The sequence below is a fragment of the Sarcophilus harrisii genome, chromosome 3 (assembly GCF_902635505.1).
Source record: "Sarcophilus harrisii chromosome 3, mSarHar1.11, whole genome shotgun sequence".
Classification (NCBI taxonomy): Eukaryota; Metazoa; Chordata; class Mammalia; order Dasyuromorphia; family Dasyuridae; genus Sarcophilus; species Sarcophilus harrisii.
Window position 1 is genome coordinate 472,645,810 of NC_045428.1, and position 72,089 is coordinate 472,717,898.

At 33.5% G+C, this 72,089-nt stretch overlaps 1 pseudogene; it reads right to left on the reverse strand.

Moving 5' to 3' along the window:
* Nucleotides 1-11,651: 11,651 nt before the first annotated feature.
* Nucleotides 11,652-36,212, reverse strand: LOC111719971 (annotated as a pseudogene).
* Nucleotides 36,213-72,089: the final 35,877 nt, after the last annotated feature.

A 72,089-nucleotide genomic window follows, 5' to 3' on the forward strand; every position in this document is an offset into this window, starting at 1 on the left:
CAAGGAGCTGTGCTGAGATCTGTGCTCTTCACTTTCGTTTTGAGGCTCTCCTTGGAACCTAATTCTCCCTGTATGCGTTGATCTCCCCCTGGCCCTGGAACCAACTCTTTTGGCGAGACTTGCAGATTTTCTTCGGCCGTGAGTTGTTCTACTTATCTTTACAAATTGTAGCAGTCAAGACTATTTTTGAGGCTCGATATAATATTGATAAAGAGGGTAAGAGAAGAGCTTAGAAAGTCGCATGTGTCTTCTCCGCCATCTTGGCTCCGTCCCCCCCCCCAATTATTTCTTTATAGATTTTGGAGGGTGTTATAACCTTCATGCTCTAGATGCCGTGTTGTCTATTTAACCTATTCCTGATGTGAATAGGTTTTCAGAGCTATGAGCCCTCTTCTTGCTCTCTAATACTTCTAGGTCTATTCTTCCTCTACACCTCATTTGGATAATAACTATTTTCCCCTTAACTGTACCCAAATCTTTCTTTTGAGTTGCCCTATTTTTGATGTCAGTCTTAAACATATGATATTCATTTTGCATTTATAAAAAAACATATTTTTCCATGATCAGTATCTTGAAATTGATCTTTGATATTGGCCCTTATATGTTAAATAATCTATTATGTTCAGGTTTGGTTGATAGAAAGTCCTGAAAATCTTCAAGTTGTTGAATGTCTATTTTTCTCACTCATTATTATTGATAATCTTGCTGGATATGATATTTTTGGCCACAACTCTAGTTCTTTTGATTATCAATAGATATAATCCCAGGACCTGAAGTTTTTCATTGTGGCTGCAGATAAGAACTACAATTTTAAAGGTAGCTCCAGCAAATTTGAATTCTTGGTTTTGGTTTTGGTTTTGTTTCTTGTAAAATGTTCTCTTTAATCTGGGGGTTTCAAAATTTGGCAATAATGTTCCTGTTTTTTCCACAAAGGATCTTGTTGAGGTGGTGATCAGTGGATTTATTTCTATTTCTACTTTCCCCTGCTGTTCTATCACTCTAGGACAATTTTCTTCTGATTTCGTCTCAGGTCTTTTTTCTGACCAGGAACCCCAAACCACAAGTTCCACCTTCCAGCAAATTTCTGCAGCCAACAGCTTCCATCCCCCACTGCTTTTGCACTCATGAATGTTTTTGGTTCCTTTTCTCCCAAGGCTGCATCTCTGCAGCACAGATGGGCCTGACATTTTAAATCAGGGAAGGTTCCCTCAATCTTCGATGACTCAAACCCTAATTCCACAGTCCAGGAGATGAACGTTTCTGTGGTTTCTGCAGAGGCATCAGCCACTACCCAGCTAGCCCCAGGGCTCCCCACTTTGTGATTATGGAGAAACAACACTGGGTGTCTGGGGAGATAGCCCAATCTGAGTCTTTCTTTGGATATTCTTGGGTTATATCAGTAGAAGCCCTGTTCTTCCCCAAGTCTTCTTGATTTTTCACCAGCCTATGTTTGCTCTGAGGTGCAAATTTGTCTATTTGCTGGAGAAATATGAAGTACCACCCTGCTCTGTCATCTTTCCAGAATCCTCTCTGATTATAGTAAATTGTAAAAGGTATAGCATAAATAAAACCAATGCAACCAAGATTAGAAAGAAAACAGAAACCTGAGAAACAATGTTGCCAATCAGTTTTTTTTTTGGGGGGGTAATTGTTATTCTTTCATAAGGGCCTCATTTCTCAAATACATAAAGAACTGAATCAAATTTATAAGAATACCAGTCATTCTCCATTTGATAAATGGTCAAATAATATGAATAGGCATTTTTATATGAAGAAATCAATGCTTTCTCTGTAATTATATGAAAAGTTCTCTAGATCACTAATGACTAGAGAAATGCAAATTAAAACTACACTGAGGAACCACCTCACACCTATCAGTTTGGCTACTTTGATAGGAATGGAAATTGGTAAATGTTGGAGAAGATGTGGAAAATTTGGGATACTAATGCATTGTTGGTGGAATTGAGAACCAATCTAACCACTCTGGAGAGCACTTTGGACTTATACCCAAATGCAAATAAAACTGCTTATCTTTTAATACAGCAATACCACTACCAGGTCTTTTCCCCAAAGATATGATTAAAAATGGGAAAAGGACTCGCATATACAAAAATATTCATGGCAGTTCTTTTTATGACAGCAAAGATTTGGAAATTGAATGGAAGCTTATGAATTGGAGAATGGTTGAACAAGTTGTCATATATGAATATAAGGTAATACAATTGTGCTATAAGAAATGATGACCAGGCAGATTTCAGAAAAATCTGGAAAGATTTATATAAGCTGATGCTGAGTGAAATGAGCATAAATAAGATCATATTGCTCCCAGTAATAGAAACATAATTAGTCTTTTTGGTACATAATTGAAGAGCTGACCTAAGAACTGTGATCTCTAACACATATTTCTAGTATGACCTTGAACATAACAACCTCTCATTACCCAAATAAGCCTGTATGATTGTAATTTCAAATCCAGTGTTGATCTTCATTAGGGGAAGGAAATTACTCAAGAGGAATTAGTTACCTCAGTGAAATCACTTATCACCATAAGTAAAAAAAATGTAAATGTTAATGCCAAATTAGTTGTGATATTATAAGGATCTAGCATCATGCCTTCCATTTCACATTATGTTAAATGACCAGCTAGTAAAGGGGTTCTTATAGATTTGAAGAAGAAATGCAATCCTATCTCACAAATTTCTGGTTCTAAGCAAAATCCTTTATTATTGATACAATGCAATACTTAAATGTTTAGTTATATATTTATAATTTCCATAGGAAACTACATTAGCATTGATTTAAATCAGAGGATACTTAGGCTTAAAAAATTCAGCAACATCTTTATCAGGTTTACTAACCTTAGAGAGATCTGAATTACTTTTTAAAATCACACTAAATTGTAGCTTTTCTATTAGATACAAATCTGCATTTTATATACTAAAATACTTCTTTGAAAAGATGTTCATCAATTGATCCCCATCCTCAACTAAGGATGTAAACAATGACTTATTAAATCTCTATTCTAGTGAAACATGTCTTGGAAAAATTATATGCTATGCAACCAAATCCGTGAATAAATAAGAACTGTCAAATTTGCTACTGGCCATACTCAAGAAATTAATTAAAAAAGAAATTGAAAAATGCTTCTCAAATCCCTAGATAAGACAAAATTTCAAAGTTGGTTAGGACCTCTGGAACCATACAATAGAATTAATATTAGTGTACATATCTCTTCTATAATAAAATTGACAAAAATGTCTACCCCCTATTGTTTGAAGACTTCCATTGAGAAGACCTCCAGTGAGAGAAAATCTCTTTTGACATAACAATTTTTTCCATTATTGCCCAGCTCTTATTAGGAAAAAATCTCCTGACATTAAACCTCATTTTGCTTTTTGTAACTTTCATTTATTCATATTTCTGCCCTCTGGTGTCAAATAGATTCTGATCTTTCCATGCTCTCTCTCTCTCTCTCTCTCTCTCTCTCACACACACACACATACACACACATGCATATACATATATATGTATGTGGATGCATAGTTATATATGCATGTATATTTATATGCATTCATACATGTGCATATGTAACAAATGTGTAAATGCATATATCTCCGTACCTGCTTGTTTGTCCATGATAAGTTTTCTACCATATAATAATCTTTAATATATTCTATAAAGGACTGTCATGTGGAAGGTATATGTAATATTTTGATCTAAATATGTTTTTTGCATAAAGATACACATAAATATTGAAAGCAAGCTTCCCATCTTCCTGAGAACACAGTAAATCATATTCCTACTGCAGTGAGACAGTTAGTCTGAAGTTGTGTTGGCACCACACTTCATCTATCAGTTTCCCAAGGTACAAGCTGAGCCTTTTCATTTGGTTTTCTGTTTCTTGGTCTATCATTGTATCATTTGACAGCTGATTGTTTCAGCCACCAAATTCTGTGACAGGTTTCAGCTCCCTTCAGCTGTATTAAGGTTTTCTTGGTACAAACTAATACCTGACCTCAACATACCACATAATTTCAGATCCATCTTTCTTTGCTGACCCCTAAAAGCAATCTGGTTATCTTGTCCATGACTTTGAGTATGGACTCTTAAAGTACAATCATTGGTGTGCAACAAATCTTGAATGACAGAAGCATCTAGATGTAACTCAGGCTGCATTTCTATGACAGAGATGACACAAAGCTGGATAGAAGCATCTGTCATGAAGCAGAACTAAGACAGTAATAAAAACTAATTGTACAGCATTGCTAAACCCAAGTCACCAATAATTACTATTCATTTCAAAGAATGGACTAGTTTGAAGGATTCAAGGATAGAATTAAAAAGACCTCTATTTTATAAAAATCTGGCTTTATTCCAGTGATTCACCTAGGTGAGGCCATAGACTTGCCCTGATTAATTTTCAAAAGTATTGTACTGAGTGAAAAAAAGCAAGGTGTTTGTTTCCCTTTTTTTGTTTGTTTTGTTTTAGATGTATTTTCCCTAGTGGAGATTAGGCTTGTAGGCAACAACAAAAATTGAAAGACAATTCAAGTGGAAGACAAGAGTGTAGACTCAACTATACCATAGCAATCTCACTCTCAATCATCCCATAATAGCAGTTGCAGACACACTGTCAGAGAGAATGAGATGGAGATAGGGAAGAAATGTGTTGCTCTTCCTAAAACATTAGAAATAGAAATAATACCCAAATTTACAAAATGGATTCATTCATTTCTACTTGGCCTAGAATCAAAAACAAAGTAGCATAGTTTTGTGCATTTAAAAAAGCAACATTCTGAGCACAATGGAGTAAGTAGACACCATAGGTTGGTTTAGTGGATAGCTTTCCAACAACTATGTACTTGAGCAATTTTGCATGATGTTTTCTTCTTTTCGTAATTTTATTGGGGACCTTCTATGATCATTGAACATTGTCAATGTATCATTGAAGACTTTGCATTTATTGACTTTCTTATCATCAACCCTGCATTCCATTTACCAAAATGCAATAAAACTTTATGGATGCACCCTTACAGCAAACACTGGCATTTAATTGACTATGTGATTGTAAGGAAAAAGGAAAAAGTGTGAGACTGAGGAAGGCAGAGTATGGTGCAGAGTGCTGGACTGATCATAGACTTATCCTCTCCAAGATGAATATTCTCATTCAACAAAAGCAGCAGCCCTAAGAACATCTTCTTATGAAGTACTTCAATGAACTATCAGTTCATTTTACAGATGAGAAAATTTAGGCTCTGTTATATTAAATTATTTTGCCAAGTTCTCTATCACATTTAAGAGGTATGCTTTTAATACAGATTTTCTGACTCTAATATTAGTGGCTTTTCTAATATGCAAAATTCTTTGGCACTTCATTTTACCCTAAAGGGAATAAAAAAGGAAGGAAAGAAGGAAGAAAGGAAGGAAGGAAGGAAGGAAGGAAGGAAAGAAGGAAGGAAGGAAGGAAGGAAGGAAGGAAGGAAGGGAGGAAGCAAAGATTTAAATATGGGTTGCTATTTTAAAAGTCTGAATTGGGGGGAGGAAAACCAACAACAGCAATCATTTTCTCAAGCTTGCACAGAGGAAGTCAGAGTCAAAGAGAGAGAAAGGTCTTCTCTCTCTCTCTCTCTCTCTCTCTCTCTCTCTCTTTCTTTCTCTCTCTCTCTCTCTCTCTCTCTCTCTCTCTCTCCTTTCCTCTCTCTGTCTATCTGTCTTTCTGTCTCTGTCTCTCTGTTTCTATGTCTGTGTCTGTCTGTCTCTCTCTCTCTCTCTCTTTCTCTCTCCCTCAAAATGTTTATCATTTGGTCAATTAGTTTTGTCTAATTCTTGAAATTACTTCTCATTTGCTTAATTGAGCACAGGAGATATTCCCCTAAGAGAATACAAGCTCCTTCTGCAGACTGTTTTGTTTTGGTCTTTGTATGGTTAGTCTCTAAAATTGTGCTTGCATATTAATCATGTTTTTTTCATTCATTGTGCAATAATTTGCAACATTTATAACCATGCTTAAGAAAAAGAATATAAACATCTCAATGAATAGTTGGGATCCCAATCAGTTGGGAAGCAAGAATAGTTGTATCCCAAGAAATTTACCTTTCCCAAAAGAGGGGGGGAAAACCATTAAATGCTATTATTTTATATATTCCCCATAAAATGGGAGTGTAATATAAGGAAATATATATTCATGAGTGAAGCCCTCAATTAACTTCTTTTCCCTCTATCTCCTTGGTTATCTAACACATATATATTTATATGTGTATATACTACCTTTGCCAATATATTTTATTCAATTTGTCTACCACATATTTATTTTATATGTGCTGTAAATATATGTAACATATATATATATGTGTGTATGTATGCATGCATGCTTTTTAAACTTCTCTGAGATTAAAGAAGTGAAGTACAATAGAACAAGTGAATGACAACAATCTTCAATTTTTGACTCATATAATTTCGGTAAAAGTTCCTATCATCTTAACTATGAAGCTATTTCTTTTTTATTTTTATTAAATATTTTATTTTTCTCTGGTTATATATGTATATTAACTTTTTAAGTATACATTTCTTTATGAATCACGTTGAGAGAGAAAAGAACAGAATAAAAGGGAAAAACCATAAAAGAAAAAAAAAAGGAAAAAAGAAGTGAACATAGCATGTGCTTGTAGAGAGCTGAAACTCTGAAAAATGTGTGCTTGAATAAGACAACCAAGCACTTAAGGCTAATTACCTATTTGATGTGAGACAATGACTCTGTTAGTATATATTTGGATAAATGGTTCTTCTCACTGTTGGATGCCCTCCTTCTTTTGTATCTTTTAGGGCAAAGTTCTGCTCCCGAGAAAAAAGGGGGGACTGTCCCAAGCTCCCAATGCAATTCTGAGCCTTGACTGAGTATCTCTGTTGCTATGCTGCCATGTTTAAGACCCTTTCCCAGATTCTCTCTGTGCTGAACTGAACACCCATTTTACCTCAGTGAGACTGACCTTTCTTGAAGCCCTTGTAATTCATTTTAAGCTGGAGAGTGGTTTCATTCCATCAGACTTTATTCAGAGGATAGGTTTCATCTGGTTTTCGAGGAAAAATGGGAGAGTTTGAGCAGTTTCCTTACTTCACTCTGTCATCTTTCTAAATTATAATTCTCAACAGATAGATTTTTTTCATTTGGTTTTATAAATTTAATACTCTCAGGAAAATTTGGGGAAACTTACCTGATTTAATTTGCTACCAGTTTTATAAAAGAACATAAATTCATAACTTTTGAGTATGAGGATCCATTGAGATCATCTTTTACAAACTTCTAATTATACAGATGGGAAGACTGAGAAACCCAGAAAACCCAGTTTTATGACTTGCCCAAGAAGATGTGGTTAGTAAGTCAAAGAGGTAGAATTAGAAACTACTTTGTAGTTTCTTTTTGACTTTCTTGAAAGACTTATATGAATTGATGCTGAGTGAAATGAGCAGGATTAGGAGATCATTATATACTTCAACAACAATACTATATGATGATCAATTCTGATGAACCTGGCCATCTCCAGCAATGAGATGAACCAAATCAGTTCCAATGGATTAGTAATGAATTGAACCAGTTACACCCAGTGAAAGAATTCTGGGAGATGACTAAGAACCATTACATAGAATTCCCAATCCCAATATTTTTGTCCACTTGCATTTTTGATTTCCTTTACAGGCTAATTGTACAATATTTCAGAGTCCGATTCTTTTTGTACAGCAAAATAACTGTTTGGACATGTACACTTGTATTTAATTTATACTTTAACATTTAACATGTATTGGTCAATCTGCCATCTGGGGGAGGGGATGGGGGTAAGGAGGGGAAAAATTGGAACAAAAGGTTTGTCAATTGTCAATGCTGTAAAATTACCCATGCATACAACTTGTAAATAAAAAGCTATTTAAAAAAATCTTAATGGCTGGACTGAGTTTTAAACAACTGAGTTGATATGTTAGAAATTGGAAGGAAATCAATGAGATGACTGCTAATTCCATTTTATGAATCCAGATCCAAGATATTATGAAAAAACCCCTACTATTTATTTATTTGCTACAATAGCAGTTATTGGAAGCACTTAATAGATAGAGAGTATTTAATAATTGAAAGAAAATTTTGCTATTAAAGAAAATGTTTATTTTTTTAAGTACAAGTATTATTCGTGGCCTCACAATGTTTATGTTATATGACAATAATAATCAATTTTATCCTATAGAAATGTGTTATTTGACATGTCCAGTGTGTAAGAAGGTATATTCTACTCTGGCAATAGTTCTACTCTGATCAGTAATATTTCTCTGTATTTTATCCATCATAAATTAAACACCTTACCAAATTACCTTATAGAATGAAAAACTTTTGGACAGGAACAGTTTCTCCACTTGTCTTTGAAAAGACAACAGATCTTATATTGCTTTCAAAATATAAAAGCCCAATAAATAATTGTTTACTGAAAATAAGAATGAATGGCAAAAAAGTTTTTAAGAACTGGAAATTCTCCTAGTCACCTACATCCTTACTTTCATTGAACAAAACCTTTTAAATCTTGTTTCATCTCTGAAAACAGTGAACTGACTCCACCAGAGCTGCAAGAATTGGATAAAGGATTTAGACTCCCTAGAGGGGTTCATCTGCTTCATCAAACTGTTCTGACTGCTTTCCGTGCCCAATTTGCAGGTATACAATTCCTGCTTTTCACCTGCTTGCCCCATCAATTGATAAACTAATTTTCAACCTAATGGAAAGATTTGTGATGGCTTAAGTGCTGCGCAAGGCTAATGAATTGAACCAGACAAGTTTCAAAACTCATTCCAAGAATAGAGATGATTATGACCTAAGAATTGTTTTCATGACTACAAAAATTCTCCAAAAGAGCATTTAGCAGAGCTCAGAAACAAAAACCTCTTTTGTACTACCTTGTCAGCACTTGAAAGAACAATAGTTATGATATTTGGATTGCTGTACTCCTCTTTTGCCCTCAGGAAATCGTGCTTTATGCACTGCTTTGGTGAAAACTCAAAAGCTCACTGTATTCACATCTATAGTCTATACTCTTAGCTTTTAGCTTAAATATATATACAACATGGTTATTTCGTGAAGATATTCTTACTGAATGCTTCTTAAAAATTGTGTAATTATTGTGCTTGAAAAGTGAAAGAAAGGTTCAAAACCAACCTCAGACAACCAGTATGTTTGTATATCTGAGATAATCACTTAAATTATTTTGTATCTTAATGCAACATGATTGGTGAAAGAAAATAAAACAAATGATATGTACCTTCTTATGCTCCCACATAATTTGCTTATACTGGATGAGGTCTATATGATTTGTAAGATCTGAATTCCATTTAATATAGAAATTATGATTATTTGAAATGGTTACATCATTTAAACACATTGCAAGTTTTTTTTTTTTTTTTTTTTTTTTTTTTTTTTTAGCAATCAATGCCTTACTATTCTATTATTCATGATAATTTGGTCTTTGATCACTGCCCATTCAAGTGCAATTTTTTTGAATCCTCAGGATATTTGAGTTCTACATATATAATATGAAAACTTGACATCTGTCATCACTTGAGTGAATTTGATCTTATTTAATGAATTTTCAAGAATATTTAGGGTATTTTGTTGATAATAAAATAATGTGTTATTTTAAGTATTAGAATAATAGTTAGTATGTTTCAGATATATAGTACTTGACCTTTGGTCCTATCTTTCTCTGTATTCATTTATTTTTTATAGCCTTCAGTGATACTACACACCTTTTTTGCAAATAGAAAAGGCAGCATTATTTGTGAAATTAATTTTCTTTTTATAAATTATATATTTCTCTGTGCAGACAGCCTTTACCTTTTTGCACTAACAGCACATCTGCAATATCAAGATAAAAGACAAATGAGAGTTTGTATTCTTCAGTATAGCACGTGTATACCCAGCATTCTGGAGATAATGGTGGTAAGAAAGCCACCAGCCTCCCTTAATAGGATCGCCTAAAAAAGGGTAAAGAATAGGAAGTGGAAAGGTATGTTTTTCCAGTAGGAGTTCCAGAAGGGTAACATGCAAAACTCACAAATGGGCTTTGAGAAAAGGGCTAGGAGAGTGTGTTAAAAAGCCAACAATCTAATACACAAAGCAGCTTCACTCCCTTTGTTTTGGAAATTTAGATCTGAAGCAACCAGGAAGTTATGTCTGTTTCTTCATTTTTAACAGGTCACCTTGGCCTAGAAGGATGTTTTAAAGTTATTGGTGACCTACAGTTGTCAGAATTAGCAGCAATTAAGAATATGTAATAAATTGACTAAAGTGGATTCTATCCTGTGTCATAAGCATATAAATAAAGAATGAAATCTATGTATGTCAGTGATTAGTGTCAAATCAAGACCCAGGGCTGCTTTGGTAGAAGTTCCAAATCAAGCTTGAATCTGAAGATGTTTATTAGAAACAGAGGTCCTTCAAACTACACCCACAGTGTGGACAAATAGCCCTGATTGTTATGTTCTTCCAGCCATTGATCAATGCTATAATGAGACAGTACAGTACAGGTAGAGTGAAGGGGATTCCTGATTGGAGGGAGAAAAGACCACAGAGCTACCATTGAGGGTCAATAGACACTGATTAAAACACGAGTCTTCCTTGCAGTTGGAAAATCTAGTTTGGGAGGGGAGGCTTGTAAAGGACCACAGATATTGGGGAACTCATAGAAAAGTATACTTGACGCAAAGATATTTACAACAAGGTGTTAATTCAGTATAATTGATGAAATAATGGTTCCCTAGTTCACATATACTTAGTATGGTGATCTAATGGTTCTCTAGTTCACACATACTTAGTTGCTGTCATGATATAATCATATCGAGGTATTTAAGGGCTGAGATGACTGGAAATGAGACATTCTATCTTTGACCATCCTCCTGGTGGCTCTCCTGCCTCCTGCACTCCTCCACTAACATCAAGGCTGGTCCCGAGATCCTCCAGAGAGCTAGTCCAAAAGCTACATTTTGAATCACAGACAGGGAACTTCAGAAGGACATTGCCTTTTGGGGCCCAATGTGAGGCACTGAAAGAAGCACACTACATTTTGAGGCTCTGGACTGAAGGACCTACACTCAACAGTTCAACTGACATGATAGTAAGTTCAGTGGAGAAGTCCCTGTGACCTAGAAATAGGGTGAGTAAGCTAGTCACTTTCATTTTTCAGCTGAAATGGGGCAAATACTTTTCCCACCTCAAGGGAAGAGTGTAGCAAGCACAGTTAAGTTAATACAGAAGCAAAGTCTGTTTGTAACTTCAGAGGAGGTCATTGGACTTGAGAATTATTGAAGTATACATCTCCTTGGTTCTCTAAGGAAGAAAAATTAACTGAGCTGAGAGGACTAGAAACAGAGACATTCCATCTTTGACCATCCTCCTGATTTCTCTCCTGCCTACTGCTCTCCTCCAGTAAGATCAAGGCTGGTCCCAAGATCCTCCAGATAGTTAGGTAGGACATTGCAGAGTCTGGCCAGGACAAGGTTCTCCCTTTATTCTGCATTTGCAATAAATTCACAACAAACTGATCTCATACTCCAAATAACATTCTGGATAGGGGTGGAAAGAGCAGAAGAAAGCAGTGATTTGGTATGGGGTGATGCCCAAGTTAGGCCTTCATAAGAGCAGCCACCACAGCCTAGTCATTGAACTTACGCAGATCATTGTAGGTCTGGCCAGTGCCAAGAAAGACAATGGGTTTGTTTGTGATGTATGACTTAGAGATGGCAGCACCTACTATAAATGGTATAAAATCTAGTGTGAAAAATGCCATCAATGAGCCAGAATGTCTGAACTATTTAGTGATTAATCAGTGCTTTGCTGAATTTTACCAACAGATCTACAGCTTCATTTCCCCCCAAGGCCTTCTCAACCAACAACACTAGGCTGGGTGTTTTAATGGCAATGACCAAATCATCAAAGATGCATTGTCTTGTATTCCCCAGTTATATCCCCTAAGACTACATCAAAGCCCTGATTCCAAGCAAAAGAAATCCCCATTCATCCCTTTCCCCCCATCTCACCCCAGCAAAAACATTCTCAAAAATGTGAATCAAAATTCAATCACCAAGGTTCTTCAGAAGGAGCAAAACACTGACACCCCTTATGAGTGCTCAGCTGCTTCATCATTCCTGCCTAAAAGGTGTCGCAGGCAGTAATGAGGAAACTAAAGCTATTTTCCAATTGCCATAACATCTTGGCAAGATTTGTGGACTTGCCCACTCCATTGAATCCACAGAAAGTATCAGTATAAGAATATTGAAGGTATCCATGATATCTCAGAGCATGTCCACACACCTCTGTAGCTGCAAGATGTGTATCAATAACTCCTATACAATGCTTGCTTTACTATCTTCCTCTCCACCATATTAGCAACACTCAAGAGCTGAAAAGCCACAGCTACAGACACATTCTTTGCAATTAGATGGTCTCTCATCTTGTCCAGCACAGATTCCAAGTCTTCACAACTTAAGCTCTCAGAGCCAACCAAGCCTTTCAGGTGTGCCCCCATCCAACCTCACCCTGGTTTTCTTTTGTAAGGCTGGTTTGGCTGCACTCTGAGTGACTCCCTCATTGTCTGAGCTGCTGCAGTCTAGGTCTCCTAGTTGCCCCCAGCCCCACTTAAGTTCCTCATAATGGTTGATATCCTCTTGCAAGGTGGTCTCAGGAGTTCCATTGGTGATAGATGGGCTATAGAACAAGAAGACTTCATTGGGACAGCAACCTAGTACCCACATCCAAGGAACCTTTTTGTCTTTCTTCTTTGGTGTTTCCGACTAAATTTGAGGATTAACTGTACTAATCAGCACTTCTCCTAAAGCTTCTGCATGAATTCCTTAGGAGCAACAGTTCTTTGGAGAGGTCCACTGATCCCTAGGGCCAACTGGGAAATAAGGTTTCCTGTAGGGAGTCCCTTTGCTTAGTAGGTGAGGAAACTTCAGGACTCTCTTTCTTAGCCTCTTTATCTTTCTTGTTACTTTTAACTTTCCCCTTGGGCTTCTCCCCCATATCTCAGTCTTGAATCTCAAGGGTTTTTTTGGCCTTTTCATAATCTTCAGATTTTTTCATGGCAGTGGGAGCACTGGTTTAACTGCTCTCCTCTGCTTCCCGAAGGACACACATGAAATCTCTATGGAATCAATGGTGCCATTTAATAGACTCAGGGAATTGTGTTGGATTTCTGGCTGATATTTGTCTCGGAACAGCCAATGCACACCATCTATTAATTTGTCTACATACATTAGCTTTAAGATCTTCTGAAAACCAACCACAAACACCAGCTCAAACTGGTTGTTCAGCCTCTATTTGAATGGGTGTCTCATGATTTTTTTTTTATTTAATAGCCTTTTATTTACAGGATATATACATGGGTAACTTTACAGCATTAACAATTGCCAAACCTCTTGTTCAAATTTTTCACCTCTAACACCCCCACCCCCTCCCCTAGATGGCAGGATGACCAGTAGATATTAAATGTATTAAAATATAAATTAGATACACAATAAGTATACCTGACCAAAACGTTATTTTGCTGTAAAAAAAGAATCAGACTCTGAAATATTGTACAATTAGCTTGTGAAGGAAATCAAAAATGCAGGTGTGCATAAATATAGGGATTGGGAATTCAATGTAATGGTTTTTAGTCATCTCCCAGAGTTCTTTTTCTGGGCATAGCTAGTTCAGTTCATTACTGCTCCATTAGAAATGATTTGGTTGATCTCGTTGCTGAGGATGGCCAGGTCCATCAGAACTGGTCATCATATAGTATTGTTGTTGAAGTATATAATGATCTCCTGGTCCTGCTCATTTCACTCAGCATCAGTTCGTGTAAGTCTCTCCAGGCCTTTCTGAAATCATCCTGTTGGTCATTTCTTACAGAACAGTAATATTCCATAATATTCATATACCACAATTTATTCAGCCATTCTCCAACTGATGGACATCCATTCAGTTTCCAGTTTCTAGCCACTACAAAAAGGGCTGCCACAAACATTCGTGCACATACAGGTCCCTTTCCCTTCTTTATAATCTCTTTGGGATATAATCCCAGTAGTAACACTGCTGGATCAAAGGGTATGCACAGTTTGATAACTTTTTGAGCATAGTTCCAAACTACTCTCCAAAATGGTTGGATTCGTTCACAACTCCACCAACAATGCATCAATGTCCCAGTTTTCCCGCATCCCCTCCAACAATCATCATTATTTTTTCCTGTCATCTTAGCCAATCTGACAGGTGTGTAGTGGTATCTTAGAGTTTTCTTAATTTGATTTCTCTGATTAATAATGACTTGGAGCATCTTTTCATATGACTAGAAATAGTTTCAATTTCTTCATCTGAGAATTGTCTGTTCATATCCTTTGACCATTTTTCAATTGGAGAATGGCTTGATTTTTTATAAATTAGAGTTAATTCTCTATATATTTTGGAAATGAGGCCTTTATCAGAACCTTTGACTGTAAAAATATTTTCCCAGTTTATTGCTTTCCCTCTAATCTTGTCTGCATTAGGTTTGTTTGGACAAAAACTTTTCAGTTTGGTATAATCGAAATTTTCTATTTTGTGATCAGTAATGATCTCTAGTTCTGCTTTGGTCATAAAGACCTTCCCTTCCACAGGTCTGAGAGGTAAACTATCCTGTGTTCCTCTAATTATTAATAATTTCATTCTTTATGCCTAGGTCATGAACCCATTTTGACCTTATCTTGGTGTCACGGCGTTAAGTATGGATCAATGCCTAGTTTCTGCCATATTAGTTTCAATTTTCCCAGCAATTTTTATCAAACAGTAAGTTCTTATCCAAAAGCTGGGATCTTTGGGTTTATCAAAGACTAGGTTGCTTATTTGTTGACTGTTTTATCCCTTGAACCTAATCTATTCCACTGATCAACTAATCTATTCCTTAGCCAATACCAAATAGTTTTGGTAACTGCTGCTCTATAATATAATTTTAGATCTGGTACAGCTGAGCCACCATCATTTGATTTTTTTTTCATTAATTCCTTGAAATTCTTGACCTTTTGTTTTCCATATGAACTTTGTTGTTATTTTTTCTAGGTCATTAAAATAGTTTTTTGGGAGTCTGATTGGTATAGCGCTAAATAAATAGATTAGTTTAGGTAATATTGTCATCTTTATTATATTTGCTCACCCAATCCAAGAGCATTTAATATTTTTCCAGTTGGTTAGATCAGAATTAATTTGTGTGAAAGTGTTTTGTTGTTTTGCTCATAAAGTTTCTGATTTTCCCTTGGCAGATAGATCCCTAAATATTTTATACAATCAGTAGTTACTTTAAATGGAATTTCTCTTTGTAACTCTGACTGTTGGATTTTGTTAGTGATATATAAGAATGCTGATGACTTATGTGGGTTTATTTTATAACCAGCAACTTTGCTAAAGTTGGATTATTTCTAATAACTTTTTAGCAGAATCTCTAGGGGTTCTCTAAGTATAACATCATGTCATCGCAAAGAGTGATAATTTGGTTTCCTCATTGCCTATTCTTATTCCTTTAATCTCTTTCTCAGCTCTTATTGCTATAGCTAGCGTTTCTAATACAATATTAAATAGTACAGTGATAGTGGGCCTTATTTCCTCCAGATCTTATTGGGAATGGTTTCAGTTTGTCTCCATTAAATATGATGCTTACTGATGGTTTTAAATAGATGCTGATTATTTTAAGGAAAAGTCCATTTATTCCTATACTCTCAAGTGTTTTTTAATAGGAATGGATGTTGGATTTTATCAAATGCTTTTCTGCATCTATTGAGATGATCATATGGTTTTGTTAATTTGGTTATTAACATGGCCAATTATATTGATAGTTTTCCTAATATTGAACCAGCCCTGCATTCCTGGTATAAATCCTACTTGATCATAGTGTATTATCTTGGAGATGATTTTCTGTAGTCTTTTGCTAATATCTTATTTAAGATTATAGCATCAATATTCATTAGGAGATTGGTCTATAATTTTCTTTCTCTGTTTTCAGCCTACCTGGTTTAGGTATCAGTACCATGTCTGTGTCATAGAAGGAATTTGGTAGGACTCCTTCATTCCCTATTTTATCAAATATTTTATATAGCATTGGGGCCAATTGTTCTTTAAATGTTTGTTAAAATTCACATGTAAATCCATCTGGTCCTGGGGATTTTTTCTTAGGGAGTTGTTTAATTGCCTGTTCTATTTCTTTTTCTGAAATGGGACTATTCAAGCAATTTACTTCCTTCTCTGTTAGTCTGGGAAGTCTGTATTTTTGGAGGTAGTCATCCATTTCACTTAGGTTATCAAATTTATTGGCATAAAGTTGAGCAAAATAACTCCTTATTATTTCTCTAATTTCCTCTTCATTGGTGGAAAGTTCTCCTTTTCATTTTAAGACTACTAATTTCATTTTCCTCCCTCCTTTTTCTAATCAGATTTACCAAAGGCTTATCTATTTTATTGGCTTTTCATAGAACCAACTCTTAGTTTTATTAATTAGTTCAATAGTTTTTTACTTTCAATATTTTTAATTTCTCCTTTTAATTTTAGAATTTCCAATTTAGTATTTGATTGGGGTTTTAATTTGGTCTTTTTTAGTTTTTTAGTTGCAAGCCCAATTCATTAATCTTTTCTTTCTCTGTTTTATTCAAGTAAGCCTCTAAGGATATAAAATTCCTCTTATTACCGCTTTGGCTGCATCCCACAAATTTTGGTATGATGTCTCATCATTGTCATTATCTTTAGTGAAATTATTAATTATATCTATAATTTGCTGCTTCACCCAATCATTCTTTAAGATGAGATTGTTTAGTTTCAATTACTTTTGGTCTATTTCCCCTAACTTTTTGTTGAATGGAGTTTTTATTGCATCATGATCTGAAAAGAAAGCATTTACTATTTCTGCTTTCTTACATTTAATTTTGAGGTCTTTATGTCCTAATATGGTCAATTTTGAATAGGTTCCATGAACTGCTGAGAAGAAAGTATATTCCTTCTATCTCCATTCAGTTTTCTCAAAGATCCAACATACCTAATTTTTCTAATATTCTATTTACTTCTTTAATTTCTTTCTTATTTGTTTTGTGGTTTGATTTGTCTAATTCTGAGAGTGCAAGGTTGAGATCTCCTACTATTACAGTTTTGTTGTCTATTTCTTCTTGCAACTCTCTTAACTTCTCCTTTAGGAAGTTGAGTGCCATACCACTTGGTGCATATATGTTTAATATTGATATTGCTTTCGTTGTTTATGCACCTTTAGCGAGTATGTAGTTTCCTTCCTTATCTCTTTTTAATTAGATCAATTTTACTTTTGCTTGATCTGAGATAAGGATGGCTCCCTGCTTTTGACTTCACCTGAAGCATAATAGATTTTGCTCCAGCCTTTACCTTTACTCTATATGTATCCCCTGCTTTAAATGTGTTTCTTGTAAACAACATATTGTAGGTTCTGACTTTGATCCAGTCTGCTATCTGTCTCCTCTTTATGGAGGAGTTCATCCCATTCACATTTACGGTTAGAATTACTAAATCTGTATTCCTGCCATCCTAATAACCCCAGATTGTGCTTTACTTATTCTTGCCTCCCAACCCTCTTTCCCCTTTTAAACTTATGACCCTCTTGTATCACGATACTTATCCTCTTATAATCCCCTCCCCCTCTGAGTCTTTCCCCTTCCTTCCCTTATTACTCTTTTCTTTTCCTTTCCTCTCCCCGTTTTTAATGAGGCAAGAGCAATTTTCTCTTAAACAAATGTCAATTATTTTTCTTTTGAGCTAACTCTGATGAGAGTAAGATTCACACAATGTTCCTCCCTCTCTAAATTCCTCAGACATGATAAGTTTCCCTTAGCCTCTTTGTGGGATGTGGTTTCCCTCTTTATCCCTCCTTCCACCTTATTCTGCCATCTCCTTTCCATATCTACTTCCCTTTTTATGTTATATCAGTACAATCAAATTATACACGTATTCTTTTTGTATATCCACAACAGAAATACAATTCTCAAGGTTATTTTTACCTTTTCTGCATCTCTTGAGTTCTATGCTTGGAGATCAAATTTTTGTTTAGTTCTGGTTTTCTTCAGAAACAAATGGAATTCATTTGTTTCATTAAATATCCATCTTCTTCCTGGAAGAAAATGCTCAGCTTAGCTGGGTAGTTTATTCTTGGCTGCATCTCAAGTTCTTGTGCCTTTCAGAATATCATTTCAGGCCCTTCTTTCCTTTAATGTAGAGGCAGCTAGATCTTGGGTGATCCTTATTGTGGTACCTCGGTATTTAAATGGTTTTTTGGCTGCTTGTAATATTTTTTTCCCTAGTCTGATCTGAAATTTAGCCACAATATTCCTTGGAGGTTTTTTCTTTCAGAAGGTGTTCGATGAATTCTTTCAATGCCTATTTTACCTTCTGATTCTATTACATCTGGGCAGTTCTCTTTGATGATTTCTTGTAAAATAGTATCTAGGCTCTTTTTTTCATCATAGTTTTCAGAAAGTCCAATAATCCTCAGATTATCTCTCCTAGATCTATTTTCCAAGTCTGTCGTTTTTGCAAGTAGATAATTCATGGTTTTTTCCAGTTTGTCATTTTTTTGTTTTTGCTTGACTGATTCTTGCTGTCTCAATGAATCATTAGTTTCTATTTGTTCAGTTCTAATTTTTAAAGAATTATTTTCTTCATTAGCTTTTTTTACTTCTTTCTGTATATGTCCAATTGAGTTTTTGAATGTATTGTTTTGGTCTGTGGAATTTTTTTCCATTTCACTAATTTTTTTTTTTAGTGAATTATTTTCTTTTTCCAATTCACAGATCCTACTTTCTTGCGTGTTCTTTGTCTTTTCCAATTCACGGATCCTACTTTCTTGCGAGTTCTTTGTCTTTTCCAATTCATAAATCCTACTTTCTAGTGAATTCTTTATTTTTTCCAATTTGCAATTCTTACTTTCCTGAGATTTTTTTACTTTTTCCAATTCGTATTTCAGGAAGTTGTTGCTCTCTTGTAAGGCTTCTCTTTCCTTTCCCCATTTATCTTCTAACTCTCTTTTGAGACTTTTAATGGTCTCTTCTATGAGAGCATTATGTAAAGGAGGACAGTCTGATGCATTTTTGCTGTTTGAGGTCTCTTCAGGTTTGCTGACCTGCTCTTTTTCTGCATAGAAGCTGTCGATTGTTCTTTTCATCTTTTTATTCATGTTTTAAAGCCTTTAGTGTAGGTCTCCTAGGCAAGGGGGTTACCAGCTTCCTCTGCAGAGCAGGGAAAGATGTAAACCGATTTCTGGCTCTGAGGTATGGGAGTGCTCTGAGTGAGAGTTTTCCCTTCCTCCAACCGGAAGTGGATTCAGCACTGGCCGAGCTATCAAACTGCTTAGTAGGGCTGAGTGGGTTAGCGATTGCCCTCGGCTAGAGACTAAGGGGTGAAAGTGTCACTGCCCCAGGCCGGAGCCTCTAGTGGGACTGTGAGTATTAGCAGCTGAGCGCAGACCGCAGACCTCCCGGAACTCTGCCCCAGTGTCTCTGCCCAATGCAAATCGGCCCTGGAAAAGCTCTATGGCCCCAAGCCGAGCTCCCCACTGAGCAGATTGGAGGCTAACCCGGGCTGCGTCCTCCTGCGGTGCAGGATCACAATTGCCCCAAGGAGAAGCCCGTACTGCGGGTTGGGGCTGTGCGCTTGTGCTGAGATCTGTGCCTTCACCCTCGGTTTGAGACTCTCCTCGGAACCTAATTTCTCTCCCCGTCTGTGCCGATCTCCCCCCTGGCCCCGGAACCAACCTTTTTTGGCGAGACTGCAGATTTTCTTCGGCCGGTGAGTTGTTCTACTTCTTATCTTTATGAATTGTAGCAGTCAAGACTATTTTTGAGGCTCGATATAATATTGATAAAGAGGGTAAGAGAAGAGCTTAGAAAGTGGCCTGTGTCTTCTCGGCCATCTTGGCTCCGCCCCCCGGGTGTCTCATGATTAAAGGAATTGCTTCCTTCCCGCTCCTGGAGCAGTATGGAAAGGATCAGCTTGTTGACCTTCACAGTGCCCCAATACCTGTTGCCCTGGAAGCATCAGAGCACTAGCCCCGCCATTAAGAAGAAGGTGAAGAAATGGAGCTTGGCTGGGAGGGGAGGGAAGGAGGGTTGGCCACATGCTAGGGACTCAGATCAAAGTGTGACACATTGATACTGCACACTTTAAACTAAGAATTATTTTTTCCTCTGAGGCAATCAGGATTAAGCCATTTGCTCAGGGTCATGCAGCTTGGAAGTATTAAGTGTCTGAGGTTGAATTTGAATTCAGGTCCTGCTGATTCAGCAGCAAGTGCTCTATCCACTGTACCATCTAATTGCCCCTTTCTACCAATAAATTACAAAATCTGAGTTAATCAAAATATTTAAGTTCTTTAACAATGATCTTTACACCATTTATTTTAATAAATTAGCCTCAACTATTGTCATATGCCTGTTTCTGTTTTTATTATTATAGTGATTCATCTTATTTTTATTTTTTAATGAAGTTCAGATAGAAATTGTTCTGGATCAAATCTTTGTCCTCCTATTATTCCTTGCTATTTGAAATTACATAGGCCAGTGTAGGATCAGATAAAATAACTGATTTTACAATTTAAATATTGGGACATAATCATAAGGTCTGTGGTCTTATTGGAAATATCTTCTAACAATCCTAGTAGCAAAGTGGTTAGAATAATCTACACCTCATTTTGAGTTCTCTGTATTGATTTTTTAAAATGGAATTCTATAGTTTCAAAGTTCTTAATTCAATATACTTTGGGAATTATTATTACTTGATATGTATACATTTAATAAAAATATATATTTTAAAATGTTATGGAACAATGTTACATCTGCACATCTATGAGAAAGATTTATTTGCAATAATAAATCTAATTCCATTTGTGTGAATTTGTTGAATTCTGAAAGTTAAGTTAAAAACTGTATTTTCAGCTCAAAAATTTATCTAGTCTTTGAAAGTACACTTCTGATTTTGTATATATTCATCAATCTTATTTTTGTAAGTATTCAATCAAAATATCATGGCTTTTTGTTTTGTTTTGCAAACAAATGGTGTTAAGTTATCCAAGGCACATAGCTAGTTAAGCATCTGAGGTCACATTTGAACTCTATCCACTGTGCCACTCAGCTTCCCCCTTCATACTTTTTGAAGGGAAAAGCGTTTATCTTTGTATAGCTTCTAAAGAATAATGGACCCTGTCCTTGAATATTTTCATGGGACTTAGGCTTCATTGCAATATTTCTCAAATCAATCATGCTCCAAATCACAGTAGTAGAAGTATGGTTTAAGAATTGTGTTACTAGGGGCAGCTAATTGGAACAGTGGATAGAGGACCAGCCCTGAAGTCAGGAAGATCTGAGTTCAAATTCAGACACTTAATACTTCCTAGTTATGTGACCCGGGGCAAGTCACTTAATCCCACGTGCCTCAGCAAAAAACACAAAACAACAACAACAGAAAAGTGTTACTAATTATTCTTATAAACATGTTACTTTGAACATTGTAAAAATGAAAAATTTCAAAAAGACATAAGATGTTTAAAAGACTTGAAAAATTATAAGGATCAACCATGATTACAGAACAATAAGAATAAAGAATACTGCATGTCTACTATAGAAACTTTCCCCCGCTGAGATAATATGGTAATTTCCTTTGATTAGCTATGCATGTGTGTCACATAGTTTTTTGCGATTTTTTTTTCCCTTTTCCATCAGAGTAGAGTAAAAAAAAAATTTGATAAATGAAAAACAGTATTTAATTATAAAAAGTCATTTTGATTAAGATTTTAATTTAGAGTGCCAAAAGAACTCTCACTACAGATAGAAATAGCTATTTCTTAGATAGATTTATGCTCAACTTATCTATCATCTTCATCCATCAGCTGATTTTTACCTTTGAATACAAACTCAAAGGCTTCAATATCAATTTTTCCTTGGAGTTTCATTTTTACTGAGTACAAATTATTTATTGATGTCATTGAAGAAATGTTCTACAAGAAGAGGAGACAAAGCAACTTAATGCATATTTAAGTAGGGTGACTTAATAGCCAATAAACTTTTATTAAGAATCAACTACGTGCCAAGTACCGTGTTAAGCCCTAGGAATAAAAATATGCACACAAAAAAAGGACAATCACTTCCTGTATTAAATGGGGGAAAACAAAAGACAAATAGAATTTAAAAATAAGATTGAGGGGCTAGGGGAAAGTCTGGGAGATATACAAGGGAAAACAGAAGTTCCAAAATAATAAGGCTAGGTGAGAAATAAGATGATCCAAGATGAGTTCTCCTTAGATCCAAGTTCTTTTCTTATTATGCAAGTAGAAAAGTAGAAGGTAGGATGAGGTGAAGTACCAAAGCTGATGAAATGTGACAGTATAATGAGGTTATCCTAGTAAAGAACTTCCTTAGCAATGGTGTATATTTCTCTCAAAGAAGTTTCGAAGTTGTTCAGCCAGATGAGAAATGAGAAGAAGTCTGAGCCGAGATCTTTCCTGCCAGATATAACAGAAATTATTTAAAGTAATGTAAGGGGAAAGGAAGTAAAATTTCTCTCTCTTTCTCTCTCTCTCTCTCTCTCTCTCTCTCTCTCTCTCTCTCTCTCTCTCTCTCTCTTTTATCTCTCTCTCTGTCTCTCTCTCTGTCTTTCTGTGTCTCTATTTCTCTTTCTCTCTCTCTATGTCTCTGTCTGTCTGTCTCTCTTTCTGTCTCTGTCTCTGTCTTTCTCTGTCTCTCTGTCTTTCTGTCTCTCTCTCTCTTTCTCTGTCTCTGTCTATGTCTCTCTGTTTCTGTCTATGTCTCTCTCTCTCTTTCTCAACAAATGTAGTAAAATAATCTGCTAAAACTTTACAGAGAAAAAGTCTGCAAAAGGTGGAGTTAAGATGATAGAGAGATGCTAGGAAGTTGATTGAATTCTCCACTGTTTCCTTCAGAAAAAAAAAATGCAAAATCAAGCCTCTACATGGATTCTGGAATGACAGAACCCACAAAAACACAGAGTGAAACCATATTTCAGCATAAGATAACATAGAACTTCAGGAAAAGTCTGTCTCACTTAGTTAAAAGGGAGCACAATCCTATATAGATAAAATGCAGGCAATCTAGCAGAAAGCTATTAGCCAGAGCACAGCTCAGCATTTAAGACCATTCTGTTCTGGCTCAGCTGGCTAGCTGTAAGGCTTCAAGTCCAAGCACAGCAGGAAAGTTGCAAGTCTTGAAACTGTAGTGTTCTTAATTGTTTTCTGGAGGTCTTTGGGGCAGCCTTTTTTTCAGCAGATTAATCACCACAAGAATAGCTAGGTGTTAAAAGTCTAAAAGTTTTTATTGTGTTCTTTGCCTGGTGCTCAGCTAGCTTTCTTGTGGCCTTCAGAGGGGACTTGGTTTCAGTGGAGAAAATTCTGGAGGCCAGGCCAGCCACTAGGAGCCTGATCGAAGATGGAACTGAATCTCTCTGAGTCCCCTTGGCTTATATGTTCTATTCTAAGTATAAACCAATCATTATGTCACTAGGAAACCATTATTTGTTGTAAGATTAAATCAATCATACAGAGCTTGGAGAGCTATTAATTCCCATGCTAAACTAGATAACCATTGTCTCATCAATTCCACTGACTTAAAACCTTGTAAGAATCATTGTTTCAGAGTTCTGGTCCATAACATGAAACAGCATTCCAACATAATGCAACTAGACTGAACATTGTAGAGAGAGAAAGAGTTCAACACCTGCAGACCCAGCATGAAAAGCCATTAAAAGTCCCATCCCCCTGCAAAAGAAGCATGAGATAGTATTCCCTATGTCCTAAGAGCAAAGTTTAATTTCCTTAAAAAATTAATCAAAAATGCAAAAAAAAAAAAGCTCTAACCATATAAAGCTACTTTTGGTGACAAGGAACATCAGAATACAGACTCAGAAAAGGACAGAGTGGGGAAATGCCCATCTCAAAAGCCTCAAAGAGAAATATGAATTGGTCTCAAGGTCAGAATATTTTCTTGGAAGAATTCAAAAAGGAATTTTAAAAATAAAGTAAGAGAGGTAAAAGAAAAATTGGGAGAAAAATGAGAGTTATGCAGCAGAATTATGGTGAGAAAAGACAGCAGTTTGGAAAAGGAAGCACAAAAATTGGCTAAAGAAAACAACTCTTTAAAACTAGAATTGGCCAAGTGAAAAAAATACACTGAAGAATAACTCCTTAAAAAAATTTGTCAAAACACACACACCATCAAAAATCTGCTGAAGAAAACAACTCCTTTAAAAGAAAAACAAGGCCAAATGAAAATGCTAAATGAGGAAAAATAATCCATTAAAAATCAGATTTGTGCAAGAGAAGCTAATGACACTTTGAGCCATCAAAAATCAAAGAAAAAAATTTAAAATAAAGAAAATACAAAATACAAAACAACTAATCAAGAAAACAGATCAAGTTGAGAAATGAATTATTAAAATATCTAATAAACATGATCAAAAAAGAGCTTGAATAGCATCTTTCAAGAAATTATCTAGGATATCCTAGATATTCTTGAACCATAGGTAAAATAGTCATTGAAAGAGACCACATGATGAAATAAGAAACATTATAGCTAAATTCAAGAATTATCAGGTCAAGGAGAAAATAACTGAAAACTGTCAGAAAGAAACAATTCAAATACCAAGGAGTCATAGTCAAGATTACCCAGAATTTAGTAATTTCAATATTGAAAGATGGAAGGGCTTGAAATATGATTTTCCAGAGGGCAAAGGATATTGAACTACAACCAGGAATGAACTACTCAGTAAAACTGAACATAATCTTCCCAGGGAAAAGATTGATATTTAATAAAATAAGGGATTTCAATAATTTATTTTTAAACTTTTTATTGTTTCCTTTTACTAGTTATACTTATACAAAAATTTTAGTACACATTTTTTTATTAAGTAGTTGGAAGAGAAAAATTAGAACAAAAGGGAATAACCACAAGAGAATAAAAATCAAAGAAAAAGAAAATAAAAGTAAACATAGCATGTGTTGATTTACATTCAATCTTCATAGTTCTTGCTATGGATGCAGATGACTTTCCTATTCAAAAGTTATTGGGATTTACTTGAACCACTGAAATACTGAGAAGAAATAAATCTTTCATAGTTGATCATCTCATAGTCTTGCTGTTACTGTAGATACAGTATTCCTGGTCCTACTTTTATTTATCAGCATCAGTTTATGTAAATCTTTCTAGACTTTTCTAAAATCATTTATCATTTTTAACAGAATAATAATATCCCATTATTTTCACTTACCACAACTTATTCAGCCATTCCACAACTGATTAATACCTACTCATTTTCCAATTCTTTGTAAATATTTTTTTAAAAAAAAGCTGCTACAAACATGTGCACATATGTGTCCTTTCCCCTACTTTATGATTTCCTTGGGATAGAGACCCAGTAGTAGCATTTATGGATCAAAGTGTATGCATAGTTTTATAGCCTTTTGGGCATAGTTCCAAATTACTCTCCAGAATGGATGGATCATTTCACAGCCCCATTAACAATGCATTATTGTCCCAGTTGTTTAACATCTCCTTCAACATTTATCATTGTTTTCCTGTCATCTTAGCCAATATGAGAGGTGTGAGGTGGCATCTCAGATATGTTTTAATTTGCATTTCTCTATTCAATAGTGATTTAGAGCATTTTCATATGATTTTAGACAGTTTTCATTTCATCATCTGAAAATTGGCTGTTCATATTCTTTGACCATTTATCAATTGGGCAATCAATAATTTCTAATGAAAAGATGAGATAACTAAACAGAAAAATTGATCTTCAAATACAAGACTTAAAAGAAGCATAAAAAGGTAAATAGGAAAAGAAAAACATATTTAAAGATTAAACTGTTCACATTTCTACATGGTAAGATGGATACTTGTAACTCTTATGAACTGTTTCTTTTTTAGTGCTCTTAAAAGAGTGTGTGGGTATAAATTGACTTGAATGTGTTGATATAAAAAGAAATAATGGAGTGGAAAAGGATTATACTGGGGGGAAAGGAAAGGGGAGGTAAAATAGGCAAATTACATTAAATGAAGAACAATAGACATATTACAGTAGAGAGAAAGAAGGGAGGTAGGCGAGTATTGTTTGAATCTTAATCTCATCAGATTTGGCACAAAGAGAGAATAAAATGCATATTTATTTCTTGCAGAAATTCATCTTACCCAATAGAGAAATAGGAGGGTAAAGGGGACAAAAAAGGCAAGAGGGAAGGCTGATAGAAGAAAGGGCAAATTTAGGGAAGGCGGGAATCAGAAGCAAAACTCTTGTGAAGAGGGAAAGGGTAAAAGAAGAAATTTTTTTGGATGGAAGAAAACACACAGTAATCATAACTGTTAATGTGAATGGAATGAACTCTCTTATAAGATGGAATTGGAAATGGAGTGTGAATTAAAAACCATAATCCTAAAATATATTATTTACAAGAAACACATCTGAAGCAGAGAAATATAGACAGAATAAAAGTAAAAGGCTGGAGCAGAATTTATTATACTTTAACTGAAATAAAAAAAAACATAGTTATTGTATTCTTAGTTGAAACAAAAGGAAAGTCAGAAATAATTAATATATAAGGAAGGAAATCATGTCTTATTAAAGGGTACCAGAGACGATGACATGATATTAATAATAAACATATGTGCAAAAAGTGGTGTATCATCCTCATTTGTAAAGGAGTATTTAAGTCAGATAAAAACAAAATAGAGAGCAAAACACTACTGGGTGGTTTCAATTTCCCTCTTTTAGAAGTAGATAAATCTAACCCCACAATAAACAAGGTTGAAGTCAAGAAGATGAACAATTTTTTTTAAAAATTAGATATGATAAAATCTTGAAGAAATTTGCATGATATTCAAAAACAATATTACTTATTTTGTTGGTACAGGACAGTTACACAAAAGAATGACTATGTAACTAGGGCACAAAAATTTTAAAATCAAATACAGAAAGGCAGAAATATTTATATATATATATATATATATATATACAATAAAATAAAAATTATGGATAATAAAGGGCCATGGGAAGAGAGTTCAAAAATTGATTGTAAACTAAATAATCTAATACTAAAAGAATGAGTGCATAAAAAAGCAAATCATAGCTACAGTTAATAATCTCATCCAAGAGAATGACAATAATGAGATAAAACATACTAAGACTTAAGGGATGCAGACAAAGCAATTCTAACCAGAAATTTATATCTCTAATTAAAATTAATTAGATCAGATGAGATCAATGAATTGGGCAAGCAACTAAAAAGCTAAAAAGAACAAATTGCAAAACCCCAAACAAATACCAAATAGAAATTATGAAAATCAAAGTAGAGATAAAACTCAGGGAAGAAAACTATTGAACTAATTAGTAAATTAAGAATTGTTTTTATGGTGAAAAAAACATCAAATAGATAAATGTTTGATTAATTCATTTAGAAAAAGTAATGAAGAAAACCTAATTACCAATATCACAAATGAAAATGGTGAAGTTATTATGAATGAAGGGGAAAAAAAGCAATACTTAGAAACTTTTTGCCCAACTGTATGCTAATAAATCTGAAAATCTAATTGAAATAGATGAATAGTTACAAAATATAAGTCACCCAGATTAACAGATCAGGAAGTAAAACAAGCCATCAATAAACTCTCTAAGAAAAAATATTCAGAACCAAATGGATTTGGAACCAAGTGAATTCCACCAAAAGTTTAAAGAATATGTAAATGAAATACTACATAATAGGCAAAGAAAAAATCCCACCAAATTCCTTTTATGACACAAATATTTGGATGATAACTAAATTAATGAGAAAAATTTTTCTTAATGAATATCAACACAAATATTTGAAATAAAATATTAATAAACTTGAGTAATATTCTAGGAACTTGAGGAATTTATTCCAAAATTACAGAACTGATTCAATTTCAGGAAAATTATCAGCATAATGAACCTTTTAAACTCATACAAATAATCAATAAATGCAGGGGAAAAAAAGATTTAGACAAATTTTAGAATTTGTTCCTATATTTAAAAGAAAAGAGAGAAGAGGAATAAAATGAGTTTTTTTTTTCCTTAAAATGATAAACACCACCTATCTAAAACCATTAGAAAAGATTCTATATAATGAGGATAGTCTACAAGCATTCTTACTAAGATTAGAGGTGAAAAAAAGGATATCTATTATATCCATTATTTTTCAATATAGTACTGGAAATTTTAGAGAATAATAAGAATAATAAAATAAGAGAAGAAAAACAATTGAACGAATGAGAATAGACAGTGAGAAAGAAAACGATCACTCTTTGAAGATGATATAAGGATATACTTAGAGTATTTCTAGAGAATCAACTAAAAAGCTACTTGAAACAATTTACAACTTTAGTAAAGTTGCAGGATATGAAATAAACCCACATAAATCACCAACATTTCCACATACTACTGACAAAGCCTAGCAGAAAGTGATAGAAAGAAAAATTCCATTTAAAATACTTTAGTATATATATATATATATATATATATATATATATATATATACATGTATATATATATATATATATATATATATATAATATTTGGAAATCTACCCGCCAAGATAAACCCAGGAACTATATGAATACAATTTTAAAACACTTTTCATACAAATAAAGTCAGATGTAAACAACTGGAAAAATATCAATTACAAATGTATAGGTCAGGTTAATATAATAAAAACAGCAATTCTATCTAAATTAGATTACTTATTCAATATCCCAAAGAGATTTTATAAAAGGGGAAATAACCCACTTGCACAAAATAGTTTGTAGCACAGTTTTCATGATTAGAAGGAATTAGAAACTGTGAGTGGATTCTTATCAATTGAGTAATGGATGAATATTTTGTGGATAATGGAATACTATTCTTCTATATGAAATGATGAGCAGACAGATTTCAGAGAAGCCTGGAAAAACTGAAGTAAGCAGAACCACTGCAGTTTTGTACATAGTAACAGCAAGTGTATAATAGGCTTAGCACTTCTCAGCAATACAGTAATCCAAAAGAATTCCAGTAGACTAAGGATAAAAAATGCTGTCCACAGCCAGAAAAAAAAAAAGCACTTCACGTGATCTGTATGAGGACAATGAAACTTTTGAATGGTCAGAATCTGTTCTGAAATCCAAATGTCATTCATATCTATCAATCTATCAATATCAATCCATCTCCTCATACTTTACTTAATATCTCTATTCCCTTCCCCCGTTCCAATATTTTTGAAACACATTATATTGCCTTAGAAAAATTGCAGTTCATTTAATGAGCCCATGTTTCTATGTGAAATCAGAAACAATCTTTTTAAAAAATAAAATTATATTTGTGTGTTTTCATTTTTCATATGTTTGCCTAAATTTCATTAGCCCACTCCCCAAAAGATATCTTATATTTAAAAAAAGTGAAGAGTTGGTGAGTAAAAATAACAAATATATTGTACAAAAAATAATTTCTTACTCAGTAAATCAGTATTTATTTTGTGGAGAGTTAGTAAAGGGATGGAAAATGACAAACAAGAACCAGAGGTTCATTTCCAAACAACTTAAGTATAACAAGATGAAGAAAGGAGGAGGAGAAATTGGAGGAGGAAAAGGAAAATGATTGAGAAATTTTATGCAAAACTATAATATACATAAAAATACTTGGGAGTCAAGCTATTAAGTAGTTGGTTGTTTGGTTGGTGTTCTTCATTGGAGAGGTCCAAAATCACATCACTATGTTAGAGTGTTGTTACAATGTCTAATTGTGGCTGATTAGATTAATATGAGCTCAGAATGCTCTGCCACAGATCGTACACAAATAGTTCCTATGAATATTTGAGGTAAATGACACATAAATACAAGCAGAAAATATTCAACAAAAAAATTAAAGAATCAAATCATTCAATTATGTTCATTCTTCAGAATATGTCAGATCAATAAAATATAATACTAATGAAATTAATTTATAAATTTAGAGCTATGCCAATCAAACTACCAAATAATTATTTTATAGGACATTAAAATTTTTAGCATCTAGAAAAATTTCATAAAAAGGTAATAGCCTATGCTTCACAATTCTCAAAATATGTTATTATTAAGCCATACTGATATATATATATATATATATATATATATATATATATATATATATTGCTTTAAATGGAAATATATATGGAACAGTGCAATAAGCAGAGTCTAGAAATAAATGATTCTATAACCCCCTTATTTCTATATACAAAAGAATGTAAACTATGAGGGGTAAATCTCCCTATGCAGAAATATCTGTTAAGAAATGTAAGCATATAGTGGATTTAACATATATTGGATTGTTTGCTGGATAGATGAGGGGGTAATGGCAAGGGGGAGCAATTTGGAAAACTATATTTTGCAGGGGTCAATATTGAAAAATTGTCCATGCATATGTTTTAAAAATAAAAAAAATAATTAAAAAAGAAAAAAGATCTTTTAGGAAAGAAATTTAGCAGCAGTTAGAATTTAGGATTTCTTTTACCATATATCCCAACCAAATTAAATTCCAAATTAAATTTTATAAAATTGTTCAAAATATATATCTCAAAGGGATCACTAACATATTTTAGTAGAAAAGAAACAAATGAAAAACATTTATTCTGATGCTATTGTATTGCCTGAGTTAAGAAGTCCTATTTTTCAGCCAAATGAAGTTGAAGAATATTTAGAGAACAATGATCAAATATTACTAATTGTTCAATAGGAGAATTTTCATAAAATGAATTACAGCTAGAAACAGAGATGGATTAGATATTTCAGAAGATGAAGATCACTGAGGAAATAATATATAATAAATATATAAATATATAATAAATTAAGTCTTAATTAAATTAATTAATTAAATTGATAAAATTAAGACTCCTTTAAAATATTCGCCTCAGTCTTAATTTGCAAGCAAACCATAATTAAGCACATTTGTGTGTAAGTATGTGTACATACACACACAGATATGTGTGTGTATATATATATATATATATACACACATGTATAAATTTGTGACTTCAGCATCATTGATAAATAATCTTTCAGGACAGACCTCATCCTTTCATACCTCAGCAAACTTATACTATTTCAATAAATTTTTACTTTATGGAATAAAACAAGAATTTCCATAAGATAATATGATAAAAAGGTGATTGCATATGGAATTACAAATATTTTAGGAATAACTTGATATTGCTTTTAAATATATATTAAAGTTATCATGTAATTTTTTTTTTCATTTTTCTTCCTTCCCCTCATCTTTATATGGTTACAATTAGACACAAAAAGCTGTACATAGGTACAGAGATTAAACAGATAGACAGATAAATAGATAGAAATAGTGATGTACACATATACATATGTACATATACATATATATGTAAAATTATTCTATTTATCAATCCTTTCTCTAGATATAGATACATCTTCCTTCATATGGTCTTTATATTTGATTTGATTATTTATAATAATCAAAGTGACTTATTAACTCAGTTTCATTCTTAAAAAAACATTGCAGCTACTATATAAAATGTTTTATTGTTTTGCTCATTTCCCTCTTCGTTATTTCATGCAAGTCTTTCCATGTTTTTCTAAGATCACTGAGCTCATCTTTTCTTATATCACAGTAGTATCCCATCATAATAATATTCTACAACTTGTTCAACCATTCTCCAGTTGATGGCTGTTGCCACAATTTTCAGTTCTTTGTTACTACAAAGAGCAGTACTATAAACATTTTGCTACACATATATTCTTTTCCTTTCCCCCTAATCATCTTTGGAAATAGACCTAGTAGTGGTATTGCTGAGTCACAGGGTATAGGAAGTTTAATAATTCCTTGGGCATAATTCTAGATTGCTCTTTAATATGATTGAATCAATTCACAATTCTACCAATGATGAAATCATGTTTTTCATCTTAATATCTGATAAAAACAATAAAGTCAACTTTATTAGTTTATTCACTCTTCTCTTTAGTTAATAATTTATCTTATTTTTGTTTTAATTTATTTATTTTCTATTTAATTAATTATTTTTCACTAATTTACTTGTTTTCTTATTTTGTCAGATTTATTTATTTGTTGACTTATTCACTTATTGGTTTATCTTTCTATTCATTCATTTATTGAACAGTGCATTTAGTTACTCATTTCTTTTTAAATTTTCTTTAGAATTCTGCTATAGAATATAATAAGTAAATCTAGTGTTCTCTTTCTGATTATAAGACTTGTTTGCCTCCTTTCTTGGAAGAGATTTTTTATAACAGATAGAAAGATAGTTTGTCTATAACTGTGTTAGCTGTATATGCATATTTCTCTTATCACATGAAAGTGACTATAAAATACTTCATGTTCTCTATGCATATCTCAGTTGCCTTTTGGTCATATAATTATGTTTAGTCCTTTAAAAGAGTGGCACTATCTAGCCAAGCCAATTCTATTTTCATAACATAAAACCTTTTTTGAGAGATAATAAAAATCCCCTATATGACATACTTTAAAATTTGCAAAGAACTTTGATACTCTGTTTGTAAGGAAAATAGCAAAATTTTGTTTTTAATATAAGTATGAACTGCAATTTAGAAGATTTAAATGATTTTTCCCAATGACACATATTGGGGCAGCTAGCATGCATAGTAGATAAAATATCAGACCTGTAGTCAGGATGATCTATCTTCCTAACTTCAAATCTGGAGTCACAAAGCTATTAGTTATCTGACTTGGAAAAGTCACTTAAATCTGTTTACCTCAGTTTCCTAATCTGAAAAATGAGGTATAGAAGAAAATGGCAAACAACTCTAGAATCTTTGCCAAGAAAGCCAAAAAGTGAATCACAAATAGTCAGACATAACAAATGATTCAAATATATGTGTGTGTGTGTGTGTGTGTGTGTGTATGTAAAACAACAAAGGCCATGGGAACTGAGTCCTGGTTTTCTAATTACAAAAGTATTTTTTTCTTTTACCCCACCTTATTGCTTCCATTTGCATTGGCCAAATAAACAAATATATCCTGCCTTATACCAGTCAAAGTGATAACATTGAAAGTTAAGATGAGCCCATTTCTGGCCATGAGGACTCAAGTGTTTCTGGTTTTGATGATGACTTTTTCTCTAATCAGTTTCTGAAGGTGTCAGAAGTCAATAACTATGCCAAAGAACTGATCTCCTCCTTAGACATTCATTTCTTTTTTACCTATGAGGAGAAAGAGCTACTTTGAGCTGCCCTCAAGAGGAAGATAGAAGGAAGATAAACTGCCCTATATTCTACTGACCCATGACAGTTGCTAGCATATAGACACTTTCATCTCTTTGTATTTGTCCTCTTTTGACTTTAGTTGAATCAGTATTCCTAAATGGAAGTCTAGGTATCGGAATGCAGAAGAGGTAAGAATCCTATCAGAAGTCTGTCTGGTTCAGAGCTCAATGGGTGTTTCAGATTGCTGAAGGTAATGAATGCACCTGCATGAGGAGGGAAAATATATACAGAACAGATAATTGAACACAAAGTCATCACCCATAGAAAGATCATCTCAGAGGTTGTACCTCTCTCGGTGGAGTTAAGTTCTGGGAATTAACTCTAGAAACCTACATATTCTAAGAACCTGCTTCAGTACCCTACTGAAAGAGCTATTCCAAAGTCTGAACTCCTTACTTGCAAGAAAATCATAAAATTTTCAATGTCCATATTTATACCTCAGACATAAAAATACTATAAATCAGGGCTTGATTGTTTTTTTTTTCTTAACTTAAAATGAGGAAGAAATTAATAATGCATGTAAGACTTCAATATGTGTTATATTTTTGGGTCACCTGGTCAGTTGTTAAACATTTACCAGAATGTAGGTAGATTATACAAAGTAAGAAATGATATGTTGATAACACAAAAAAGGAAATAATCTTTTATCTCAAAAGTTCTCTATATTTCTGCTTCTTTACTATTATATTCTGATTTTCACATTTATTTGAAAGAATGCCCCAAGTTTTGGAGAAAATGTTTAGACCAACTCTTCTTGTTATGCCTTGTCATTTAATATTTTTTCTAAAAGCTAATTAGATTAAAATAGGCATGTGTGTGTGTGTGTGTATCCAAAAATTATTTGTTAAGTAACTCTTGTGATTCAGGCACCATGCTCAGTGCCAAGGCTACAAATAAAAAAAATCATATTCTTTATGCTAAAGTCATTTGCATTGTTTTGTGGGAGTTAGCAATGCAGATCACATATATGTTTATCATATTTTTATATCTTTCTACCCATTTATCATTTTATAATATTTGCAAAACGTGTAAAATTACATATATCACAACACATTTGAGAAACAAATCCATGTTACAAAAATTTTCTAAATTCTTCATAAGTGACAAAATTCTAAGCACTTCAATATAGCTAATATGTGAACTTAGGTGACCAAAAGAATCCACCAGCAATTAACAATAGAGTACAGCAATCTCTTGGTACTATTGAATAGTAAATCTTGACACAGTACATACTCTGAAGTTATAGTCTCAAGTTAGAGTACACACTGTTCACTAGAGCCTTCTTTTTTTAAAAGAGGACATTTTTAATTTTTTTAATTATTGTTGTTTTGGGTGATTTGGTTTTCTTGGTTACTCCTAGATATACTACTACCTTCAAGCTTAGAGGATCTATTTTATTCCCAGAAAACGATTTGACTAAAGACAAAAATGATAGTGTCAAACTCAGTGAATCACAGTCATTTTTACATGCTTGCAGTGATCCACAATTGTAATTTTTGTCCTAGTCTTTCTTGTCCATGTGGGAAACTAAAAGGGTTAATGTGTGTCATTATCATTCTTAGATAGATATAATCCTATATAGTGCACATGAGAAATGACTGTCATTATTTAAATAATTGAGCTTTAAGACATCTGGTAAGATTCCAGGATGGTCCCTTATTTACTGTATGTGAATAAATGATCTGTGAATTTAACAAGCTTGTGCCAGTATAGACTCTGAATGGTGTTCTATTTTAATGGTCAGATTTTGACTAGTGAATACTTAAGCATTTTTATTGAGTGATAACAGGTTTTGTAATTAGAATCCAAAAGAAACGGTTGAGAAAAATGGAAGGAAGATTACATAGCATTGTTCTCCCCATCTTTCTGTCAAGAATAAAAACCAAAATTTGTTTCTAAATAATCTTTTTCACTTGAATTCTGGTCACATGATATTTCCCTTTGCTTTCTAGTGTTTTAGAATAAGCCCACCAATAAATCAGATTTTTAAAGTTGTATTTTCTCATCTTGTGGTTTGCAGAATTTTTTTTCAACCTAGCAATTTTCAAACATTGACTATTGAATCCCATAGGAATTTCGATCTATATTTGCATCAGCAAGGAAAGTGCTCAGTCTGATAACTTATGGGCCTTTGAAGAACTGAAATACCTTGTTATGTTGTCTTCTATCAAATAGTATATAGTTAAAGACATTGAAAGTGTTTTAGAGAGGAGAAGGAAGAGGTATGGAATCTATACATTAATGAGGGTCAGCACTGAAAATTTTTCTTTCAGGGTTTCTATTAAGAGTGTTGCATTTGAGGGGCAGAGCCAAGATGATGGAGAAGGCACCCAAGGCTCTCTAAGCTCCTATCATTCCCTCACAACCAACTATTAAATTCAGCCTCAAAAATAGCTCTTCACTGCTAAAATTCATGAAGATTAGAAGCACTACAATTTACCAGCTGAAGATAATCTGGAAGATTGGCAGGAATGGTTTGTCCAGAGGGGCCAGGAAAAGACCAGGAGGGGCAGCAAGAGACTAGTGTCCTGGGCAGACCAGGGGCAGGGGTGATCTCTGTGGCTAGAGAAGTTATAGAGACAACTCTATTATAGGCTAACTGCTCTGCCTTGATTACAAAGCAGTAAACTGGTAGGGAAATTAAAGCCTAAAACAGAGGGTACTCTAAAAAACTCCAGAACCTAACAAGATCTGGCTTTAACCACCCAAACCTGGAAGTCACTCAGGCAGACCGTAACAAAGCCCTGAAAACACATCGTGCAGTACTGGGCTTTTGTTGGGGCAGTTACAAATCTGCACAGCAAGGGGGCACAGACCGGGGCAACTTCTAATGTGCACAGAGGAGGGCTCGGCCTGAGGCAATAGAACTTCCCTAGCATGATTGTGCTTCCCCAGGCAGAGACACTTCTGGTCCCTGCTGGGCCATTCACTGCTCAGGTGTTAATACCCACAGTCCCAGGGCAGGCTATGGCTTGAGGTAGTGAAATTCTCACTGCTCAGCATCTAGCTCCAGGAGAGTCATTATCCCACACAGTGGTGTTCTTTATAGGGTACTTTCCCAGCTCAGACCTGCAGGCCTGAGTTACTTCTGGGTGGGGAACTCTTTCCCAGAGCACTCTAGTACCGTGCTGCTTTTTGCATCGACTAGCAGGACAGCTACATGTCCATACACATTTCATTGCTCTGCAGAGGAAGCTGGTAACCTCCTGGCCCTGAAGACAGACCCTATAGGCTTTAAGAAAATGGGTAAAAAAATCAAAAGAACGAATGATAGTTTCTATACAGAAAGAGAATATCTTTTCAACCCTGAGAGATTAATAGCAGACAGTCTCCAGAAAATTGTTGGTCCCCAATACAAAAGGCTCTCCTAGAAGAGACTATTAAAAACCTTAAAAGAGAACTAGAAGAAAAATGGGGAAAGGAAAGAGAAGCTATGCAAGAGAGCAACAACTTCTTGAAATATGAATTGGAAAAGGTAAAAAACTCCCAAGAAGTGCAGGGAAACAGAATTTGTGAATTGAAAAAAGAAAATAACTCACTAAAAAAAATTAGTGAAATGGAAAAAAAATTCCATAGAGCAAAACAACTCATTTAAAAACTCAATTGGCCATACACAAAAAGAAGTAAAAAAAAGCTAATGAAGAAAATATCTCACTAAAAATAAGAACTAAACAAATAGAAATGACTGATTCATTGAGACATCAAAAATCAGTCAAGCATAACCAAAAAAAATGAAAGATTGGAAAAAAAGTCAAATATTTACTTGGAAAAACAACAGACCTGGAAAATAGATCTAGGAGAGATAAACTGATGATCATTGGACTATCTGAAAATTATGATGAAAAAAAGAGCCTAGATACTATTTTACAGGAAATCATCAAAGAGAACTGCCTAGAAGTAATAGAATCAGAAGGTAAAATAGGTGTTAAAAGAATTCATAGAACACCTTCTGAAAAAGACCCTAAAATAAAGACTCTGAGGAATATTGTGACCAAATTTCAGAATTTTCAGAACAAAGGAAAAATTTTACAAGCAGATAGGAAAAAAAAACAGTTCAAATACCAAGGTGCCACAATAAGGGTCACTCAAGATCTGGCTGCCTCAACATTAAAGGATTGAAGGGCCTGGAATCTGATATTCTGAAAGGCAAAAGAACTTGGAATGCAGCCAAGAATAAACTACCCAGCTAAGCTGAGAGCATTTTTTTTAATGGAAGAAGATGGACATTTAACAAAATGGAAGAATTCCATTTGTTTCTAAGGAAAAAAAAACAGAATTAAGCAAAAAATTTGATCTCCAAGAACAGGACTCAAGAGAAATAGAAAAAGGTAAAAGGAACTCTTGAGAACTGTATTTCTGTTGTGGATATACAAAAAGACTACATTTGATTTTACTGATATAACATAAAAAAGGGAAGAAATGGAAAGGGGATAGTGTCAGAAAAAGGGAAAAGGGGAGATATAAACAGGGAAACTACATGTGACGATTAGGCAAAGGAAATCATCATATCTGAGGGAACTTAGAGAGGGGGAGGAACATTGTTTAAATCCTACTCTCATCAGTTAGCTAAAAGAGGAAATAATTAACATTTGTTTTACAGAGCATCTTCTCTCACCTCATTAAAAAGTGGAAGAGGAAAAGGGAAAAGGAAAAAGAGTAATAAGGGAAGGGTACAAGAAAGGGGAGGGGATTCAAAGGGAGGAGGGAAGGATCCTAAAGAGGGAGAACTGTGTGACTCAAGTGGGACCAATAAGTTTAATACTAGGGAAGGGGGGAAGGGAGTCAAGAAAAAGAAAATCATAATCTGGGGATATTAGGATGGCAGGAAATACAGAATTAGTCATTTTAACCCTAAATGTGAATGGCATGAACTCTCCCATAAAGCACAGGCAGATAGCAGACTGGATCAAAAGTCAGAACCCTACAATATGTTGTTTACAGGAAACACATTTAAAGCAGGGAGATACATACCGAGTAAAGGTAAAAGGCTGGAGCAGAATCTATTATGCTTTGGATAACGTCAAAAAAGCAAGGGTAGCCATCATTATCTTAGATCAAGCAAAAGCAGAAATTTATCTAATTAAAAGAAATAAGGAAGGAAACTATATCTTGCTAAAGGATACTATAGACAATAAAGCAATATCAGTATTAAACATATATGCACCAACTGATATAGCATCTAACTTCCTAAAGGAGAAGTTAAGAGAGTTGTGAGAAGAAATAGACAGCAAAACTATAATAGTGGGAGATCTGAATCTTGCACTCTCAGAATTAGATAAATCAAATCACAAAACAAATAGGAAAGAAATTAAAGAGGTAAATGGAATATTAGAAAAATTAGGTATGATAGATCTTTGGAGAAAACTGAGTGGTGACAGAAAGGAGTATACTTCCTTCTCAGCAGTTAATGGAACCTGCACAAAAATTGAACATATATTAGGACATAAAGACCTCAAAATTAAATGCAGGAAGGCAGAAACAGTAAATGCTTTGTTTTCAGATCACGATGCAATAAAAACTACATTCAACAAAAAGTTAGGGGTAAATAGACCAAAAATTAATTGAAAACTAAATAATCTCATCTTAAAGAATGATTGGGTGAAGCAGCAATTTATAGACACAATTAATAATTTCACTCAAGATAATGACAACAATGAGACATCATTGTGTGATGCAGCCAAAGCGGTAATAAGGGGAAATTTCATATCTCTAGGGGCCTACTTGCATAAAATAGAGAAAGAGAAGATCAACAAATTTGGGCTTGCAACTAAAAATGCTAGAAAAGGAACAAATTAAAACCCCCCCAGTCAAACACTAAACTTGAAATTCTAAAAATAAAAGGGGAGATCAATAAAATTGAAAGTAAAAAACTATTGAATTAATTAATAAAACTAAGAGTTGGTTCTATGAAAAAGCCAATAAAATAGACAAATCCTTGGTAAATCTGATTTAAAAAGGAAAGAGGAAAATCAAATTGCTAGTCTTAAAAATGAAAAAGGACAATTCGCCACTAACGAAGAGGAAATTAGAGCAATAATTAGGAATTACTTTACCAACTTCATGCCAATAAATTTGACAACTTAAATGAAATGGAAGAATACCTTCAAAAATATAGCCTGCCCAGATTAACAGAGGAAGAGGTAAATATCCTAAACAGTCCCATCTTAGAATAAGAAATAGAACAATCTATTAACCAACTCCCTAAGAAAAAATCCCCAGGACCAGATGGATTTACATGTGAATTCTACCAAACATTTAAAGAACAATTAACTCTAATGCTATATAAACTATTTGAAAAAATAGGGATTGGAGGAGTCCTATCTAACTCCTTTTACGACACAGACATGATACTGATACCTAAACCAGGTAGGCTGAAAACCCAGAAAGAAAATTATCGACCAATTTCCCTAATGAATATTGATGCTAAAATCTTAAATAATCATGCCCCAAAACTGTGCATACCCTTTGATCCAGCAGTGCTACTACTGGGCTTATACCCCAAGGAGATACTAAAGAAGGGAAAGGGACCTGTATGTGCCAAAATGTTTGTGGCAGCCCTGTGTGTAGTGGCTAGAAACTGGAAAATGAATGGATGCTCATCAATTGGAGAATAGTTGGGTGAATTGTGGTATATGAATGTTATGGAATATTATTGTTCTGTAAGAAATCACCAGCAGGATGCATACAGAGAGGCTTGGAGATACTTACATGAACTGATGCTAAGTGAAATGAGCAGAACCAGTAGATCATTATATACCTCAACAAAGATACTGTATGAGGATGTATTCTGATGGAAGTGAATTTCTTTGACAAAGAGCTCTAACTCGGTTTCAATTGATCAATGACAGACAGAAGCAGCTACACCCATAGAAAGAACATGGGATATGAATGTAAACTTCTTGCATTTTTGTTTTTCTTCCTGGGTTATTTATACCTTCTGAATCCAATTCTTCCTGTGCAATAAGAGAACCATTCAGTTCTGCACACATATATTTTATCTAGGATATGCTGTGACCTATTTAACATGTATAGGACTGCTTGCCATCTGGGGGAGGGGGTGGAGGGAGGGAGGGGAAAAGTCAGAACAGAAATGAGTGCAAAGGATAATGTTGTAAAAAAATTACCCAGGCATGAGTTCTGTCAACAAAATTTTTAAATATAAAAAAGAGAGAGAATAAAAGACAAAAAAAAATAAAATTTTTTCTTTGAAATTTGTTAAAGCAAAATTAATCAAAAAACACGTGTGATGTGTCTATTGTGTAATAATAGTAATTCTCAGTTTCAGTTTGATATTGGCATGAAAAAAGTACTTGCAAGGCATTGAACATTTAACAAAGGAGGAGTTTTATTTTGTTTTAAGAAAGTGACAATAAAAACTTTTCTGGAATCAGTCTACCTACTCTCCAATTGGAAAAGATTCTAAGCACAACAGAGAGAGCTACTTACATGGTCCTGGCCACCCATCAAGTCTAAAAGGCGCAGCCTTTGTCCTTGGACCTAGGTCAAGAAGCTGTGAAAGGAAATCTGGGAAAAATAAAGTTTCTTGCTGGGAGGAAGCTTCATTAAAGAAAGAGCTAGGAAAATTAAAGCTGAAGGAAATTTTATAAGGAGAGGAAGTGGTGAAAATTTAAAGGAAGATACACTTATAAACTCCTATCTCACTACACCTGGGTACTAGTGACAGATGTCCATTTCCCCAGAATGGTTTATGTTGCTATTTGCTTTAATACAAAAGCCTAGATGTGAAAATATTCTAAGGTTTATTAGAACCAGAGAAATTGATTATCAGCAATAATAACAAATCACATTTTAACAGCATGAGACAGTCAAAATGGTGATGCATTTAGCATCAAAAAGCCTTTTTGTCATTTAATACTTAGTGGCCATGGTTAATTTGGAAAAAAATATATATATATGTATATTTCTCTGTTTCCTCCTTTATAAAATGATGGGTCAAGCTAGAGGTTTTCTGAGATCTCTCCAATATTTTACTTTAAAGATGAAACCGCTGATAAAAGATTAGATCTGGATTCAGAACAACATTAATATGAAGCCTTAGAAACTTACTACCTCTTTTATTGTGTCCACAGCCTTTAATTTCTTTCTTCTTCAGTTTATTATCCATAAAACTAAGGTAATATTAACCAAACTCACCCCTTTCTTTCTCAAGGATGAAGAAAATGAGATATTTTTAAAGCACTTTGCACACTTTAAAGCAAAAAATAAATGTTAGTTATTATTCTGACTCATTTTATTGCTATAACTATAAACATGACCTTACGATTTCCAAAGGCTATCCATTTGAGAGATGATATAAAGGAGACCCAGAGAGATAAATTGACTTGCCCAACTTTCTGTAATATTGGAAATGGTAGAGCTGGGATTAAAATCAAGATCAACTGATTTTTAGCATATTGCTTTTTCTATTATATCGTTATTAGTTCTCCATGGCAGATTTGCTCATGCTTTCCTCTTTCCACCTCTCAACAGTAACTTTCACAGATATCTGTGACCCAAGAGATCCAGAGATCAGGAAACTTGAAAATTTATCTTTGCTTTGATTTTCCTTAAGGAATTTTAAAATATAGAAAATCCTGCCACAGAGAATTCAGAAGCAGTTGTCCTGAAACTGGAAATTTTGACAAGGAACAGGAAATGGATTCAAGCAAAGTTCCCTACTCCCCAAGTATTTTGTAAGACATCATTAGTCATCACTAAGGTATGAATATTTGTCTTCAGATCTCTAAAGAGTAGCAGAAGGGAAATTGCTTCTTAATTAAATAAATGTAAATGAGATTTTCAAGGAGAAAATAACAAACTTTTCCAATGAGGAGACCCATCAATTTGTGACTCCTGGGTTACACTCATATTTATGATTAAAATGCTTTCTTTTTTTTTTATTTCTTCAGTTTTCTATTTATGTTTGCATACTCCATCTATTTCTCTGACTTCTGGTTTCTGCCTAAGTATGGCTTTTCTGATAAGATAAACATTTTATTCTTAAAAATACAAGTTACATGTTATATATAATCATATATAAAACATAGACATTTATAATTTCTTATATAATGTATGCAATTCATATAAACCCTTCATATATGTAACTATATAATGTACTATGTGTATATTCATATACTATACATAATTACGTTAACACATGTACACAGAGAAATACACATAGGGACTTCAAGCTCATTCCCTTAGCTCTTGCTTTAGTTCTTTCTTTTCCTTCTTATGTGAATTTGTTTTCCGATTTCTGACTTCCAAAATCTTTACTTTTTCTCAGTTCCATGAATATTTTCTTGCTCATGCATATGTCTTTAAAAAACTATTCTACTCTGCTTTACTACTCTGCCTCAAGTTTTCAGTTTTGTTTATTTTTGCCTAAATATAATGCTGGCTAGGTAGAGGGAAGGGTTATTTTTAACAAAAATGTTTCCTTTTAGGTATAGCCTAAAAGCTATCTAAGCATTTTATGACATAGGTACTAACAATTTTGATCCTTAATCATCCATTTCATGACCAGCAAGCTATGTAGAAGTTACTGAATATATTCAGTACTCATTTCCTACAAGCATCATAAGCTATTGTTAGAGTTCTAGAACTCCAAGAGACTATGACTTTCAGTGAGCCAAAAACAGTAGAAAGGATCAGCTGATGGACATTTATTTCCAAAAGAGACCCAGATCATCAGAGACATCAGGGGAAAACATCATTAAAGTTACAAAAGGACCTGACTTATGATGTCAGATTCAAATGGGAGCAAGTGCCCTGTCCACTTATATGATTCACTTATGTGGATTCTTGATCCATGCTAAATAAGCTTTGCTTTTGCCTCTACACCAGACATCCTAGAATGAATCTAGAAGGATGAGATCAGTTTGTCCTGAGATCCACAAAAACAATTAATCATTCGCTTGTTCTCACAAGGAATTTCTTTTCATCTCTGTTACCTTCTCTCCCAACTTCCTTTTTTCTAGAATAACCAGCTATGGAAGCTAACACCAGGGGCTTCATGCTAACATCTTGGTCCACAACCCTAACTGGTACAAGATCTAATCAATTGTTTTCCTCTATGTTCTTTATAGATGCCATTTTCAGTGTGTCCTTTATAGTCTATACCCTTCTCTGTCCACTTTATGCCATCAATTATGCCCTCTTAATTTTTCATACTTTTTTTGGGGGAAAAAACTCATTAGACTAGATCTCTTTGCCATAAATTCTTCCCACCTTCTTATGATAATGGAAAACTAACTTTTTCTTGAAAATAAAATGAAATTCCAGGGGGAGGAGGCAAGATGGCAGAGAAGGCATACACGACATTCTAAGCTCCTCTCATACCCTCACTACTAATTACCAAATTCAGCTTCAAAAATAGTGCTTGACTTGTAAAATTCGTGAAGACTGGAAGTACCACAACTTACCAGCCAAAGATAATCTGGAAGATCACCAGAAAAGGTTTGTCCTGAGCAGTGGGAGCAGGCCAGCACAAGCAGGGAGCTAGGAGAATCTAGCATACTGAGCAGACAAAGGCAGGGCTGGTCTCTGTGGCTAGAAAATTTACAAGGAGGACTCTACCATAACTTGTCTGCTCTCCTTTGGTTGCAAAGCAGTAGATCAGCAGAGGAATTAAAGCTAAAGGTAGAATGTACTCCAAAAAATGCCAGAATCTAACAGGCTTGGCCTGTAGTGAATGACTCAGCACAGACCATAGTTGTGGTGCAGACTAGCCACATTCTATAGCACAGAGCTTTTGCCCAGGGCAGTCACAAATTTTCATAGTGGGGGGGCTCAGCCCAGGGCAACCTCTAAGCTGCACAGTGTGGGGGCTTGGCCTTGGGCAGTAGAACTTCTGCAGTAAACTGTGCTCCCCAGGGCAGACAGACTTCCTGTATGGTATGGGGCTATTCACAGGACAACTGCTAATAACTATTGTGGGATTCTGCCTAGGGTAGTGGCACTTTCCCTGCTTAGCCCCTAGCCCCAAGGCAGTCTCCAATCCACACTGTGGGGCTTTTAGCAGGACACTTCCCCAGCTCGGTTGTGCTACCCAGGGCAGAGACACTTCCGGTGGGGAGCGTTTCCCAGAGCACTTCTGAAGCTTAATCACTCTTTGCATCCCATTGGCAGGATAGCTACTGTCCATATACCTATCCCTGCTCTGCAGAGGAAGCTGGTAACCTCCTTAACCTGAAGCCAGACCCTAAGGGCATTTAAAAAAAAAGAGTTAAGAAGCAAAACAGACAATCAATAGATTCTATATAGAAAGAGAGCAGGTTTTCTATATAGAAAGAGAGTCTCCAACCCCAAGGAGACTAATAGCAGACAGACTCCAGAAAAAATTCAAATGGAGATGTAATCTGATCCCCATCACACAAAGCTCTCCTAGAAGAAACTATAAAAAAATCTTAAAAGAGAGCTAGAAGAAAAAATGGGGAAAGGAAAGAGAAGCTATGCAAGAGAGTATGGAAAAGGATTATAACTCACTTAATGAAAAATTTGATAAAGTAAAAACAGAAAACAACTACCTGAAAGATGAATTGGAAAAGTAAAGAACTCCCTGAAAAGTAGGATTTGTGAACTTGAAAAAGAAAATAACTCAGTTAAAAAAAAAGTGAAATGGAAAAAAAATTTCATAGAACAAAACAACTCATTTAAAAATTCAATTGGACATATGCAAAAAGAAGTAAAAAGAAAAAAGCTAATGAAGAAAATAAATCAAACAAAATAAAAAAAATGAAAAATTAGAAAAAAAAGTTAAAATATCCTTGAAAAAAACAGCAGGTCTGGAAAATAGATCTAGGAGAGATAATCCGAGGATTATTGTACTTCTTAAACATTATGAAGAAAAAAAGAGCCTGGATATTATTTTATAGGAAATCATCAAAAAGAACTTCCTAGATGTAATAGAATCAGAAGTCAAAATAGGTATCGAAATAATTCATTGAATACCTTCTGAAAAAGACCCTAAATAAAAACACCAAGGAATATTGTGGATAAATTTCAGAACTATCATACTAAGGGAAAAATATTACAAGCAGCCAGAAAAAAAATAATTCAAATACTGAGGAGCCACAATAAGGATCACTCAAGATCTAGCTGCTCCATGTTAAAAATTTAAGGGCCTGGAATCTGATATTCTGAAAGGCAAAAGAACTTGGAATGCAGCCAAGAAAAAACTACCCAGTTAAGCTAAGCATGTTCTCCCAGGGAAGAAGATGGACATTTAAAGAAACAGGTGAACTCCATTTGTTTCTAAGGAAAAAAAAAAAACAGAACTAAACAAAAAATTTGACCTCCAGCCATAGGACTCAAGAGAAACAGAAAAAGGTAAAAAGAACTTTTGAGAACTATATTTCTGTTATGGATATACATACAGAGTACATGTATACTTTGATTTTACTGATATGACAACAAGGGAAGTAGAAATGGAAAGGGGATAGTATCAGAAAAAGGGAAAAGGGGAGATAAAAAGAGGAAAACTACATCCCACAAAGAGGAAAAGGAAACCTATCATATCAGAGGGAATATAGAGAGGGGGAGGAATGTTTTGTGAATCTTACTCTCATCAGAGTTGGCTCAAAGAGAAGATAATTGACATATTTTGTTTACAGAGAAACTTTTCTCACTTCATTAAAAAGTGGGAGAGGAAAAGGGAAAAGGAAAAGAGTAATAAGGAAAAGGTATAAGAAAAGGGAAGGGATTCAAAGGGGGTGGGAGGGATTCTAAAGAGGGAAAGCTGCATGAGGCAAGTGGTTCCCATAAGTTTAATACTTGGAAAAAGGGTAAGGGGTGCCAAGAGAAAGAAAAGCATAATCTTGGGATAATAAGATGGCAGGAAATACAGAATTAGTCATTTTAAACGTAAATGTGAATGGGATGAACTTTCCCATAAAACAGAGGCAGACAGCAGTACAGATCAAAAGCCAGAACCCTACAATATATTGTTTACAGGAAATATATTTAAAACAGGGCAATACATACAGAGTAAAGATAAAAAGCTGGAGCAGAATCTATTATGTTTCAGTTGACGTCATAAAAGCAGAGGTAGCCATCCTTATCTCAGATCAAAGAAAAGCAAAATCTGATCTAATTAAAAAGAGATAAAAAAGGAAACTATATCTTGCTAAAGGGTAGCATAGACAATGAAGCAATATCAATACTGAACTTATATGCACCAAGTGGTATAGTATCTAACTATCTAAAGGAGAAGTTAAGAGAGTTGCAAAAAGAAATAGATAGCAAAATTATAATATTGGAAAATTTCAATCTTGCGCTCTCAGAATTAGATAAATCAAATCACAAAACAAATAGGAAAGAAATTAAAGAGGGAATAGAATATTAGAAAAATTAGGTATGAAAGACCTTGGAAGAAAACTGAATGGAGACAGAAAGGAGTATACTTTCTTCTCAGCAGTTCATGGAACCTATATAAAAACTGACCATATATTAGAACATAAAGATCTCAAAATTAGATGCAGGAAGGCAGAAATAATAAATGCTTTCTTTTCAGATCACGATGCAATATAAACTAGATTCAACAAAAAGTTAGGGTTAAATAGACCAAAAAGTAATTGAAAAGTAAATAATCTCATCTGAAAGAATGATGGGCTGAAACAGCAAATTATAGACACAATTGATAATTTCACCCAAGATAATGAAAACGATAATACATCATACCAAAATTTGTGGGATGCAGCCAAAGCTGTAATAAGGAGAAATTTGATATCTTTAGAGGCTTTATTGAATAAAATAGAGAAAGAGAAGATAATGAATTGGGCTTGCAACAAATTAAAAACCTCCAATGAAATATTAAATTTGAAATTCTAAAATTGAAAGGAAAAATTAACAATATTGGAAGTTAAAAAACTATTGAATTAATAAATAAAACTAAGAGTTGGTTTTATGAAAAAACAATAAAATAGATAAATCTTTGGTAAATCTGATTAGCAAAAAGAAAGACGAAAATGAAGTTAGTAGTCTTAACAATGAAAAGGGAGAACTTTCCACCAATGAAGAGGAAATTAGAGCAACAATAAGGAGTTACTTTGCCCAACTTTATGCCAATAAATTTGATAACCTAAGCAAAATGGATGATTACCTCCAAAACATATAGACTTCCCAGATTAAGAGAGGAGGAAGTAAATTGCTTAAATATTCCCATTTCAGAAAAAGGAATAGAACAAGCTGTTAATCATCTCCCTAAGAAAAATTCCCCAGGACCAGATGGAAGTACATGTGAATTCTACCAAACATTTAAAGAACAATTAATCCCAATGCTAAATAAACTATTTGAAAAAATAGGGAATGAAGGAGTCCTATCAAATTCCTTTTATTACACAGACATGGTACTAATACCTAAAACAAGTAGATTGAAAACAGAGAAGGAAAATTACAGACCAATCTCCCTAATGAATATTATTGCTAAAATCTTAAATAAAATATTAGCAAAAAGACTACAGAAAGTCACCCCCAGGATAATACACCATGACCAAGTAGGAGTTGTACCAGGAATGCAGGGCTGGTTCAATATCAAGAAAACTATTAGTATAACTGGCCATATCAATAACCAAATTCACAAAAACTGTATGATCATCTCAATAGATGCATAAAAAGCATTTGATAAAATCCAACATCCATTCATATTAAAAACACTTGAGAGGATAAGAATAAATGGACTTTTCCTTAAAAAAAATCAGTAGCATACTACTGGGCTTATACCCCAAGGAGATACTAAAGAAGGGAAAGGGACCTGTATGTGCCAAAATGTTTGTGGCAGCCCTGTTTGTAGTGGCTAGAAACTGGAAAGTGAATGGATGCCCATCAATTGGAGAATGATTGGGTAAATTTTGGTATATGAATGTTATGGAATATTATTGTTCTTAAGAAATGACCAGCATGATGACTACAGAGAAGCTTGGAGAGACTTATATGAACTGATGCTAAGTGAAATGAGCAGAATCAGGAGATCATTATATACTTTAACAACAATACTGTATGAAGATGTATTCTGATGGAAGTGGATTTCTTTGACAAAGAGATCTAATTCAGTTTCAATTGATCAATGATGAACAGAAGCAGCTACACCCAAAGAAAGTACACTGGGAAATGAATATAAACTGTTTGCATTTTTGTTTTTCTTCCCAGGTTATTTTTACCTTCTGAATCCTATTCTCCCTGTGCAACAAGAGAACTGTTTGGTTCTGCACACATATATTGTATGTAGGATATACTGCGACATATTCAACATATATAGGACTGCTTGCCATCTAGGGGAGGGGTGGAGGGAGAAATGGGAAAAATCAGAACAGAAGTGAGTGCAAGGGAAAATGCTGTAAAAAAACTACACTGACATGGGTTCTGTCAATAAAAAGTTATTATAATAAATAAAAAAGAAAAAAAATCAGTACCATCTATTTAAAACCATCAGTAAGCATCATATATAATGGGGATAAACTGGAACAATTTGCAATAAGATAAGGAGTGAAACAAGGTTGCCCACTATCACCATTACTATTCAATATTTTATTAGAAATGCTAGCTTTGGCAATAAGCGTTGAGAAAGAGATTAAAGGAATTAGAGTAGGTAATGAGGAAACTATCAATTTTTTTGCTGATGATATGATGGTATACTTAGAGAAACCCAGAGATTTTACTAAAAAGCTATTAGAAATAATCCACACCTTTAGCAAAGTTGCAGGATACAAAATAAATCCACATATGTCATCAGCATTCTTATATATCACTAACAAAATCCAACAGTTCGAGTTACAAAGAGAAATTCCATTCAATGTAACTATCAAGAATATAAAATATTTGGAAATACATCTGCCAAGGGAAAATCAGCAGCTATATAATTTATGAGAAATTAAGCTATTCTCCAATTGTTAAATGATCAAAGGATATTAACAGATAATTCTCAGATGAAGAAATTGAAATTATTTCTAGCCATATTAAAAGATGCTCCAAGTCATTATTAATCAGAGAAATGCAAATTAAGACAACTCTGAGATACCACTACACACCTGTCAGATTGGCTAGAATTACAGGGAAAGATCATATGGAATGTTGGAGGGGATGTTTGAAAACTGGGCCACTGATCCATTGTTGGTGGAATTGTGAATACATCCAGCCATTCTGGAGAGCAATTTGGAACTATGCTCAAAAAGTTTTCAAACTGTGCAAACCCTTTGATCCAGCAGTGTTATTACTAGGCTCATGTACCAAAGAGATCTTAAAGAAGGGAAAGGGACCTGTATGTGCAAGAATTTTTGTGGCATCCCTCTTTGTAGTGGGCAGAAACTGGAACCTGATTAGATGCCCATTAATTGGAGAATGGCTGAATAAATTGTGGTATATGAATATTATGAAATAGTATTGTTATGTAAGAAATGACCAGCAGGATGATTTCAGAAAGGCCTGGAGAGACGTACATGAACTGATGGTAAGTGAAATGAGCAGGACCAGGAGATCATCATATACTTCAACAACAATACTATATGATGATCAATGTGATGGACGTGGCCCTCTTCAACAATGAGATGAACGAAATCAGTTCCAATAGAGCAGTAATGAATCGAACCAGCTACATCCAGTGAAAGAACTCTGGGAGATGACTATGAACCACTACATAGAATCCCTAATCCCTCTATGTTTGTCCGCCTGCATTTTTGATTTTCTTCAAAGGCTAATGGTACACTATTTCAAAGTCTGATTCTTTTTGTACAGCAAAATAACTGTATGGACATGTATACATATATTGTATTTAACATATACTTTATCATATTTAACTTGTATTGGTCAACCTGCCATTTGGGGGGGAGGGGAAAAATTGGAACAAAAGGTTTTGCAACTGTCAATGCTGAAAAATTACCCACACATATATCTTGTAAATAAAAAGGTATAATAAAAAAAATAAATAAATACCCCCCCCAAAAAAGAAAGTTGTAACAACTACGATCAATGGCAATTTGTAATTTTGGAGCATTTATGATGAGAGATAGCATCTTTTACAGAGAATCAATGGGCTTCGGGTTTTGTATCTAGCTACTGAGGCAATTGGTTTTGCTTGAATACACATATGAAATGTGTTTTTTCTTTCTTTTAAAAAAATAGGGTCAAGGTAAGAGGGAGAGAAAATATATTTCTGTTATTTTTTTTAAAAAAATAGAAATGGTTGAAGGGTGCTACAGATGTAGAATATTATATGTTGTTGAAAATATATTATTGTTATAAAAAGACAGTTTGTAATGATAAAGCACAATATATCAATAAAACTTTAAAACATAAAAAAGAAAAAAATGAAATTCCTAGTTAGACAAATTATTCAATTATAATTAATCTATCTTTCATGTCCTATAGCATGCCAGGTTAAGAAGCAAAGGCATGCTCCTTGCTTTTAACCACTACTTCCAGAACATGCCATTGTTGTCAACATTCTCTCACTTTTGAAATTATTTTTTCCCTCAGGGAGCTCTACTTCTTCAAAATAGTGTGCATAGATTTATTTATTTAAATTCAGTGTCCCAAATGTCTTATTGAAATTTTAAGATTCAAATCCTTAAGCTTAGCTTAAATCAGCACTAACAATTTTTGGGCTCTCTTATGTTGGGTTCATCCAGTAAATCTAAATTCCTTGAGGGAATTTGGGTCCTCACCTCCTAACAGAGTGGCAAGCTCATACCAGGACCTTAAGTTGCTTGTGGGTTTTGAATACTGAATGGAATTGTCCGGATGACTATTTATAAGATTTATCATAGAGAAAACTTTTCTGTCAGTAAAGATTGGCATACATTTCTGTTGGAGTCCTTTCTATTCTGAACAATTCTGTTTTTTGATTTTGTGAATTCCCTTGCACCAGTGAGAAAAATTAAGAAAATAAATCCTCTGAATTTCAAAGACAATTTGTTCCATATAGCAAAATATGTTGCTACTTTTTCTTTGTACATATTGAAAAATGTGAGATACATGGGGAGAAGTTGGCTAATTATATTAGTATATTTAAGATATATATTGTATGCATATGTATATTCTTATAATACTAGACTATTAATTTAACATAATATATTCTGCTACATAATTCTTTCCCATAACCAAAATGATTTTAATCATTTTGAAACACTAAGTAACTTTAAATAATACATACTGTGATAATGATGTCAGATAAAAAGTATTATAATGATTACAGTATGTTCCTAAAATCTTAGTGCATTTGTTAGATTTAATAGTATTAAACTGAGACCCCCTTTATTGTTCTGGGTTTCCATGTATTAAGACTATATAGTGATGAGCCTGGTTTATATTACATTCTTTTAAGAAAGATAGCCATAAAGAATCATTTCTTTTCCTGAATTAGTGTGATATAACACTAAAAGCCCTGGATTTGGATTCTTAATAACTAAGATTTGTATCTTGTATGAAAAAGCATTTATTAAATGCTTATGTATCAGGCATAGTCAGAAGTGAAGATGATATAAATACAAGCAAGCAAAGCAGCCCTGCCCTCAAGGAGCTTACCTTATAAATTCAGAAATATATAGGGGAATTGTTGCTATACAAGAAAAAAAAACTATAAGGTTTATATCGTTGTTCTCAGAACTAAAATATAAAAGAAAAGAGAAGGGGTGAGGAAGACATGAATGGAGGGGGAAGGTCTTTACTAGTGATGATCATTAAGATGACTAGGGAATAGTGTAGTGCAGAGATGCTAAATACCTGTTTGAAAGCATTGCGGCATGCTGCTATAGCTCTCTGGTATAGCCAAGAAACCAGTTAAAATGTGATTGAAAAGCTAATTGTACAATATTTCAGAGCCTGATTCTTTTTGTACAGCAAAATAACGTTTTGGTCATGTATACTTATTGTGTATCTAATTTATATTTTAATGTACTTAACATCTACTGGTCATCCTGCCATCTAGGGGAGGGGGTGGGGGGATAAGAGGTGAAAAATTGGAACAAGAGGTTTGGCAATTGTTAATGCTGTAAAGTTACCCATGCATATATCCTGTAAATAAAAGGCTATTAAATAAAAAAATAAAATAAAATGTGATTTAAAAAAATCTAACAAAATAAATAAAATACAATAGGACCTTCATTTCTATTTGAGTATGATACAACTGGTGTAGCATATCTGCAACTATTTAAGTATTATGAATAACCAGATGAATTATTGTTTGACATATTATGAAATTTTATAATTATTATGAATAATAGTATTATTTTTTATTGTTGTTATTATCAGCTCATCAGAATCCCAAGGTTCCATGAATAAAACTTGGATTATTAGAGTGAGAAGTAGAGGCTAGAGCACAAGAGCACTACATTGTGAAGCCTGGGAAAGGAACAGAAAGATAAAGAATGTAGCTTTCAATAACTAATAGTTTGTGAGCTACTCACTTAACTTAGGTGAATCTCAGTTTCTTCATCTAAATAATGGACATTCTATCTCACAGGATATTTTGGAGTTCAATATTTTTCAGTTTTTAAATGGCCACTTTTCAAGTGTGTTATAAAGGGAATCTTTTTTTTTTTTCAGATAGAAATTGGAGTACATGAGAATTCAGGCTTTGTTCAGCTATAAGGGTCTTAATCTTGGTTAAAGGTATATCTGGCTTAAAAAGAAAATTAAATGCCATTTCATAACTATGTATCTAGGGGAAATGATACCCCAGTATTTATTTAATACATTACCCTACAAATGGGATTTAAGGCAAATCTACATTAAATGCAGTTCTTTTTTATAGTTATTCTCCTATTTACACTCAAACACCCACAAGTTTCAGTGACCTTTAAAAAACTTAATGTAGGAAAGGAAAAAGGCTATTTTATCATCCCAATTCTTATCTTTTGAATTCAGTTGGATTCAGCGGATGTTGATCCTTTTCAAAGTCTTCTATAATGTCCTGCTGACATATTTTATTACTCTTCCTCTTCAGTGTTTATGGAAGGCAATTCAAAAAATAGTAAGATGCTTTGGGATTCCCTATAAATCAGAGTACTCTGAATGTAGAAATAAAGCTACACTGTAGGGACCAAAAATCACATCTTTGTCTTCTCCCCAAATCTTGGAGTAATCAGTTAGAAAACAATTTATGTGGCCTATAACTTTACTCCACAGGAAAGAGACATTCTTATGTTTTTAACTCTTTTATTATCTATTCTGTACTTTACTTAGCAAATGAAATAGCCAGGAAGAACTATTTTTAAAAGCAGAAAAGATAAATAGAAACAAAGAGACAAAAAGAAAAAAAAAACACAAGATCAGCAATCTCTCTCTCTCTCTCTCTCTCTCTCTCTCTCTCTCTCTCTCTCTCACCTTCTGTCTTAGTAATAAGTCTGATAATTTAGAGTGTGGACTTCAATCCACAGGACCTTATGACTCAATTATAACCTAACAGCATAGCCTGGGGTTTGATATTATAGAAATGTATCTTGAAGAGCAGAACATTTCAGGAGTACTTGCGATTTTACAAGGGCCTAAGGAAAGGAAACAGTGTAGATTAAATTAATCTCTAGTGGTTTACAAGGGTTCTAGTCACTTTAATTTGTCCCTGGACTATTATATAGAACCACATGACTTTATATCAAGTTTTTCTATTATCTATTCTGAAAGAACACAAAAAGGAATGCTGGAGGCTGTTTTATGTCCATCTTGCACAAATTTCCCTGATGTTATCATTGAATGAAGTATTCATATGTAGTTCTGGACATCAGAGGTCTGATGCTGTATAGTTCAGAAGATTGTGAAAATAATAAAACACCTATGTAGCCATTTGATGCTATGTCCAACAATAATTCCTAAGGCACAAATTATTTCAAAAGTAGCTAAGCAAATGTCTACAAATTTGGGAGGTGAAGGGAGATAAATTAATTTTGGCCAGTGCTATATATGGGTTTCTCCACTGAGTTTCTATAATATTTTAGCTCTCAGTGTAGAGATCTTATCAAATGTCCCAAAAGTTTCTTAAATTTCAGCCAGTCAAATGAGTTCTATTATTTGCCTTACTTCTTATTATCTGGATCTGTAGTTGCCAAAGTGTGTGTAATTCAGGAACTCCTCAGATTCCCAAGATTTAGATAATGTACAATGTCTAAACTATTTCCATACTAAAATCAAGATTATTTCATTTCAAACAGTAAATAATAGCAAATATAGCTCACATACAATAGATCTCTTTTGAAGTGTAAAAGCATTCTCAATAATTTTTAAGTATATGAAAGGGTCCAGAGACCAAAATGTTTGAAAACCGCTGATCTAGATTGGGATAGATAACACAAACTCACTATATGTAGAAAGAAAGATAAAAATAGAGATAAAGGTATACACACATATACACATAAATACATGTCATAGATAAATACTTACAATTAACAATAAATTTTGGCTACCTTTGAAAAAAAGTATAGTGGATTTGGTAAACATTAAAATACTGTGTTATTTTATTTAATGAAATTCCCTGACCAAAACCTTTGTCTTTTGATACCTATAAAACCAATATTTTTCTGGAAATGTTGTCAGGATACGTTAGAAGATATAATCCCAAAACCAAAGAATTGAATATATTTATTTGTGTATGATGTATGATGAGTGTATGTTTGCACATATATTTACATGCAAACTTAAATTAAAAATGAATTCCAGAATGGCATCCAAAATGTATAAAGTTCAGAAGTTGGAGTTTTACATCTCCAACAACAAATACCTTGATTTTTTGTTAGATCTCTTCTACAATTCAAAAGTTTTGTTACATTTACATCCATTTTTGCAATAGCTAGAAAACAACAAACCATTTGGGGTAGACTCTCTAATTTTGTGCATCTTGTGTTTCCTTTGGGCCAATTTAATTCTTCTTTGCTCATAGAAGACAACACTTTCTCTGATGAGAGCACACCATATTGGGTAGTCCTGTGCTAGTGTTTCCTTTGTCATACAATTGATTATAAAGTTCTTAAGAGATACTTTGTTGCTCCAAGTCATTATTAATCAGAGAAATTCAAATTAAGACAACACTGAGATACCACTACACACCTGTCAGATTGGCTAGAATGACAGGGAAAGATCATACTGAATGTTGGAGGGCATGTGGGAAAACTGGGCCACTGATCCATTGTTGGTGGTTCTACCATTATTGGTTTAGAAGATTCTAAAGATTATTTAGCAGAAAAACTGCCAGACACTGATGTCCTTTTTCAAACTAAACTGCCAAGCATTCCAGCTCTACTGCAAAAAACACAACTCCATCAAGCTGGCTACAAGGTTTGAATGCCAAATCTATGTTTGTAAAAAAAAAATTATGAAGAAGTCATACAGGGCAAAGGGTCACAAGGTGGTCAACAACAATAACAACAACAACAAATAATACAAGGACTCTCTCAAGGCATCTCTTTTTTATTATAGATTTTCTATTTACAAGATATATGCATGGGTAATTTTTCAGCATTGACAATTGCAAAACCTTTTGTTCCAATTCCCTCCCCTTCCCCTCACCTCCTCCCCCATATGGCAGGTTGAGTAATTCATGTTAAATATGTTAAAGTATATGTTAAATACTATATATGTACATATGTGTGTGTGTGTGTGTGTATCCATAGAGTTATTTTGCTGTACAAAAAGAATTGGACTTTGAAAAGTGTACAATTAACCTGTGAAGAAAATAAAAAATGCAGACAGACAAAAATAGAGGGATTGGGAATTCTATGTAGTGGTTCATACTCATTTCCCAGAGTTCTTTTGCTGGGTGTATCTGGTTTAATTCATTACTGCTCTATTGGAACTGATTTGGTCCATCTCATTGTTGAAGAGGGCCACATCCATCACAATTGATCATCATATTGTAATGTTGTTGAAGTATATATTGATCTCCCACTCCTGCACATTTCACTCAGCATCAGTTTATTTAAGTCTCTACAGGCCTCTCTGAAATCATCCTGCTGGTCATTTCTTATAGAACCATAATATTCCATAACATTCATATACCAAAATTTATTCAGCCATTTTCCAATTGATGGGCATCCACTCAGTTTCCAGTTTCTGGCCACTACAAACAGGGCTGCCACAAAAATTCTTACACAAAAGGGTCCCTTTCCCTTCTTTAATATCTCTTTGGGTTTTAAGCCTAGTAATAACACTGCTGGAACAAAGGGTATGCACAGTTTGATAACTTTTTGAAAATAGTTCCAAATTGCTTTCCAGAATGGCTGGATGTATTCACAATTCCACCAACAATGGATCAGTGGCCCGGTTTTCCCACATCCCCTCCAACATTCCATATGATCTTTCCCTGTCATTCTAGCCAATCTGACAGGTGTGTAGTGGTATCTCAGTGTTGTCTTAATTTGAATTTCTCTGATTAATAATGACTTGGAGCAACAAAGTATCTCTTAAGAACTTTATAATCAATTGTATGACAAAGGAAACACTAGCACAGGACTACCCAATATGGTGTGCTCTCATCAGAGAAAGTGTTGTCTTCTATGAGCAAAGAAGAATTAAATTGGCCCAAAGGAAACACAAGATGCACAAAATTAGAGAGTCTACCCCAAATGTTCATATGGATAGTTGTGTCCAACCTGTGGCAGAAATTCTGAACTCCTGTTGGTTTGATCAACCATAGTCAGAGACACTGTAACTTTACTATAGCATAGTGATTTTGGTCCTCTTTGAGAATGAAAGATAACAACCATCAACCAACCACCAAATAACAGAAATCCAATATAACAAAAATATATCAATTCTAGCAAAAAATAAAATTTTCTTTCTTATTATTTTTAAATAAGTCCTTACCCCCCCCAAAATTCACTGACATTTGCTTCATCTCCTCCTTTCCATATTCATTCTCTAGAGCAAAATGCAAAAATGAGGGAGAGACACTTAAGAAACCAAAAAGCTTAGGAAATCCACAGCTCAAATAATTAGTTCTTAAACAATGGGCACTTTGTTCAAAGTTCAAAGATACTTAGTCCAGCTTGTAAAATGGCTTTAAATGTGCAAAAAATCCTCAATTATTCACACCCCCATTATTCACTTTGTGGATTATCTGTAGCAAATTCCAAATCTTTACCCAAATTCCCTCAGGAACATAATACACTTCTGGTCAACCTCTTCTTCAGTTGCTGAGTCCCCAGGGAATGAAATATAATTTCAATACTACCTCAAACAAAACCTAATTAGGAAATTAAGCAAATGTATCAGAGAGGACTGTGGATGCAGAAGGGAACTAAAACAATATGTGTTGTCCCTTAGCAAATAGAATCCATTAGAATATTATTCATCACTTACATTTCTGATTGTCAGCACTTTCTGCATGAGCACAGTCACAAGCTGATTGTTTAAATTAGAATTTTACCTCCTTTAGACATGTTACAAATGCAGAGAAAAGCTTTTATTCCCAAAATTGCAGGGTTTTTTATTTTTTTCAGAAGGAAGAATTTTGTATACAAAATAAAGTAGCCATAACAGTGGGAGTACAGACCTCTCTTGCACTTGGTCAACTAGTGCACTGATCCTTTGTAATAAATGGGAATGTCTCTCTCCAAAACTGATATTGATTATTGAAGCCATGTTATAGATTCTAGTCAAGCCCTTATATTTCACTTTTTGATGGCTTCTGGCATTAACATTGTTTTGTATGTTTCAAGCATAGCAAGGGCATTTTTGCTGGCCAGTAGTCATAATAAATGCAAAATGGATGATGCAAAAATCATTATTTTCATTGAATTAGACACCTGCTCTCTGAAAAAAGGTAGGATTTAAGAATCAGGTGTCTGCCTCGAATACATAAGAAAAAAATTAAACACGGATTCTGCATTGAAATTTCATTTGTAATCTTAATCAAAATCCTTTTCTGAAATTGCCTATTTAAGCATATCATTTAATCTCTCCTCTTAAAAAACGTTTTTTTTATGTACTCTTATAAACTTATTTTCTGTTAGATCTTATATTTTATGAAATATAGTAAAGGTAAAAATGTGATGGAGACCTGTACAGAGGTCATAAAACTATCACCTAGACTCCTTAGGAAATGATTTCTCATCTGACCTCAGAAACTTATTAGCTGTGTGACCCCGGGCAATTCCCTTTATTTGTCTTAGTTGCCCCATCTGTAAAAGAGAATATAATAGCACATACATTCCAGAATTATTGTAAGGATCAGATGAGATAAAGCACTTACACAGGGCCTGGCACACAATAAGCACTATATAAATGTTAGTTAACTATTATATCTAAATCTAGCTCCTTATCCATTTCTATTTCTGTATTTGTAGCATATATGCAAATATATACATATGCATACATGAATATTTACATATATATATGAAAAGTGTGTATGTTCCTATAAATATGAGCATATAGAAAATATAATTTGTATAGTTATTTTTATTTCTATATGTTCATATATATGTATATGCATACACATGCATATAAATCAATAGACAGAGGGATTATTAATAGATAGATTAATACGTACACAGTATGTGCCAAATGCAATAGGCATACTGAAGTATGGAGATACTAATAAACAATGTACAATTGTTTGATTTATTAATACATGTTTATATGTATACATATGAACACATATACATATATGCATACTTCCATCTGATTTTTCTCTTGTTAATTCTTCAATTTATGTCAATATTTCTGAATGTTTAATAGGCACATACACGGTCACACATACACACACAAAGACAGCATCATAACAAACAAAAAATAATTGATGGTTGTGTCCTTCTTGATTAATTCACTCTTCCTTCATATGTCAGTAATGATATCAGTATTCTCTATGATATGCTATTTTGAATTAGTATTAGTTTCCCATTTATTGACCAATGAGAAAAAAATCAATACTGTATTTCATTTCCACACATCTTGGGTGTTGTAAATAATCATCTTCACCACATAGTACTTTATCAAATGACATAATAATGTCACTCACTTAGCACAATACCTGGCACAAAGTGTGTGCTATATAAATATTGTTATCACTATTACTACTTCATTTTTCACATATCTAATATTTTATGAGTAATGTCTGGATGTTATTGTTTTTTCTCCTAAACTATATGGTGTATGTGAACTGTGATGAGGTCTTCTCTAAACTTTACACCATTTCAAGAACTAGCCCTTTGCTCTGAACATAGTAGGTCCTTTTAAAATATTTACCTGACTTGGGAGGAAATGGAATAGGCAATTGAAGTAGAAACATATGGGTGTTCATTTTATTTTGTTTTATTTCCTAAATAATCAATTGCATTTCTGACAGCAAAGATCAGAATAAGAAACTTAGTACACTTTCACATTTAAAAAACTGGAAACATTACTACTGAAGTAATATACGGAGAAAGACTAAGAAAGCAGTAACCACAGGAGAATTCTAGAAAATGATGGAGTAGCACTATTTGACAAAAATTGCTGGGAAAATTGGAAATTAGTATGGCAGAAACTAGACACTGACCCACACTTAACACCAAATACCAAGATAAGGTCAAAATGGGTTCATGGCCTAGGCATAAAGAACGAGATAATAAATAAATTGGAAGAGCATAGGATAGTTTACCTCTCAGACCTGTGGAAGAGGTAGGAATTTATGACCAAAGAAGAACTAGAGATCATTATTGATCACAAAATAGAAAAATTTGATTATATTAAATTGAAAAGCTTTTGTACAAACAAAACTAATGCAGACAAGATTAGAAGGGAAGCAATAAACTGGGAAAACATTTTTACAATCAAAGGTCAAAGGCCTCATTTCCAAAATGTATAGAGAATTGATTCTAATTTATAAGAAATCACGCCATTCTCCAATTGATAAATGGTCAAAGGATATGAACAGATAATTCTCAGATGAAGAAAGTGAAACTATTTCTAGACATATGAAAAAATGCTCCAAGTCATTATTAGTCAGAGAAATGCAAATTAAGAAAACTCTGAGATACCACTACACACCTGTCATATTGGCTAGAATGACAGAGAAAGATAATGTGGAATGTTGGAAGAAATGTGGGAAAACAAGGACACTAATACATTGTTGGTAGAATTGTGAATACATGAAGCCATTCTGGAGAGCAATTTGGAACTATGCTCAAAAAGTTATCAAACTCTGAATACCCTTTGATCCAGCAATGTTTCTACTGGGCTTATATCCCAAAGAAATCTTAAAGAAGGGAAAGGGACTTATATGTGCAAGAATTTTTGTGGCAGCCCTCTTTGTAGTGACCAGAAACTGGATACTGAGTGGATGCCCATTAGTTGGAGAATGGCTGAATAAATTGTGGTATATGAATATTATGGAATATTATTGTTCAGTAAGAAATGACCAGCAGGATGATTTCAGAAAGGCCTGGAGAGACTTACATGAACTGATGCTGAGTGAAATGAGCAGGATCAGCAGATCATTATATACTTCAACAACATTACTAAATGATGATCAATTCTGATGGACATGGCCATCTCCAACAATGAGATAAACTAAATCAATTCCAACAGAGGAGTAGTGAATTGAACCAGCTACACCTAGAGAAAGAACTCTGGGAGATGACTATGAACCATTACATAGAATTCCCAATTTTTATATTTTTGATTTCCTTCAGAGGCTAATAGTACACTATTTCAAAGTCTGATTCTTTTTGTACAACAAAATAACTATTTGGACATGTAAACTTATATTGTATTTAATTTATACTTTAACATATTTAATATGTATTGGTCAACCTGCCATCTGGGGGAGGGAATGGGGGAAGGAGGGGAAAAATTGGAACAAAAGGTTTGGTAATTATCAATGCTGTAAAATTACGTATGCATATAACTTGTAAATAAAAAGCTATAATTAAAAAAAAAAACATCCTGGTTTTCTAGAATTTTACATCTGAACTGGAGTTGGAAGCTGCCCAACTGATTTGCTCCTCTACTGAGTCAGGACTGAGGGTATTTGTTGCTGATTTGTTGTGATTGTTCTCACCAGCTTTCCCAGAGCCTATCTGACCTAGGCTGAACAGTTTTTTACCCCAGTGAGACTGACCTTTCTTGAATTTTTCAGTCTATCTTGAGCTTGAGAGTGGTTTCACTCCATCAGACTCTCTTAAGAGGCTTGATTTTATCTAGTTTTCAAAAGAAATATGAGAGCTAGAATGGCACCCCCTGGAAGTTTCAATGTCTTTTATCATTAAATTTGATTTATTGAAATGGAAATTTATTGTTACATATTTTGAATCATCCCTGATATTCTGCTGGGCATATAAGAGTGTGTGTGTTTTTTTCTTCTTTACTCTCTTTCTTTTTCTTTATCTTTCTTATTTTATGTTTAAGTTTTAAATAAGGTTTTTTTTTTTTCTTTTTATAAGATACTGAAACTGAGGAAAATGGAAAAAAAAAAAGAAAAAAAGGATGCAGTACAAAACACCCTTTCAGTGGTTTCATGACTCCAACAGCATATCATTGATAATTGGCCATAAACCATTAAAAGATTTTATAAAACATGCACATTAATAAATATATATATATATATATATATATACAAACATGTATATATTCAAAATGCATATTATATAGTATACATTCCCATTATTACTATATATATGATGACCACATATTTTAAAATCAGCTGGAATCAGGAATTCAGGTTAAGGGAAAATCCTTGATCTTTATTCTTTGCGGAGGTGAAGGGGGATGTCAATAGGAAGTAAGAACAGTCACCACATGAACCTGACGAGCAGTCTCTCTGCCTCTCTCTCTCCACCCACCAAAATCGTCCCTACGTCATTTCCTATACAACCCATCAAAACTTGCACAGAGAGTAGGCGGGGCCATTCTTTCTCCAAGCATATATTAATAGAGTATCGTCCAATTGCTATATAGCCTCACGTGCTTGGGATCTCAGTGCATCAACTCGAGCTTCAGCTTATTACATATATATATATATATATATATGTAATATACATATATATATATAATATATATACATTATATTTGTGAGAGAGAAAGAGAGAGAGAGTGTGTGTTTATATATATATATATATACTATAGGTACCCAGATAGATTGATGGATGGATGATATAGATATATAAAATGTGTGTAAAACCCATCTATGCAGGTAGACATGCATGTATGCTTATGTGTGTGTGTGTGTGTGTGTGACAAAGAAAGGGGAAATGGTACAGGGAAGGGATGTTGAGGGGAAGCAAGAGAGAAGAAGAGAGGGGAAAAGAGTGATAAAAAGATTGTTTAGATCCTGTACAAAGAATTGCTGACGCATAAATATCTGTGGAACTTATTTGTGAGAAAAGCATATGAAAATCTGGAATATTTCTCTGAATAAGGACACTGTATAGAGGAATGTTTTGTGCTCAATGATGTATGTATGTGTATGTGTGTATTTATCTACATATATATATATATATATATATATATAAACATTCATGCATGCATGCCTACCTGCATAGATGGGTTTGTTACATACTTCTAATTATCAGTTCTTTCTCTGGATGCAAATATCATCTTTCTTTGTATGTATTCTATAATTATTTTGGATATTTATTGTAGTCAAAATAACTCATTCACTCAAAGTTGTTCTTAGACAATATTGTTATTGTAAACAATGTTGTTACTGTGTACAATGTTATTTTTGCTCATTTCTCTTTCTTATTTCATTCAAGCCTTTCATGTTTTACTAAGATTATTGAGCTCAACATTTCTTAAAGTACAGTGCTATTCTATCAAAATCATGTACTAAAATTTGTTCAACCTTTCACCAATTAATGACCATCCTTGAAATTTTCAGGTCTTTGTTACCACAAAGACAGTAAGATGGATTTTTTTTAAATCTTTAAAGAACACATATATTGGGGGAATCAATATGAATATAAATTGACATATACAATATACCTATAGAGCAGATAGAACATCGATCTTCTAATTGGAAATTTATTAGCATCTAAGTTGACTGTGAAAATACTCATAGAGCAAATGAATGTAGTATTAAATTTCAGAAGTTCTAAAAAGCAAAAGGAAGAACTTTGCAGAGACTCTACCAACTTCTAAAAAGTTTTCTATTATCACCAAAATTCCAGTGATAATTCATATAACTCTGTGGGGGAATATAAATATATACATAAATCATTACATATGACCCCAGGCCATGATAATTCTGGAAATTTTGCCATGTATCCACTAGATCCCCAAACTTCCGATCATATGTTATGGTATAATTTAATCAATTCAATTTTGGAAATCTCATCCCTCCATGAAATCTTTCTACATTTTTGAGTCAGTAGGGGTAATTAGCTTTCTATAGCTAAATGAGCAAAAAATGCCAGACCTTCCTTCTAGATATCCACCCTGGGTCATTTATTTTCCATTTACCTACTCTCATCCCTTATGCTCCCTTCCCCCAAAACCCATGTCTCTTGTTCTGGTCCTAAATATAAAATCAATACTACCACAATTTCTGGAAAGGAAATTTCAATCAGATTTTCTTTGACTCACTTACTCTTCCCAAAGCAAAGCAAATTTCACTGATCAGAGGTTCATTATACATAATATAGGAGGAATCCTTTTGTAATATAAGATTTTTGAGAGAAAAGCATGTCTTAATTTTCACTTTGTATTCTCAGTAGTTGGCACATAGTAAATACTTTATGTTTTTCATTCATTAATTTCATAGCTATCATTCATAATAGGTTAGAAATGATATTTTAATCACTCTGAAACATATTTCTGTATGTATGCATACTGTGTATGTAAATATAATAGATTATATATTGTAAAATGTAATATCCATGTGATTGTGCATATGTGTGTGTAGTATCAGTCTCTTTGTGTATCATTTGTCCATTTCCCCTCAGTAAATAGAATGAAAATAAAGTATGATAACTTCTCAATTCTTGTTAATCATTAATTGAACTCTATGGTAGAAAAACTCTCCCATTAAATGGAATGAACTAGAGAGTGTAAGGGGATTTTTTTTTAGCAGCATTTTATTAAGTAAATAAGATTGCTTAAATCTCCCTGGAAAAAAATTCACTCTGAGACTTAGTACTCTATTATAAAGAGAACATAATGGCTATTAAAAAATACATTTTGAATATTCATTCCTTTACTTTAGATATTTTATTATCTCTAAATGCATTTTATTCAAAGCAATTTTGGAGGAACAGTAGTACTTTGTTGTTATGCACGTATTTGCTTGTTTGTTTTTTCCCCATAATTTGTTGTTGTTATTGTGGTGGTGGTGGTGGTAGAAGTAAGTAATCAGAATGTTACTACTGAAATACCATTGACATCTTCATAGAAATTATTCTGAATTACATTAGAATTTCCAAGTATATTCATTAACTATGAGTCACAGTTATGAAAGGATACCATTCTGTAAGTTGTTAGAAGTTATGTGCTCATTTGAGATGTCAAATGCAGCAGTCATTTTTTTTTGTGTGCATACACTACCAAGGTGTACTCATTTTCTTCTACTAATACATATAAATATGCAGTGAATAATCTATCAACTGTCATATTCATCATGAAATATTTATGGAGGATTGTCTTGTTGTATTACATGTTAATATTTCTGCTCATTGTGTTGCAACACTTTCTCTGATCAGCTATTAAGAGAAAAATATAAAATAAACTTAAAAGTCACTGAAAGCTATCTTTGAATATTTCAAAAAAAGAAGAAGATTTTTTTTTAGCTTTCTGTATTGTTCAAAAGAACAGAACTGGGATTTATTTATTGATCTGAAACAGATGTAAAGTAGAACTTTAAAAACTACAATCACCTAATTAAAATGTCCTGAAATAATGAGTTCCCAAGGTTCAAGTAAAGAAGGAATCATTTGTCAGTAGTACATTAAACACACACACACACACACACACACACACACACACAAACACAAAAACACAACAACATTTTTTGAGAGCAAATAAATTCAGATAATTTTTAAATAAATGCTCAGAGCTAAAATTATGTAATTTATGAATAAAAAATTAATTGCAAAGTTTTTCTTCCATTCTAAAATTTTAAATTATTTTGTGAGCTACAAAATGATCCATTAATCTTTCTTAACTTAGTAAAAGGGGCCGGGGTTAGGGAGAATTCTACAAAATATCAGAAAACTTTGTTTCTGGTCTTCTTAGAAACATATGACTGGAAGGGTGTCAACTTACATTTTATGTTATTCAGTTTTTTTTTTTCATGTTTAAAATGGTAGCACCAATTGCTTTATTTGGCATATTTATCAGAAAGATATTTATTGGATTAAAAAAAACTTAATTTGTATTGTGATTTACATAGTGCTTTAATTACATCAACTACAAGAAAAGTAATTACAAGTATCATCTCTACTTTAGGGATAACAGTATGGACACTCAAGTACATTGTGATCTTAAACAAACAAACAAAAAAAAGAAATGTTCATTAAAGTAAATGCTTGAACTAGGACTAAAATCTAGGCTTCTTTTAATATAAACTCAGAGTTTTATCAATCAAGGGTTTTTTATATTGAATGCAATAATATATTTGCTATCTTTATTAACTTTCCAAATCCTACTGAATAATGAGTTGGGACCATAGCAGGTTATATAACTATATTGGATGAGTTAATATTTGTAAAGCCCTGAGAACAGTGCCTGACACAAATGGGATGCTTGATAAATGTTTTTTTACCTTTCTTTTTCCTTCTTAAATCCTCTTCTCAGGCTTCTAGGAGTACCCTCAGAGGTACAATACAATTCTTCAATGTGTTTTCCTTTCCCAATTTCAATTAACATTCCTGGTTATTGTGTCTTGGGAATGAGATACTAAATACATAGAATATCCCCCTATCAATTTCACAAGTAAACGTCAATTCGCTTTTATAAAGTAATATTTACTGAAACTATATACCAAAAACAAAGGGACCAAAAACAGGTACCATCAAACCAATGATACAGACCTTGTTCTTATTTCCACTTGATGTTTATTCTTCACTCACCTGTTTCTACCAATTAGATTGGGAGTTCAGAAAAATCAAGAAGTGACTTCTTTTACTATATTTGTATTTCTAGGCCTTGTCACAGTGTCACATAGAAAGCATTCAATATATGTTTATTGACTGATTGACTGTCTTGGCCAAATGGACTCAAACTATAAAGGGTTGCTCTGAAAAATTCATCAGAAATTCAATAATGAAAATTATATACACATAGACACTCTTAAAATTATTCTTCACCAGGTTTGACCTCTCCACTTCTTGTATATCTGGCATTTTGTTCTACTGAATTTTCAGAACAAGCAATTTCAAAGCCATTTTATGTATTCATGCACATAAGAAGAAAGAATAGCAAAAAATGCAAAAATAGAGATGTGATGTATTCATTGCCATGTTTGTTTTCAGGTTGAAAAGTAGGCAATTGGCTCTAACTTTCTCCCCATGGCAATTCATATCTCAATCAACAGTATAAATGGACAGAAAACACTAGCCACACACTGACTTTGGTATTTGTGAAAACAAGTTCACCAGATATTGTTCATGGAGCATTATAAAGCCTAACAATGTGTACATGCTGCTGAGAACTGGGTTATGAATGGCCAGTCACTACTCAACTAAGTGAAAACAGTTTAAACATATTGAAGAAGAAAAATTCTGGTGACCAGCAAGATAGCCAATTAATCACTTTGCAAAAGTCTTGAAATTTTTGCACTTCAAGTAAAAGAATGATGCACTCAATATAAAGCAAACAAAAGTAAATATTCAATATTAGAAAACAAAACATCCCAGAGAAAAGTAGAAATTTCATAAATTAACATCTGAGAACTTTTTATTGTTTTATTTTCCTGGTTATAAATGTACATTTAATTGTTTATTAAATACACATTTCTTTATGCTTCAAGTTGGGAGATAAAAATCAGAACAAAAGGGAAAACTTACAAGAGAAAAAACGCAGAAGAAAAAGAAAAAAAAAAAACAGTGGGCATAACATGTGTTGATTACATCCATTCTCCATCATTCTCTCTCTAGATTCAGATCACATTTTCTAATTAAAGTTTATTGTGATTGCCTTGGATCACTGAACCATTGAGAACCAAGTCTTTCAAAGTTGATAAGGGCAAAATCTTGCACTTTCTGTGTATACTGTATTCCTGATTCTATTTGTTTTTCTAGGCATCAGTTTATGTAAATCTTTCCAAACCTTTCTAGAATTAGCTTGTTTATCATTTTTATAAAACACAATATTGTATTACTTTCATATAACATAACATTCAGCCATTCCCCATTTGATGGACATCTAATTTCCAAATCTTTGCCTTCATAAAAAAAAGCTACCACAAACATCCAGACCCAGTATTAGCACTATGGAATCAAAGGGTATGCAAAGTCTATACTCTTTTGGAAACAGTTCCAAATTGCTCTCCAAATTCTAATTTGGGAATGACTTGTAATCTTATAAATTCGACACAATTCTTTATATATTTTAGAAATGAGATCTTTATCAGAAACACTGACTATAAATATTTTTCAAGCTTTGTAATTCCCTTTTATTCTTGTTTGTGTTGGTTTTCCTTTTGCAAAACCTTTTTAATTTATTGTAATCCAAGTTATCTATTTTGTATTTCATAATGTTCCCTAGTTCTTCTTTGGCCATGAATTGCTCCCTTCTCCAAATATCTGATAGGTAAATTATCTTTTGTTCTCTTAATTTGCCCTTTACACCCAAATCATGTACCCAGTTTTACCTTATTTTCATATAGTGTGAGATATTTCTATTTACCATGTTTCTGACACATTATTTTCCAGTTTTCCCAATAATTTTGGAAAAATTAATGAGTCTTTATCCTAGAAACCAGAGTTTTGAGGAACAGCAAATTTAGATTACATTAGTCATTGATTATTGTGTCATTGATCCAACATATTTCACTGATCCACCACTCTGTTTTTTAATCAGTACAAAATGATTTTGATGATTGTTGCTTTATAATACAATTTAGGTCTGGCAGTGCTGAGTAACAGTCCCTTGTATTTTTTTTTCATTAATTCCCTTTATATTTTTCCCCTTTTGTTCTTCCAGGTGAATTTTTAAATTATTTTTTCTAACTATGAAATAATTTTGGTGGGTTTATTAGTACAGTACTGAACAAGTAGAGTAATTTAGGTAGAATTGTCAGTTTTATTATATATCCATGAGCAATTGACATTTTTCCAATTGTTTAGAACAGACTTCTATGAGAATTTTTCTTACATATTTCCTGAGTTTGTCTTAGTAGGTTATTATTTTAAATGGAATATATATTTCTAGCTCTTGCTGATAGTCTTTCTCAATTATATATAGAAATACTAATGATTTGTGTGGGCTTTTGTTGCATTCCACAACTTTAACAAAAGTAGCTAATTGTTTCAAGAAGGTTTTTGTATGATTCTCCAGAATTCTCTAAGGATATCTTCATATCATCTTCAAGGAATGATATTTTTATCACCACACTGCCTACTGTGATTCTTTTCATTTCTTTTTTCTTTTTTTAATGGTAAAGTCAATATTTCTATTAAAATATTGAATAATAGTGGTGATGATTGACATCCTTATTTCACTCTTTATCTTATTGAGTATGTGTCCACCTTCTCTCCATTACAAATAATGCTTAGTAATAGATTTAAATAGATGTTATTTATCATTTTGAGGAAAACATCCTTTATTCCTATGCTTTCTAGTATTCTTACTAGGAAATACAATACAAATATAGAATGCAAGAGAAACCTAAAAAGGCAAAAAGAAATCTTGGGAACTATATTTCTGCTATAAACATGTATAAAAATACATGTATACCTTGTTCTAGAAACTAGAGGTGGAAAGGAATTGTACCATAAACAGGGTAAAGTGGGGGTACTACATCTCACGAAGAGGCAAAGAAAAGCTATTATATCTGAGAGAAAGAATGGAAGGGAATGAATAAAGTGGTTATCTTATTGCCATCAGAATTGGCTTAAAGAGAAAAATTTTAGACATATTCAATTTATGGTGAATCTTCTCCCATCTCATTGAAAACTAGGAAGAGAAAAGTGAAAAGGGAAGGAATAAGCTATGCAGAAGGGAATACAGAAACTGTGAGGAAAAGGAGTAAGATAGGGGAAGGAACTCTAAGGCAGGGGGAGGGATACTAAAAAGGGAGGACTGTGAGAAGCAAGTGGTGCTCACAAGTTTAATACTGGGGAGGGAGGTAAGAGGGAAAGAAGGGAAAAAAGCATAAACAGGGGTTAACAAGATGGCAAGTAATACAGAATTGGTAATTTTAATCATAAATGTGAATGGGGTAAACTCTACCATAAAGAGGAAGTGGTTAGCAGAATGGATCAAAAGTCAGAATCCTACAATATGTTGTTTACAGGAAACACACCTGAAGTAAGGACATACATACAGAGTAAAGGTAAAATGTTGGAGCAGAATCTACTATGCTTCAGGTGAAGTCAAAAAAGCAGGGGTAGTCATCCTGATGTCAGATCAAGCAAAAGCAAAAATTGATCTAATTAAAAGAGATAAGGAAGGGCACTATATCTTGCTAAAGGGTAGCATAGATAATGGAGCAATATTAATGTTAAACATATATGCACCAAGTGGTGTAGCATCTAAATTCTTAAAAGAAAAATTAAGAGAGCTGCAAGAAGAAATAGACAGCAAAACTATAATAGTGGGAGATCTCAACCTTGCACTCTCAGAATTAGATAAATCAAACTACAAAATAAATAAGAAAGAAGTCAAAGAGGTAAATAGAATACTAGAAAAGTTAGATATGATAGATCTCTGGAGAAAACTAAATGGAGACAGAAAGGAGTACACTTTCTTCTCAGCAGTTGATGGAACCTATACAAAAATTGACCATATATTAGGACATAACAACCTCAAACTCAAATGCAGTAAGGCAGAAATAGTAAATGCATCCTTTTCAGCCCACAATGCAATGAAAATTACATTCAACATAAAGCCAGGTGAAAATAGACCAAAATAATTGGAAACTAAATAATCTCATACTAAAGAATGATTGGGTGAAAAAGCAAATCATAGACATAATTAATAACTTCACCCAAGAAAATGACAATAAAGAAACGTCATACCAAAATGTGTGGGATGCAGCCAAAGCGGTAATCAGGGGAAATTTCATATCTCTAGAGGTGTCTTGCATAAAATAAGAAAGAGAAGGTCACTGAATTGGGCTTGCAACTAAAATTGCTAGAAAAGGAACAAATTAAAAACCCCCAGTCAAGCACTAAACTTGAAATTCTAAAAACAAAAGGAAAGATCAATGAAATTGAAAGTTAAAAAAAAACTATTGAATTAATTAATAAAACTGAGTTGGTTCTATGAAAAAACCAACCAATAGACAAACCCTTACTAAATCGGATTTTAAAAAGGAAAGAGGAAAATCAAATTGTTAGTCTTAAAAATGAAAAGGCAGAACATGCCACTAACAAAGAGGAAATTAGAGCAATAATAAGGAGTTATTTTGCCCAACTTTATGCCAATAAATTTGACAACTTAAATGAAATGGAAGAATACTTTCAAAAATATAGCTTGTCCAGATTAACAGAGGAAGAAATAAATATCCTAAACAGTCCCATTTTAGAAAAAGAAATAGAACAAGCTATTAACCAACTCCCTAAGAAAAAAATCCCCAGGACCAGATGGATTTATATGTGAATTCTACCAAACATTGAAAGAACAATTAATTCCAATGCTATATAAACTATTTCAAAAAATAGGTGATGAAGGAGTCCTACCAAATTCCTTTTATGACACAGACATGGTACTGATACCTAAACCAGGTAGGTTGAAAACAGAGAAAGAAAATTATAGACCAATCTCCCTAATGAATATTGATGCTAAAATCTTAAATAAAATATTAGCAAAAATATTACAGAAAATCATCCCCAGGATAATACACTATGACCAAGTAGGATTTATACCAAGAATGCAGGGCTGGTTCAATATTAGGAAAACTATTAGCATAATTGACTTTATCAATAACTAAAGTGACAAAAACCATATGATCATCTCAATGGATGCAGAAAAAGCATTTGATAAAATCCAAAATCCATTCCTATTAAAAACACTTGAGAAGATAGGAATAAATGGACTTTTCCTTAAAATAGTCAGGAGCATATATTTAAAACTGAGAGTAAGCATCATATGCAATGGGAAAAAAAACTAGAACCTTTCCCAGTAAGATCTGGAGTGAAGCAAGGTTGCCCACTATCACCATTATTATTCAATATTGTATTAGAAACTCTAGCCTCCGCAAAAAGAGTGGGGAAAGAGATTAAAAGAATTAGAGCAGGCAATGAGGAAACCAAACTATCGATCTTTGCAGATTATATGGTGGTATACTAAGAGAACCCCAGAAATTCTACTAAAAAGTATTAGAAATAATTCATAACTTGAGCAAAGTTGCAGGATACAAAATAAATCCCCATAAATCCTCAACATTTTTTACATCACCAACAAAATCCAACAACAAGAGATATAAAGAGAAATTCCATTCAAAATAACTGTCAACAGCATAAAATATTTGGGAATCTATCTACCAAAGGAAAGTCAGGAATTATATGAGCAAAATTACAAAAAACTTTCCACACAAATAAAGTTAGATTTAAATAACTGGAAAACTATTAAGTGCTCTTGGATAGGCTGAGCAAATATAATAAAGATGACAACACTCCCTAAATTAATCTATTTATTTAGTGCTATACCAATCACACTTCCAACAAAATATTTTAATGATCTAGAAAAATAACAACAAAATT